This window comes from Myotis myotis, unplaced genomic scaffold (assembly GCF_014108235.1).
Source record: "Myotis myotis isolate mMyoMyo1 unplaced genomic scaffold, mMyoMyo1.p scaffold_m19_p_6, whole genome shotgun sequence".
Lineage (NCBI taxonomy): Eukaryota > Metazoa > Chordata > Mammalia > Chiroptera > Vespertilionidae > Myotis > Myotis myotis.
Window position 1 is genome coordinate 83,460,265 of NW_023416368.1, and position 69,784 is coordinate 83,530,048.

General features: G+C 40.6%; 3 protein-coding genes and 1 pseudogene across 3 annotated transcripts; 3 read left to right on the forward strand and 1 right to left on the reverse strand.

Moving 5' to 3' along the window:
* Positions 1–380: 380 nt before the first annotated feature.
* LOC118657603 (olfactory receptor 7G1-like) lies at positions 381–1,371 on the forward strand. Its single transcript, XM_036311802.1, is given in 2 exon segments — positions 381–1,331; positions 1,333–1,371. Coding segments are annotated over 2 exon segments (984 nt in total). The 5' UTR covers positions 381–386.
* A 23,130-nt stretch (positions 1,372–24,501) lies between these two features.
* On the forward strand, positions 24,502–25,485 carry LOC118659077 (olfactory receptor 7G2). Its single transcript, XM_036315106.1, has one exon. It carries the CDS (start codon positions 24,547–24,549, stop codon positions 25,483–25,485), a length of 939 nt encoding a protein of 312 aa, XP_036170999.1. The 5' UTR covers positions 24,502–24,546.
* Positions 25,486–39,481: 13,996 nt separating this feature from the next.
* LOC118658745 (olfactory receptor 7G3) lies at positions 39,482–40,420 on the reverse strand. Its single transcript, XM_036314374.1, has one exon. It carries the CDS (start codon positions 40,418–40,420, stop codon positions 39,482–39,484), a length of 939 nt encoding a protein of 312 aa, XP_036170267.1.
* A 14,145-nt stretch (positions 40,421–54,565) lies between these two features.
* Positions 54,566–55,435, forward strand: LOC118659268 (annotated as a pseudogene).
* Positions 55,436–69,784: the final 14,349 nt, after the last annotated feature.

Sequence of the window (69,784 nt, forward strand, 5' to 3'; positions counted from 1 at the left end):
CGTCTCAGCACGTGACACTAGGTTATAAACAGAGCTAGTGATCAAATATTTGGGCCAAGAAAGGGAGTGAAGGGAAGAGGAAGCGTGAGAGAGAATGATGACAGGAGAAATCAACAGAGGGAAAGATCTGAGTATTCCCTTAGGTTCACCGTCTAAACAACGGTTTTCTTCTTCTTGTTTATTTCCTAGTTTTCAAACTTTAGCAAATATGAAATTCATCTGGAGGGCTTGTTAAAACATAGGTCATCACTCCAGGAGTTTATTGCAGTAAGTCTAAAGTAGTACCAAGAATTTACGTTTCTATCATGTTGCCATTGGATGTTACTGTTACACTCCTGGGGACCATTCAGTTTATTTTATTTTCTCCCATCTGTTCCATCAGGTTCATGAACAACATGTTACCTGGAAACCAAACAGACGTTTCAGAATTCCTACTGCTGGGATTGACAGATGATCCAGAATTGCAGTCCCTCCTCTTCTACCTGTTTCTGTCCATCTATCTGGCCACTGTTCTGGGAAACCTGCTCATCATCCTGGCCGTCATCTCCGACTCCCACCTGCACACACCCATGTACTTTTTCCTCTCCAACCTGTCCTTTACTGACATCGGCGTAATCACAGTCACCATCCCAAAGATGCTGGTGAACATCCAAGCACAGAATCAGAGCATCACTTATATAGGCTGCCTCACCCAGATTGGCTTTGCCCTGGTTCTGAGTGGATTTGAGAATTTTCTCCTTGCAGCAATGGCCTATGACCGCTATGTGGCCATTTGTCACCCCTTGAGGTACACAGTTATCATGAATGCCCATCTCTGTACTCTGCTCATTGTACTCCCACTGTCCCTTAGTACAGTGGCTGCCTTGCTCCACAGTCTGATGGTGTTGCGGTTGTCTTTCTGCAAGGACCTGGAAATCCCTCACTTCTTCTGTGAGCTTGCTCAGGTCCTGAAGCTCGCATGTTCTGACACCCTCATCAATAACCTTCTGACATATGTCCTTATAAGTCTGTTTGGTGGTATTCCTCTGTGTGGAATCATTTTCTCTTATAGTCAAATTGTCTCCTCTGTATTGAGAATCCCATCACTGGGGGGAAAGCTTAAAGTTTTTTCCACTTGCGGGTCTCACCTCTCAGTTGTCTCCTTGTTCTATGGAACTATTTTTGGTGTGTATATTAGTTTTGCGATTGCCGAGTCATCCAGGAAGACTGCAGTGGCTTCCATGATGTACACTGTATTTCCTCAAATGATGAATCCCTTTATCTATAGCCTGAGGAACAGGGACATGAAACTAGCCTTGAAGAAACTCTTTGGTAGGATACCTTCTTTTCTGAATTTGTGCCATTTACTTTGGGCAAGGGTTTCTAGAATGAGGGAACGTGAAAGAAATCCTGGTTGAGGCACAGTGTTTAATTTTTCCATCACCATTCTTGTAAGATGGCTAGACAACATAATGACCAAGGTAATTTTCACTTGAGGTTGAAACCTGACTTTGATTTTTTCCTGGCTCTATGGCACTTGACACAATTTGAATCTTCTAAACTTAATTTCTTAGCTCAGGGTCTATAGAAGCAGAGCCTGAGGCAAGGATTCTAGTTTTAGAGATTTTTTATTTTTTTTTTTGTATCACTCTCACAGGTGGAAAGTACTGGAACAAGGCTGTGGTGATATCTAAAGGATAGCTTCCAATTGTTCCATGGAAGGGTCATGTTAATTGCACCCTGGAATTAGACCTATAGTGGACTAAGAAAACTGAACTTTTATATACCCATTAGGTATTCTTTTGAGAAACATTATCAGCTACTATACTGTTTCATTATCTATGAAATCTGCATAATTAGATTATGTCAGTGGTTTGAAAAGATCGTGAGGTATTTGAACTTTATCAGTGAGGAAGTCTTCATTTCTAATAATAAAAGAATCTTTCACTCTAATGTGCCCAAGCAATAAAGAGAGTTCGCTTTCGTGAGGACTTTACAGGTAAGAAATGCATAGGAACTGGATTGTAGGGACTCATTCAATCTGCCAGGTGTTGTCTTGTCCTCAGAATCACCAGGTGGTGTCGCCAGATGGAGACGTCATAAGGGTACCTGATGCCTGAGAAAGAACTCTTTTTCTTCTTGGAGTCAGATAATTATAGATTTTCCATGGAGTCAACCAGAATATATATCTGTAGTGGGTGAAATAGTGGCCCTCAAAAGTATGCCCACTTTTTATTTTTCCTAATTCATTAAAATTATATGATATATTGGGGGAATGCTACCTAGTTGGACTTGGGGTATTTGTAGAAGATGACTTTATCTCAGATTATATGGGTAGGCCCTTAATATAATCATACGTACACTTATAAAATAGACCTAACAAAAATTACACAGAGAAAAGGAGAAGGCAATGTAACATGGCAATGGAAATTGAATTGATGTGGCCAGTATTTGATTTCCAGTATTTAATCAGTTTTTCCAGATTTTTTATGATATCATTGTTTATAACATATAAGATTCAGGTGTATAATGTGTTGATTTGATACATTTATGTATGGAGAAATGATTATCACCATAGCATTAGCTAAAACCTCCATCCTTTTACCTAATTACCATTTTACCATTTCTCTTTGTGATGAGAACATTTAAGATGTACTCTCTTAGCAATATTCAAGTATAGAACACAGCCTTATTAGTTATAATCATCATGCTGTACATTATATCCTCAGAACTTAGCCTTATAATTGGAAGTCTGTACCCTTTGACTAACATCTGCCCATTTCTCCCACCTTCCATACCCTGGTAACCCACATTCTATTCTGTGTCTAGAGTCCACATAGAAATGGTATTATACAGTCTGACTTATTTCAGTTAGCATGATGCTTTCGAGTTTCATCCCAATTGTTGCAAACAGCAGGATTTCCTTATGTCTTATAGCTGAATAATATTTCATTGGATATGGAGATATCCATACATATCTCAAATCTTCTTTATCCATTCATGTGTTGCTGGACATGGACACTCAAGTTGTTTCTATAACTTGGCTATTGTGACTAATGCTGCCATGAACACGGGTGAGCTCTATGAGACCCCAATTTCAATCCTTTTGGATCTATACACATCAATAGGAATGCTAGATCACAGGGCACATTCTCATGAAAAAACAAATGTCCAATGCCTCCTTTGGCCTCAATTAAATTTTCATATAGGTGAGGTGTTACTTGGTACTATTTTTCTGTATGTTCCAGAACCAAAGCATTTTACTCACTATAGCTCCATATTATCTACTATTTGGTAAAGCAAATGCTTCACTTTGTTATTTGCCATCAAGTAGAATAATCTTTCTCTATTGCTCTTTTATATAAAGTTCAAAATCAACTTCTCCAATACAATAAAATTCTAGGATTTGTCTTAAATTTAAAAAGCTATTGGGGAAAATTGACATCTCTATGATATTGTGTATATCTATTCCATTTAAAAATATTCTTTCCATTTTTGTGTTTTGCAGTAAAATATTATCAATTTTTCTACAATGTACTTTTATATCTTTTCTTAGACTCCTTTCCAGGTATTTATTTAACATTTTATTAAAAGTGTCTTTTAAGCGTCAAACAGACTGTCAAACTACAGCGGGAAGGCCAGGGAGGGTTGGGGGGCGGGGGTGGTGGTGGTGGTAAGAGATCAACCGAAGGACTTGTATGCATGCATATAAGCATAACCAATGGACACAAGACACCGGGGGGTAGGGGAGGCCAGGGGAATGTCAAGGGAGTGAAAAAAAGGAGACATATGTAATACTCTTTGTAATACTTTAAGCAATAAAACAAATTTTTTTTAAAAGAAACAAACTCAGAAAAGTAATTTTATATATGATAACATTTAAAGCAGCATTTAATATCAGTGAAGGTGATTCAATGAATGAAGTTGGGATAATTGGCTATTTAGTTGGGAAAAAATTAAAGGATGTATCCTTATCTCATATAATGAATGGGTATTAATTCCAGATAAATTAAAGCTCTAAATGCAATAAAAAGAAACTATAAAAGAACATAGAAGAAAATATATGAAAATTTTGTTTCTAATCTGGGGATGAATAATGTACTTGTATAAAAGGTCCAAATGCTTCCGAAGGCCACACAAAGACCCTTGTTTAGCTCCTTAACATCATCTCTCTCTACTGCACCTACTCCTCCTCTCCAGTCATGGGAAGTTCTTGCTCCAGGAGATGCACCATGCATGCTCTCTCACCTGAGTGCCTTTGCAATGCTCCTTTTGTCCTCTCTCTCTAATATACTGAACAATTCATCATCTTCCCTCTGATTGTAAATGCTGCTTTTATCATATATTAAATTTGGCTCAATGTCATTCCCCTCTCCCTCCCGGATTCTGTTCTGTTCCACTGATTTGTTAGTCTTCTCCTGTGCCAATGACATAATGTTTTAATTATCTTATATACTTAGGTAGATGTTTATACCTGCTATCTTTATTATAATTTTAAGAAACACTGGAATCAGCTTATCAAATTCTATTAAAAACTCCATTAGGGAAAAAAAAGTGTCTTTTAGAAATTACACTTTCTAAATAAAGTTTGCTTTGTAAAGCTATGCAATTAGTATCTGTATAGTATTTTGAACAAGAACATTCTTTTGTTTTTTCTAATAAATTATTTATAGTTCTTTGAATTCTCCACCTAGGTGCTAATATCACCTGTCAATGGTTCATTTTATTCTCAGTGACTCAAACCTGAACTATGTTGCTTATATAGAAGCAGTATTAGCAACTTTTATATATTGTTATTGATTTTTAAAAGAATACTTTTAATCTTTGACCATTAACTATTTCATTTACTATAGTTTATTTCTGAAATACCTTTTCTTGGAGCTAAGATAGTTTCTTTTATTCTTACATCACTGTTTTTATCATCATGGAAGGATGTTGCATTGTTTTTTTCATCTATTGAAAATAATCGGCCCTGGCTGGTTTGGTTCAGTGGATAAAACATCAGCCTGTAGACTGAAGGGTCCTGGGTTCGATTCCAGTCAAGGGCACATGCCCCAGTAGGGGGCGTGCAGGAGGCAGCCAATCAATGATTCTCTCTCATCATTGATGTTTCTATCTCTCTTTCCCTCTTCTTTCCTCTCTGATATCAATAAAGATATATGATAAAAAAGGGAGCAACTCAATGTGTTGTTCATTAAATCTAAAAAGAAAAAGAAAAGAAAAGAATCGTATGTTTAGGTCTTTACTCAGTAAATGTGTTGAATCATAATTTAAGATTCTAATGCACACATTAATTCATTCATTCAACAAATATCAAGAACACACTGTTGCCAGGCACTGTATTTGGATAGCTGCTGATGAAACTGTGCACAACAGGAGAAATCCCAGTGCTCCAGGAGTATGCATTTCTGAAAAACAGGTGATATATGACAGAGGTAAATGTGGGGCACTGTGATATGACACCTCTCGACTCTTTAGTGAAGAAGCAGTTGTTATGCCCAGATTTCAAGATCCCCAATAGACCACACCAGGGAGCCAGCCGTGTCCAATGCAAAAGCAAAGAGTCTTTATTCGAACTAGTTCGGCTCCCCGACCACACTCACCAACGCAATGGCAAGCCAAGTGGCAGAAAGGGAGCTAGCCCGGTGGGAAGAGGGTGACTGTGGGGCCTGCCGATTGGCCAGGTGCAAGTCAGGTCTTGTTACACAGGATGTGGTCATATCTATGGCGCGCACCTCCCTTGATTGTCATTGGTTAGTTTAAAGAAATATGACCACAATGGAGTGAAGTTAGAAATTCCTGGGCGTGGCTAGCAGAGGCTTGGGCTTCTGGGAAGAAGCCTTGCCATGCACATGGCTGCTAGGGTAAGATGGAAGGCGTAGCCCTCGCCCTTTCACAGTGATCACCCGAGCTTCTAGGAGTGCTGCTGGCAGACAGCCTTTCATGGTCAGCCCTTCTTTGCATCAACCTCTCAGAAGAGAACCAATGCCGCACCTAAGGTCACTCCCCCTTGGTAAGGCTGCACACAATGACTGATCAGTGCAGGTGTTAAGACCTGGACTTCTTGCTTCAATTTAGAACAACTCAGAAGCACCATTTCAGCTATAGAACTTCCTGCAGAGTCAGGGGAGTTTGACATTGGAACTCCATTGCATTTCACTTTCTCTCTGCCTAGTCCTACACTGTTCCCTCTTCTTCCACATGGACTCATCTGAGAACTCCTCAGTATAGCCCTGCATGCTTACCTCTGTCTACACGTCTACCTCCCAGTGGACTAATCTGATACCATACAAAAAAGATTGGTTGAGAGATGGTGATAGGAGTTGTGGAAAGGGCAAAATGTTGCAATTTTGCACAATAGGGCAAGGGGAATCATTGAGAAATTAACATTCAATTAAGGCTTTAAACAGGTGTGGGACTAAAAGAGTCCCACATTTAGAACAAAAATCAACCTTGCATTTCTGAAGCAAAACTGAATGCAGTATCCATTTACATTCTTGGTTAGATATAGGTTTGTGTTGTTAATAATTTTGTAAGAGTAAGAGTACATGTGATTTTCCTTTCTTCTGCTAAATTTCTATACTATAGGCATCCAGGCTGTGTGGACCTGAGAACATGAGATAGAGGGTATTCCTTCCCTTATATTTTCTAAAATCAACCTTTAATCTTGAAGTTAACAATTCTTAAATGCTTGGAAGAACTTTTCTGTGAGTCTGTTTAGTTCAGGCTGTGTTTCCTGGAAAGTTATGTGATTGAGCAATTTAATTAGCATGATGTTTCCCACTGATTGTTTTCTTTTTGTTTTTAAGAGAAATATGTTCTGTTGTATTTGCACCTAATCAAGGCCAGCACTTTAACTTCTGTTAGCACCAATCCACTCTTGCCTCCTTTAGAACATAACTCTAGTAATTCTCCCATCTCTCCCTGTATCATACGTAATTTCCCCTTTTGATTAATTCATTTTCAATAACATTTAGAAAACCCACTGTGTGGGAAAACATATTTGCCAATGTCATATCTGATAAGGGCCTAATCTCCAAAATTTATAGGGAACTCATACAACTTAACAAAAGGAAGATAAACAATCCAATCAAAAAATGGGCAAAGGACCTAAATAGACACCTTTCAAAAGAGGACATTCAGAAAGCCAAGAGACATATGAAAACATGCTCAAAGTCACTAATCATCCGAGAGATGCAAATCAAAACAACAATGAGGTACCATCTCACACCTGTCAGACTGGCTATCATCAACAAATCAACAAACAACAAGTGCTGGAGAGGATGTGGAGAAAAAGGAACACTTGTGCACTGCTGGTGGGAATGCAGACTGGTGCAGCCACTATGGAAGACAGTATGGAGTTTCCTTAAAAAACTGAAAATGGAACTCCCATTTGACCCTGTGATCCCACTTCTAGGAATATATCCCAAGAAACCAGAAACACCAATCAGAAAGGATATATGCACCCCTATGTTCATAGCAGCACAGTTCACCATAGCTAAGATCTGGAAACAGCCTAAGTGCCCATCAGTAGATGAATGGATTAGAAAACTGTGGTACATCTACACGATGGAATACTATGCTGCTCTAAAAAGGAAGGAACTCTTACCATTTGCAACGTCATGGATGGAACTGGAGAGCATTATGCTAAGTGAAATAAGCCAGTCAATGAAGGAAAAATACCACATGATCTCACTCATTCATGGATAATAGAGACCATTATAAACTTTTGAACAATAATAGAAACAGAGGCAGAGCTGCCTCAAACAGACTGTCAAACTGCAGCAGGAAGGCCGGGGAGGGTTGGGGGGCAGGAGGTAGGGGGGTAAGAGATCAACTAAAGGACTTGTATGCATGCATATAAGCATAACCAGTGGACATAAGACATTGGGGGATAGGGGAGGCTAGGGGACTGTCTAGGGCGGGGGGATAAAATGGACACATATGTAATACCCTTTGTAATACTTTAAGCAATAAAAAAAAATAAAAAAAATAAAAAAAAATAAAAATAACATTCAATACCTTTGCATTCCCCAATCTTAAAGAAATAAACCTCTCTAGACCCTGCATCCTGTGCTGGCAACAACCTCATATTTTTTTCTTCTCTTTTATGGCAACATTCAACTACTCATGAAGAGTTATCAAGGTTCTCTATCATAAGTTCAAGGTTTAATGTTTTTATCCTTCTCTTACTAAAATTGTCAACAACCTTGACTCAGTTTACTATTTAACTGAAACACGTTCTTACTTGTCTTTTAGCATCATATATTATTCTGGATACTATTTGAGTCTCCTTTGTTGCATCTTCCTTATCTCTCCAACCTCCAAACACAGGAGGACTTCTAGCTTGGTCCCCAGTCCTTATCTCTGTTCTAGCAGTTTTCAGCCCTTTGCAATAGCATTAAAATTCATGGCTTTAATGGCCATCCACACACTATGGATTCCCAAACGTATGTCTTCAAAGAGGAATTCTCCCTCGAATTCGAGACTTGAATGTGGAACTCTCCACTTGGCATCTGATGTGGACACATAATAAGCACCTCAAAGTCAACATATGCAAGAAAACAGCACTGAAAGTGGCCAAATATGCTTTGCCCACCACTTTTCCTGCTGCAATTGATGGCTACTCCATTCTTTCAGGTACTGAACCAGATTTCTCTCATTGAGCAAAATTCACAATTCTGCAATTGCTTTTACACTTGGTGTCCAATCATTCAGAAAAACGCTGTTGTTTATACCATGAAAATACATTCATAGTCCAGTCCAATATCTCCACCTACACTATAACCAAAGCCATTATAATTTTGGATTATTAAATTTCCACCATTACTGGGCTACCTTGTATCCACCCTTGTTATCAGTAGTTTTTGTTTGTTTGTTTATTTGTTTCATGCACTACTTATTGAACAAGTTTGTGGAGAAGATGGTTAAATGTAAATGGAAAAGGAGGGGACCACTTCATTTCATTTTCAATGGCATTGATGCATGTTTTTTACATTATATAATCTTTCAATATTTGTGACAATTCTTTTTAAAATATATATATATATATATATATATATATATATATATATATATATATATATTTCTATTGATTTCAGAGAGGAAGGGAGAGAGAGATAGAAGCATCAGTGAACAGAGAGAATCATTGATGGGCTGACTCCTATATGACCCCTATTGGGGATCAAACCCCAACTTGGGCATGTGCCCTGACCAGGAATCAAACCATGACCTCCTGGTTCATAGGTCAATGCTCAACCATTGAGTCATGCTGGCTGGGCCTGTCAATTCTTCATATAATATTTTACACAATTGCCTCAAAGGACCTTCAGAGATAAAAGTATATATCTATAGCTATAAATTGGGTACATCCAATCTATATATAATAGAAATTTCTACAGTCACTCCACAGAATTCAGTAGATCAAAAGTTGCAATATAGGTTGAGAATTTGAGGAAAGTTGAGGTTTCAAATAATCCTCAAAGGTCATAAGTAAACTGTCATTTTTTTTGGGGGGGGGGGGGTTGTATTTTTTAAATTACAGTTGACATACTATATTAGTTTCAGCTGTGCAATCACAGTCATATAAATTACCAAGTGATCACCCTGATAAATCTAGTACCCATCTGACACCATATATAGTTATTACAAGGGTGAGCAAAAGTAGGTCCACAGTTGTAATACAAATAAATAATACAATAATTAAAAAACAATAATACAAAAATAAACTGTGCTTTGTATACACACAACTGTAAACCTACTTTTGCCCATCCCTGCACTATCTCTTATATAAAAGGCCCGTGGCAGTCACGCCGTAATGCCATCATGACCAAATGAGCAACAGCTCTCGCTGGGGCGAGAGCTCCTAGAGGCAGAGAGCTATGAGCAGCGGAGGGCCGGGCAGCAAGTTAGGAGCGGTGATGGGTGGGGCGGCCAGCTGAGGCAAGCAGAAGCAAGCTACTCACACACGATTTCATGCTCACTGAGCCTCTAGTTGATTCTATTCTCCATGCTGTACTTTATATCCCCATGACTGTTCTGTAACTACCAATTTATACTTCTAAATCCCTTCACCTTTTTCAACCATTATCCCAACCCCCTCTCATTTGGCAACTGTCAAAACGTTCTCTGTATCTGAGCCTGTTTTAGTTCTGCTTATTCATTATTTATTTTGTTTTTTTAGATTCCACATAAAAATGAAACTATTGGGCACTTGTCTTTCTCTGTCTGACTTATGACGCTCAGCACAATACCCTCTAGGCCTATCCATGTGTAACTAGACAATCAATGGGTGCGTGCTACCTGTCACTACTTGAGCCAATTAATCAGAGACAGGGTTGAATCATATATGAGTGTTTATTCCAATACTGCTGCCAATATGGGAGAGCAGCGGGTCATCCACAAAAAAATCTGCTCTGCAGCCCCTCATAAGCCAGCTGCTTATATAGGGTAAGACAAAGATTACACAGGGAAATATGGATTATATGGAAGGTATGGGGAAGTAGATATTTCAGGCATGGGGAAGGAGGAGGCTGGGGTGATACTCCATTATTTGGGCAACAAGGTTGTTAATCTTTCCATGGGAATGAACCACATTCCAAGGTTGGCTCCCAGGTCCAAGGTTGACTCCCAGGTCCAGGAGGTGTACAACTCCCAGCAGGTCAGAATGTCCTTTCTTTAATCAACACAAGGCAATTCTGGTTAACAGAGCATAATTAATATTTCCCATAACCATAGCTAGTCCCCAATATTCTATTCTTGGCCCTCACACATGTTGTTGCAGATGACAAGATTTCATTCTTTTTTATGGCTTAATCATATTACATTGTATACTAGTATATGTAACTTTTCTTCTTTATCCATTAACCTATTGATGGACACTAAGTTGCTTCCATATTTGGCTACTATAAATGATGCTGCAATAATAAACACATGGATGTACATGTCTTTTTGATTTAGTGTTTTGGGTTTCTTCAGATAAAAACCCAGAAGTGGTGGGTCCTTCTTTGTCTCTTTTAGTTTTTGTTTTAAAGTCTATTTTCTCTGCTATAAGTATTGTTACCCCAGCTTTTTTTTTTGTTTCCATTTTCATACAATACCTTTTTTTTTAAAATCCCTTTACTTGCAATCTATGTGTGTCTTTCAATCTGAAGTGTCTCTTGTAGACAGCCTATGTAAAGGTCTTGTTTTGTTATTCATTCAGCCATTGTATGTCTTTTGATTGGAACGTTGTACTAGTTGATATGAGTCTAGTCCAGCCATGGGCAAACTACGGCCCGCAGGCCAGATCCGGCCCATTTGAAATGAATAAAACTATTGAAAAAAAAGACCGTACCCTTTTATGTAATGATGTTTACTTTGAATTTATATTAGTTCACACAAACACTCCATCCATGCTTTTGTTCCGGCCCTCCGGTCCAGTTTAAGAACCCATTGTGGCCCTGGAGTCAAAAAGTTTGCCCACCCTTGGTAGTCACAAGGTTCCTGCAGGTTTTTAATAAACAATACAAACTTCTTTTATCTCCTCAAGCCACAAGCAGAATTCCTCTAGTGATTAGCATTTCTATGTGTGAAACTAAGCAGAGGCCATTAGCCTGAGGCCATGGGATCAAAGACGACTTGAAAGAGATGGAGTCAGAGAGCATTTCACTTTGTGATAAATGGATCCGGCAATCAAATTCACGCATTCACCACCTAACAGATTTAACTTTTTTTCTAGTAAATTCTAATTATACAATACAGTATTATCAACTACAGTTGTCCTGATGTACATTATATCCTCAGACTCTACTCATCTTATCACTTGCAAATCTCTCCTTAAAATGCCTATCCCACAGTCCCTCACAACCACTATTCTACTTTCTGTTTCTATTATTTTGACTTTTTTTTTTTAGATTCCATATGGCCTATGACAGACCAAGTGCGCTCTCTCTCTCTCTCTCTCTCTCTCTCTCTCTCTCTCTCTCTCTCCCTCCATTTAGCATAATGCCATCCAGATTCATCCATGATGTCACATGTGGCAGGATTTCTTTCATTTTAAGGCTGAATAATATGCCATTGTATATATCTATATAACGCTTTTTATCCATTCATCTGTCACAAGACACTTAACTTGTTTCCATATCTCCATATCTAGGCTGCAATAAACTTGGGAGCTCAAATATCTTTTCAAGGTACTGATTTTATTTCTTTTGAACATATACCCAGAAGTAAGATTGCTGTATAATGTTATGCCCAGAATTCAAGATCCCCAAGAAACCATGCCAGGGAGTCAGTCCGATGCAAAAGCAGAAGGTCCTTTATTGAGTTAGCTAACCCGACCCGGGCCTCCAGTCGACGCAGCGACCGGAAACCGAGTGCCACCCGTGAGAATAGTGAGGGGAGGGGAGCCGGCTGTGGGCCCTGCCGATTGGCCAGGCGCAAGTCGGGTCTTGTTAAATCCTGGGCGTGGCCAGCAGGGGCCTGGGCTCGGGAAGAAGGCACTTTTCTGAGCACATGGCCTCTGCCCCATCATTCCCCCCTTGTCTTGGAACTTCCGGCTCAATCATGAGACGGACTGCACTTTTATTTCACCGTCGCTAGGGGCCCGTAGTGAGCACACAGAACTATCAACTGAACTATTTTATACACGTAACAAATGGTCCGGTGGAAGGGAAAGAAACCATTTTAGCTTTAACAACTTCTATTGAAATAGGATTTTTCTTCTTAAAATTCCTCCATGGCTATTAAAAAGCCAAATCAAGATTAATTTATTTACTGTCCTGATGTTTGCATAAACACAACAAGAATGGTAACTGACTACCTTTGCTGGAATTTCATGGTTGAACCTTAATGTGCCCCGTAGGGCCAGGAAGCCAAGCCATCCAGCTGCCATCAGGCCTGCCTGCAGTATCTGCTGAGTTAGGTGAATCCCTCACCTGTAGCAACTCCACCTGAGCCCATGCTCCAGGCTTTAAGGCCCATCTCAGTAGCCCTCCTACTCGTTGCTGCCCAGAGTGTGTGGGGGTTCTGCAGGGATGCAGAGGCATCTTTACTGCTCCCCTTCTACTCTTACCAACCGCCAGTGATGGTAGGGCATGGGCCTGACGCTCCAGCGCCAGCCGTCTTCAGGGCTCCCAGGCAGGATACCAGACTTTCTTCATGGCATTCTTAGTGGCTTCAAGTCTTTAGAGCTCAGACAGGGCTCTTTAAAACATGATACTCCAGTCAAAGTTTTCCGTTAATAAAACCACTATTAGGAACCAGTCTTACTGAATCTATGCAAAGAAACGTACTTACTTAGCATTACCAGATTTCGGAGGAATTACATAAGGAGAAAAACATACTGATTTATTCTAAGATTTTCTGACTTTCCTTGCTAATTTCTTTTTATGGATTTAAAACAAAACAGTAATTGTTGGTCCATGCCTCAGACTTTCTAGTCTAAACAGGCTTTTTCCAGCTTTACTACCCCTGACATGGGCATGGTGACTCAGGCCTGCAAGACAGTATTACAGGCTGTCAACTGTTAGCTGTCTCTCAACAGAGACCAAAACCTGATGGGCACCCTTTACTTTTGGGGGTCACCCCACACAGCTCCCTTCCAGGACAGCCAACATACATTCAAACCTGCAAAAGAATCAAAGGTTAATATAACATATCAATACAATGAAACATAATATTGGCATCATGGCCGCTTCAGGTAGCCAAATCTACCACTAAACATGTGATCCTATAAATGGTCCTTGTCTCTTTGGAGCCATGTCCATGAAGATGCAGGCATTATCTAAGTGTATTACACAGTATCGTGGGGGCTCCTGGTGACAGGAGCGATCGCGAGTCATGTTACCGGCATCAGGCAGGTCAAGCACTCTGTAGCTTGAGCTTGAGCGGGTTGTGTGGATCTTGACCGATCGATGCTCCATTTGGTGATGAAGTCTTTCCGGATGGACCCAGGTCGTGACGCCGTCTACCTTGAGAGCGGTGGGGGTCTTAATTCAGCACAGGCAGGGGGAAGGGCCCATGGAATCTCTGCCCTGAGGAACTGTGAGCCCTACCCTTAAATGTCCCAATCAGACTAGAAAAGTCACAAATATCTTTTAAATCTACCCCAGAATTCCAAAATCCCAACCTAGCACAGAATATATTTCCACACTTATATAAACAAATACAGTCTTGGGATCTTGAGCAGGTAACAGGAACACTGCCCAAGTCCCCTGATGGGGGCCTGACAGGAACAGATGTGGGGGCCTCCCTTTCCCACGTCCCAGGACAGGATTCTTGACCTATGTTTCATCCAGATAGAAACGGTACTCATATTGAACAAGGAAATCAAGACTAAATAGACATGATAACTAGATACATTCCCCATTAAGAACTTTGAGGTGCATGACTACAAAATACCAACAAATCAGTTTCAGTTGTGTCAAGATACAGAACAAGTCCCTGAACAGAGGCAGTAGAAAACTGTCTAGGAATGCTTCTTTTCTATCTTTCTAAAACCCCTAGAGATTCTTGATAATCTACATCAGTAATCCATTTATACAATCCCCTAAAAGTTAAAGAGGAAGGAAAGAACCATTCAATGTCCTTCAAGAGGATTAAACACATGGGATCCTCTGACGTTTCAGGGGTACCAAGGAAGGAGAAATTAGGCCATGTTCAGCCCTTCTCACAATCCATCATTAGTGACCAGTCCCAGCTCACTGGTATATTATTCACTTAACATTTCTTTCTTTTTTTTTTTCCTATCACACCAAGGCCATGCTTTCCAGGTAGCTAGAACTCTTAGCCTTAATTCTTAGGTGATTAGCAATACATTTTAAGGGACACAGAAAAAAGAAAAATCTTTCTTGGGTAACCTAGGTAAAACTTAGGAAAACATTTTCAACACTTAAAAACAGTTCTCAACATAATAGGATTTAATCAATTACTCTTAATTTGTATATGATATATGTATAACTGTGGTTCTACTGCTATCATACCACTGAAATTAAGACCGTGATTGCTAATTTATTAAGTATTAAATAAATCCGCGAGGCTAGCACACTTTTTGCCCCATCCGCATTTCCGCAGTAAAACTCCGCCTTAAAACTCCACCCCTGAAATCCCATCCTGCCTCAGTGAGCAGACACTCCTTTTGTGATTGGCTAAGTCAGAGGGAGGGGCTGTTCCAAGATGGCGGCCCCCAGGGGCGCGGCAGGCCATGCTGCCAACATGGCGGCTGCCAAGTCAGGCAGCTCAACATTGTGGCTGTCCACCGTTCTCTGACAGAGCAAACCAAAACCCCTAAAAGTAGATGGCCAACATTATATTGTAGACAAACAGAAATCTCATTAGCTGTTTATACTTTTTCTTAATATCAATTAAGTTTAAACTGGTTTTTGTATTAAAAATCTTCAGTTGAGGTCACAAAATCAATCCTCTCTTCTCAATCAGATTAATAAGCAAAGGCATTTTCAATTAACAGATTAACTTCTATCATCTAGACTTCATACTAGGCATACTCAGATCAACATTTCAGTATTACAAATTTCAATGCTTTTAGATGATTTGCACGTAAAAGTTTTAAGTTTCCAGCCAATAAGCCTGGCATAGCTGCTAAAATGGTCACAATTTTCCTGTTGGGGAAGTCAAGAAACAAAACCATACTTTGCCTCAGGGCAGGAAATTTCAAAAGAGCTACTTTAAATGGCCTTGAGAAACCAGTCTGTATTTCTTTCTTAGGTTCAACTTTGCCATTTTTAAGGCCAAAACAGTCTCGGGTTTTTATTCTGTACACAGCAAAAGGTCAAGTTCAGCTCAAAACTATGCGCACTCGTTTTTAAACTGTCCTTTTCCCTTTACATGTGCACAGAAATCCCGGATGCATTTATAAATTTGTAAACGCTTTTCAATTACAAGAAGGATTTTAATTTTAGAATACTTGGGGAGGGGGTGACCTGTTTCCACAGACCCTCACTCAGGCGGCTGCCCGACCGCCACACAAAGGAGGGGTGAGAGCAGTCCCCCTCCCTCCACATTCATACACTTTCACCAGACATCCATTCAGAGTTTAAACAATCCATTCAATTCCTAACAACTTCCCCATTCCTGAGGGAGCTCTAAAGCCTCCCCCAATCTCCTAGAAATTATTAATCCAGCAAGTCCACAAAATAAAACGGAAACACAAACAACTAAAGGGCCCAAAAAAGTACAGCCTTCCAACTCCATGGAAGCAAAAACCGAAAGCTAGACGATGGCTGCGTGCCAACCAGCAGGAGCGACCCGCCTTTTCTCAGATTGAGGGGTTCCTACAGACCTTCCGACTCCGTGGAAGCAAATTTTCCCCTCTTCAGATGGAGGATCAGGGAGCCCCCCTACTCCTCCTGCCTGTCTCAGATTAAGGGGTTTCCTACAGACCTTCCGACTCCGCGGAAGCAAAGCTATACCCCTTCAGATGGAGGATCGGGGCGTTCCCCAGCTCCTCCCGCCTATTGATCCTGTGCATCCACTCAGATCATTATTACAGGCATTTACAGGCATTTACAGATTTCAGAAGTGAGCTCACACCGGATAGATACAAAACAAAACACACGACACAAACAAAACATAGACCTACCGCGGTCAGTCAGGCCCTCCGGACTGGGGGTCCCTCATGGTGTTGGGGATCCCGGCGAGCCCCCAAAATGTTATGCCCAGAATTCAAGATCCCCAAGAAACCATGCCAGGGAGTCAGTCCGATGCAAAAGCAGAAGGTCCTTTATTGAGTTAGCTAACCCGACCCGGGCCTCCAGTCGACGCAGCGACCGGAAACCGAGTGCCACCCGTGAGAATAGTGAGGGGAGGGGAGCCGGCTGTGGGCCCTGCCGATTGGCCAGGCGCAAGTCGGGTCTTGTTAAATCCTGGGCGTGGCCAGCAGGGGCCTGGGCTCGGGAAGAAGGCACTTTTCTGAGCAAATGGCCTCTGCCCCATCATATAATATCTTCAATTTCTGATGACCTGCTATACTGCTTCCCACAGTGGCTGCACCAGTTAATATTCACACCAACAGTGTAAAAGGGTTGCCTTATCTCCGCATCTTCACCAGCATATTAATAAACATCCTAACAGGTGTGAGGTGATATTTCATTGTAGTTTTGATCTGCATTTCCCTGCTGATGACTGATGTTGAGAACCTTTTCATGTACCTGCTGGCTTTTTATGTCTTTGTAAAACTGTCTACTAAGGTTCTTTGCCTATATTATATTGAATTATTTGTATTTTTGTGAGTGGTAAGAGCTTCTTATATAGTTTGGATATTAATCCCTATTGGACATGTGATTTACAGAGATTTTTCTCCGATTCCATAGGTTGCCTTTTTATTGTGTTGATTGTTCCCTTTCCTGTGCAGAAGCTTTTTTGATGTAGTGCAACTTACTTAACCCCTATGTTTTCTTCTAGGAGTTTTATAGTTTCAGATCTTACAATTGAGTCTAATCAATTTTGTACACATCTCTCTGCATTAAAACAGTTTATTCAGCTAGTTATTTATTGCTGGAGATTTTGGTTGTTTCCTGTTTGGGGCATATTACATATAAGTAGCCTTGTTTTGCTTTTGTGTATTTAGGATAGTTTCCTAAGATTAATATTACTGATTCAAAGGGTAATAACTATAAAATTATGATAAATATTGCCAAAATGCCGGAAGCCGGTCCATCCTTGCTGCTTGACACAGTCGCTGCAGGAAAGAAACATCTGCACAGCATATGTTTCAAGGGACCTGGCGTATATAGCATACTGTTCTTAATATGTTTGCTCCCCTTAGCGCTGTGTGTTTTAACCAAGGTCACCTCTCCAAGAAAGGTTGTTTCCCCAGGTAGGAATTTTTCCCTGAAGTCAGGGAGGGGATGCCTCTCCTAGAAAGGTTGTTTCCCCAGGTAGGAATTTTTCCCTGAAGTTAGGGAGGGGATGAAACTCCTTAACTAAGTGCCAGGCGGGTAGTTAATCACTTTAACTACAAACAATCATGTTTAAGCTACATAATCTTTACTCCCTGGAATGGAGATAAGAAACGCCCTAACCTTTGTAATAGAACTTGACAGGATTAAAATCAACTGGTATAAATGCGGATGTAACAAGACAATAAACAGCAGAACCTCTCTGGAGATCCAGACCAGAACTTGGCTGGAGATCCTGGCTAGAGATCCTGGCTAGGCTGCTGATCAACTGAACTCCGTCTCCGTGTCATTCCTTCTTCGCCGACTCCATCCACACCTTTGGGGACCCCTGGACCTGCTGGGGTTGGACCCCGGCACCAAAATCCTGTCTATTTTGTTGTAAAATTTTGCCCTCCCACAATAAAATGTGATGTCTATTTCCCCACGATCTTGCTAACAGAGCTTATTGTCCAACTTTTAAAATATGTTGTCATTCTAATGTACGGGAAATTATATCTCTGTGCAATTTGAACTTGCCCTGTTTTCCACTTTGATGGCCACTGCATTTTGTTATCTGAGGTTTGTCTGTTCCTGCCTTTTACCAGTTTTTCTATTAGGTCATTAGACTTTTTATTCTCCACTCTTAGGTGATCTTTCAAATTGTGATGTTAAGTTGAAAACATTTTCTTCCAGTTTATAATTTTCACTTTGTTAATGATGTTTTTTCTTTGTGTATTTTATGTTCTGTAGTCAAATTTATTAAACTATTTTTCTGCCCTGGCCATTTTGCTCAGTGGATAGAGTATCAGCCCACAAACTGAAGGGTCCCAGGTTCCATTCCAGTCAAGGGCCCGTACTTTGGTGCAGACTCCATCCGGGGCCCAGGTATGGCACCTGTGGGAGGCAACAAATCAATGTGTCTCTCTCACATCAATGTTTCTCTCTCTCTATCTCTCTCTCTCTCTCTCTCTCTCTCTCTCTCTCTCTCTCTCTCTCTCTTTTCCCCTTCTTAGCAGTCTCTCTAAAAATCAATGAAAAAATATCCTCCGGTGAGGATTAAAAAAAAATACAACTTGAAAAAAATCAATCTAATCTAAGTTGACATTTGTGAGTGGAGTGAGATAGGGATCCAGTTCTATTCTTTAATCCTTATCATCTGAAAGGGTAAATATCTAAAATAAACACAATAATTTGGTTGTAGCCCATCTACCATTGTATCTTTCACTTCTTATTGGAATACAGAGAAAACTATTTTTCTTTTCAGCCTCACTGTGTCTTTGTATATTTTATCGGTGTGTTTGAAGTTTACTTGTGGTAAAATTATGAATAATATTAAAATGCCCTCTTGTCACAAGTTTATTTTCAAATAATATATCTGGAAAAATAATCAATAAATTTATTTTTTCAAAAAGAAAGAAGAATATAGATTAAGAAATTCATATTGAACAAGTTAAAATGTAAAGTAATCAACACTTGAAAATACTGAAATCCTTAAAGAAAAATGTTTGTAAGTAACTTTAACACAGGTCAAAAGTTAGTCATCATGTATGTCTCTCTTTAAGAATTGTCTCGGTCTTTAAGAATTTCCACTGCCCAGGGATCAAAATGACACCAAAGGTGTTGGTTAATGAGGAACTTTGGATATTGACCCCCAGGGATATAGGAACTGTACTAGTATAGAGCCAGCCTGTGACAGGCTCATTCAGGAGCTTTGCCTAGTCAGAAAGCAGCACACCTGAGCCTCCTCTCAGACATGATCCTTCTGGACCAGGAGCCTGTGGCCACACTTGGTCTTTCTGCCCTTCCTGTGGACAAATCTTCCATCTTAAATATCCACGTGTCATGTCAAGCATCATTCCACCCTGATGGCAACCAGGTAATTAAAGTCCCTTAGTTAACGCCTTGCAAGTAAAGGCACGTGTTTTGTTACAATGCTATTCCGAGAAGCAATGAGCAGAGGACATAGAGCAAATAATCAGAACTAAGTGTCCCAGGGACTCCTCCCTGTCTGCTTGTTGACAAATTCTTGTGTATAATTGTACCAATACTTACCTAGTTCTCACTCTGCTTATCTAGTTCTAACTCTGCTTGTCTCCCAACCTTAAAAAAAAAAAGCAGAACCCCATTTTTCTCCTGAGCAGAAATCTGCCCCTTCTCAAACACGATGGCTGCTGCAAAACGTTCTGCCATTTATCTGAATTCTGGGAATGGGTATGGTCAGCTTCTTATTTTATTTCCATTCCTGGGTTATGATACACCATGCACAGAAGAGTATATTATCTCTGTATCTGGGTGTCAAAATGTAGGAGAGAGAGTGGAAACAGAGAGATTCCACCGGCTGCCTTCCCAGTACCCCTGTTTCTCTTTATAAAATTAAAAATAGTTTAGCCTTAGCCAGTTTGGCTCAGTGAATAGAGTGCTGGCCTCAGACCAAAGGGTCCCAGGTTCGATTCCGGTCAAGGACACATGCCTGGGTCCAACATGCAGGAGGAAGCCAATCAATGATTCCTTCTCATCATTGATGTTTCTATCTCTCCCTTCCTCTCTGAAATCAATAAAAATATATTTTAAAAAAATAGTTTATGTAAGAACAGCAGAAATAGTATGATAAAAATATACAACCACCTGCCACTCATTCCAGAAGAAACAAATGTTGACATTTTGTTTTACAGCTTTAAGGCTTTTAATAAAGTAATACACACACACACACACACACACACACACACACACACACACACAGAGGCTACTCTTTTCATTACTCCTTTCCTGTTCTTCCCTTCCCAGAGGCAACACCATCTTTTTTTTTTTTAATATATTTCATTGATTTTTTACAGAGAGGAGAGGAGAGGAGAAGGATAGAGAGTTAGAAACATCGATGAGAGAGAAACATCGATCAGCTGCCTCCTGCACACTCCCTACTGGGGATGTGCCCACAACCAAGGTACATGCCCTTGACTGGAATCGAACCTGGGACCCTTCAGTCCGCAGGCCGATGCTCTATCCACTGAGCCAAATCGGTTAGGGCAACGCCAAATCGGTTAGGGCAACAACACCATCTTGAATGTGACATTGCCCCATGCAGTAATTTATATTGTCATAGGATAATGGACATTAACCATAATATCTATCAATTAGGAAAGAGTAATAAATTAAGATGTGACAATACAGTGTAACACTCTGGTCATTAGAATTCATGCAGCAGGACTGCATGAATATAAAAATATCAACATGATAAAAAATAGATTACAGAAGAATGCCAATTTTAAATTACATGTACTCTCTGGTTTCTTTTATAAAAACTTTCAAAAATGAAAAATAATGCAATTGTTTATAAAATGATAATACTTTTAGTAAAAAGGGCAAAAGAATAAAGTTTACGCAGTTGCTCCCCTAGGAAAGGGAAAAAGTCAAGATTGTGCCAATACATGATCAGGGGACTTCACATATAATCTATCATTTGTTGCAATAAAAATATCTAGAATGAGGACAGTGAAGTATGTGAATTTGTTAGTGTTGACTAGCGGGAAACCTAGCCCTTCGTTGTTAACTCCATATATTGTTTCACTTGAACGATCCAAAAAATTACCAGGGAGTCTTAATATATATTTCAAAGTTTCTCATGCTGTAGACTTTGTTATTAAATTTTAATAGCTTTTTATTATTTGTGTTGATTCTTATATCTGATTCACTTTATTATTTCATTTATTCTAACTGCTACATATTTCAGCGTATGTCCATTCCAAATAAATATTAATATTATTGCTGGGCTGGAGTGGCTCAGTGATTGAGCAGCAACCTATGAACCAGGAGATTTCAGTTTGATTCCCAGTCAGGGCACATACCCAGGTTGAGGGCTCGATCCCCAGTGTGGGGTATGCAGGAGGCAGCCAATCAATTCTCTCTCATCACTGATGTTTCTATCTCTCTCTTCCTCTCCCTGCCTCTCTGAAATCAATAGAAATATTTTTTAAATATATTATTAATGTTCCCTTTCATTCTTTGCCATTTGATAAAGGTTGCTAGCTAGAGGTTCATAGAGCTCATGAACTCACTCCTAAAATTTGCAGCTAGCCTGTAAAGGATGAACTCCCTTTCTATTCTCTTTCCTCAATTTGTCACTCCATTGCTTCCTTCTGAGGAAGAAAATATTCCAGGTGCCATTGTTTATGGACAAAAAGGACCACGCACACAATAAGAAACATCAGTACAAGAGTCACAAACAGTGAGTGCTGTGCTGGCTGCTTTTCTTCTATTCATACTCATCATTGCAATGTCCCCATACAGTTACTATACAAATGTGGGCACCAAGGTTTCTCATTCACTTGAAAAACTTTTCCCACTCACAAAGCAAGTGCTGGCTTGGATAAAATTCAGAGTGTTTGAGGCTAAGTGATGCGAGAAATGGCAAAGGGTGTCAAGACCATCTGTTTTCCCCAGGAGAGATTGGGCCACCACTGTACAGAGACAATCCTGTTAGAACACCTGATTATCACATAATCTATACATAGAAAAAGCTAATATGCTGAGTATCTGTCTGACTGGTAGCTATGATGTGCACTGACCACCAGGGGTCAGACATTCAGTGCAGGAGCTGCCGAGCTGCAGTGACTTGGCAGCGGTGGTTCTCAGGTGATGCACCTGGAAACCAGAGAGGAGGGAGCCTGATTCCTCACGGAGCCACGTGATTCTACCTTCTGCCATGGGTTATGTTGTTCTTGGGGTACTGTTGGCCCCAAATCTGGTTTACTGCACACTTGTGTTTGTGTTCCACACCTTGTACGACAGCAACTTTGCGGAGTGCTCTCTTGCACTCCGGGACCCCTCAGGGAATGTCAGAGAACCGGTTTCGGCCCAATCCCCGCAGGCCAGGCCAAGGGATCCTACCTCCCAGAGGAACCCCACTCACTCTGCAGGTGCCCTTAGAGCCACAGCGCCACCCCAGGTGCAGCCAGCCAAGGAGGGATAATGGGAGGTTGGCTTTAAGGTGTGTCTGGACCTTCTTGCCCAGTCCACCCACCGGCCACCTTCTAATTGATTTCCTTCCAACATACACAAATCCGTGCACCGGGTCACTAGTTCTCTTACAAATCTGCATTATCTTTAAGTCTCTGTTTTCAAGGACCAAAACTTGCTGCTATTTGTATGTTCTTCTATGAGCATATGGGTTTAATTCTTTCTCTCATTTAGCATTCTTTTTTTTTTTTTAATGATATGCCACTTAGCAGCTTAGGAGAAAAAGTCCTCTTAGAATGAGATAGTGAATATCATCTCCATAGATGTCCAGTTTCTCTGGGAATGAAAATCAAATCCAGACAAGTAGTGATTCCACGGAGGAAACTTAGGAGCTTCAGTTTTATAGACACATTTTTAAATACATGCTCAGGTGCTGAGTGTATACCTGAATGGATGCCACACATTACTTCATGGACAGAGGTGGACATACCTTTTAGGTAAGTGAGAAGATTCAAGCATTTTTTAAGATGAAATATTAAAAATTTTAAAGGAAATTATGAAAACTGAGTGACAGTTTAGAAATGCCAGTTCTCTATTTTTCAGAGCATTAACAACAATGGGTCAATCAACTCTATAATCAGAAAACATGTATGTACTCAGACCTTCTCTCCTGTGTTCATAACTTAATTTCATTTAGCTAAGTTTCCTACAGGTAACTGGGTCATAATATAAGCTAGCTCATCAGTGATTTGACAAGCCCTCCAGGTGATTCTGGAGGTGTCAAAGTTTGGGGAACAATATTCTCTGAGAGAGATTAAATTACTTCATTCTCATCTTTCTGACTGTTTGAGGGCAAAAGAATATTTCTGAAAGAGATGCCGTGTATTGTTCTTTGTTTCAGTCTTGGCACTGGCACAATATGTGAAACAGAAATGTTGAGCCTTAAAAATTTGGGTCAAGCCAAAACGGTTTGGCTCAGTGGATGGAGCGTCGGCCTGCGGACTGAGGGTTCCCGGGTTCGATTCCGGTCAGGGGCATGTACCTTGGTTGCGGGCACATCCCCAGTGGGGGGTGTGCAGGAGGCAGCTGGTCGATGTTTCTCTCTCATCGATGTTTCTAGCTCTCTATCCCTCTCCCTTCCTCTCTGTAAAAAAATCAATAAAATATATATATTTAAAAAAAAAAATTGGGGTCAAGCCCTAACCAGTTTGGCTCAGTGGATAGAGTGTTGGCCTGCGGACTGAAGGGTCCCAGGTTCGATTCTGGTCACAGGCATGTTATCTTGGTTGCGGGCACATCCCCAGTGGGGGGTGTGCAGGAGGCAGCTGATTGATGTTTCTCTCTCATCGATGTTTCTAACTCTCTATCCCTCTCCCTTCCTCTCTGTAAAAAATCAACTATTTTGTGAGTTCAAAAAAAATTTTTGGGTCAAAATGTGAGTGAAGGGAAGAGGAGGTGTAGGAGATGATGATGGAGGGAAAATTAGAAAATTAGCAGGGGGAAAGATTTGTATATTCATATGGGTTCTCAATACACAAATATATTTTTCTTTTTTTAAAAAGTACTACATCTCATAGGTTGCTGGTCCTTATGCAAGGTTGGTCAGCAGTAAGAGGGGAGTGGTTCTGAGAATTTGCATTTCTAATAGTTTCCTAGGAAATGCTGCTGCTGCTCATCTAAGAACCACTTACTAGTATTTAATTTTCACTCCATCTTTTCCATCAGGTTCACCCACAACATGGAGCCCAGAAACGAATCAGATGTTTCAGAATTCTTTCTCTTGGGACTGACCAATGATCCAAAACTGCAGTCCCTCCTCTTCTACCTGTTCCTGTGCATATACCTGGCCACCATTCTGGGAAACCTGCTCATCATCCTGGCTGCTGTCTCTGACTCCCACCTGCACACACCCATGTACTTCTTTCTCTCCAATCTGTCTTTTAATGACATCTGTTTAAGCACAACCACGATCCCAAAGATGCTGGTGAACATCCAAGCACACAATCAGAGCATAAGCTACATAGGATGTATCACCCAGATCTGCTTCGTCATGGTGTTTGTGGGTTTGGAAAATTTTATCCTTGCAGCAATGGCCTATGACCGCTATGTGGCCGTTTGTCACCCACTGAGGTACACCGTTGTCATGAACACCCATTTCTGTGGCCTGCTGATTGCACTCTCCGTGTTCATTAGCATTGGGAATGCCCTGCTCCACAGTCTGATGGTGTTGCGGCTCTCCTTCTGCAAGGACCTGGAAATCCCTCACTTTTTTTGTGAACTTGCTAAACTCATCAAGATTACATGTTCTGATACCCTCATCAATAACATCTTCATATATTTTATGGCTAGCCTCCTTGGTGGTATACCTCTCTTGGGGATCATTTTCTCTTATACTCAGATTGTCTCCTCTGTTTTGAGAATACCATCAGCTGGTGGAAAGTATAAAGGTTTTTTGACCTGTGGGTCTCACCTCTCCGTTGTTTTGTTGTTCTATGGGACAGTTGTTGGAGTGTACATTACCTCTGAAGTTACTGACTCTCCTAGAAAGACTTCAGTGGCTTCAATGATGTACATTGTGATTCCTCAAATGATGAACCCTTTTATCTACAGCCTGAGGAACAAGGACATGAAGGGAGCCTTGAAGAAACTCATTGATAGAATACCTTCATGTTTGTGACTGTGTCATCCAATTCAACTTGGATTTTTAGAATGAATAATAGTGATAAAAATATTGGGAGATCCTGAATGCCTAATTCTTCCATCACCAATTTTTTCTTAAGTGATTAGAATATAAGGACCAAATGCATTTTAGCTTGGTGTTGAAACCTGAATTTCCTGAATTTCTGTGTTGTTTAACAAATTATTTTAATTCTTAACTCAGGTTCTATATAATTAGAACTTGAGGCAGTGCTGAAAGGATTAGTAATATTTAAATAAATAACTCTCAGAAGAGGTATAGGAGTAGAATATGGACAGTACAGGAAAAAGAATGGAAGCACAGCTGTGGTCACTTCTAGAAGCCGTCTTCCCCCTTCTCCCATTATAGGGCCACGTCAATTGAAACCCAAAGTTAGGCCCACGATGAAGCAAGGAGGCTCACCTTTCTTTTTCAGAAATTTAGCAATTTCTGAGATAATTTTTCTTAAATGATCAGAATATAATGACCAAATGCATTTTAACTTGGTGTTGAAACCTGGATCTGTTGAAACCTTTGAGCAACTTTAGCATCCACCATACTCAGTTTCATTATCTATAAAATTAGCATGATTATATCATCTCAGTAGTGAGAGATGATTGTGAGGTTATTGAACTTCATCGGTGAGAAAGCCTTTGGATCTAATAAGAAAAGAAATTCCTAAAACATATGTTTATATGGTCAAACAATTAAGAGAGTTGTCTGTCATTATAAGGACTTCAGAGGTAAGGACTTCAAGAACAGGAGAGTAGAAATCATCCATTCCTCTATTTGGTGAATTCGTTCTAAGAATGGTTTTTCTCAGGTTCACTAAGAAGGGATGGCAGCAAATATAAGTGTCATACTTAACATAATGCCCAGAGACAGAAAACAATCCTTATCTGGGTCAAATGATAACAGGATTTTCTATGGAGTCAACCGGAGGACATCTATTGTGCATTAGTGGCAACCCTCAAGACAATATGTCCATATCCTAACCCCCACCCCCAATATGTGATTATGAACTTATTTGATAAACGTCTGAATGTTGCTTATTTGGGAGGGAAGGAGGTTTTTGCAGAGATCATACTTATCCTGGCTTATCAGGTGGCCTTAATGCCATGTATTGTTATAAAACAGAAGTGGAAGAGACAGAGAGAAAGGAGGAAGCAACGAGACCTGGGAGACCTATTGGATGGACAGAGCCAGTATTTCATTTCCAGTATTTGATCATTTTTGCCTTACACGTCTGTCATTTTCATTGGCGTCTAATGTATATTTTATCATTCTTTTATTTTTCCCAATGATATATATGAAATAAATTTGCCCTAACACCGACCGTGTTAAAAGCTTAAACTTAATTAATGACTTTTCACTGATGTCAGCAATGTGGAAGAATAGGGGGTTTGTGACTTCCCTGATCCCAGGAACACACTGATATACAGGTACACACAGAACAATTCCCTCAGAGAGAAATCCAGAAGCTGGTTGAGTGACTTCTACACATTAGGGAACTGCAAAAATACAAACTACATAATAGGTATGAAAAGCTAAGACAGCCCTGGACGGTTTGGTTCAGTGGATAGAGCATCAGACCTGCAGACTGAAGGGTCCTGGTTCGATTTCGGTCAAGGGCACATTCCTGGGTTGCAGGCTTGATTCCCAGTGGGGGGCATGAAAGAGGCAGCCATCAGTGATTCTCTCTCATCAATGATGTTTCTATCTCTCCCTCTCCCTTCTCTCTGAAATCAATAAAAATATATTAAACTTCGATTTGACAGGGGACCCATGGATATCCAAAGAGGAAAGGATATTCTCTTCAATAAATGGTGGTGGGAAATCTGCATATGCAGAAGAATTCAATTGAACCCCTAGCCTACACCACTCACAAAAATTAACTCAAAGTAAATCAATGACTTAAACATCAGACCTGAAACCACAAAAGTGCTAAAAGAAAACATAGGGGAAAACTCCTTGACATTGGTCTTGGTAACAATAATAATATTAAATGCAAGAAATAATAGCAAAAATTAACAAGATGGTCTAAATCAGACTAAAAATTTGGTCACAACAAACAAATAAACAAACTAACTAACTAACCAAAAACAAAACAAAAAAACACCAACAAAATCCACCCCAAAAAAAGCAAACACAAAAAATACACCCACCAACAACATGAAAGGACTAACTGAAATGAAAGAAAACACTGGTAAACTAATTATTTAATAACAGGATAGTATACCAAATATATAAAGAACTCAAAAAACTAATATAAAAAGAATAAATAATCCAATTTAAAAATGGGCAGAGGAACTAGATAAAAATTTTTCTTAAGAAGATATACAGCAATCCCAGCAACAACACAGAGCGGGTAACTATTAAGGAACCAGCTCTGGATAGTTGACCTCTCCAAATCACTTTTAAGTGCAATAGAGATGCCCTATAGCCTCAGAGGCCAACCCCAGAACACTGTCACCCAGAGGCTGAGCCACAAACTGACTCTTTGCTAAACACAAAATAAGGCAGTCTGGGAAACAAATACGGCCTGCTATAAAATAAGGACTGTGGTTTACAACACAGAGGAACAGTGTATCGCAGGGAAACTCAACACTCTCCTGAATACCTGGCAGGACTAAAGGCGAGCCAGACTGAAGAATACAAGAACCGAAGGACCTTCAATACTGCATTTTTTTTTTCTTTTTTCACCTTTTAACTAAGAAACCAATTTTTTTTCATTTTTTTTCTTCTTTTTTTTTCTTTCTTTCTTCTTCTTTTTCCATCACCTGATTTTACCCTTTTAATTACTACCTTATTATTTTTAACCAGTATTATTACTGCTACCATTTTACCATTTTTTAAAGTGCCATTTTATTTTCTCTTTATTTTATTTTGGGATTAGTGTTCTCCATTCTATTTTCATCGTTATATTATTGGTTGTTTCTAGTTTGCATCCATCTCCAGGGAGCTGTTGCTGGAATTTGTTGGGATTAGTGGCAGTTCTATAGGAGAATTCTCATCATATAAAAAGTCTCTTCCCCTCTTCCACTTCATTTGCTCTTTTCGCTCTTTTTTTTCTTTTCTTTTCTCGCTTTTATTTTCCCCCCTCCTTTTTTCCAATTTCATTTTTGCACTCCTTTTTTTGGGCCCTACTTTTCTTTTCTTTTCTTTTTTCTCTTTTATCTTCCTTCTTCCTTATCCCCTAATTCTCTTAATTCGGGCGGTCACCTTTATTTGGGGTAATTAATATTGTGAATATATTTGTGTTTAGTGCCTGGTACATGGTGCCTTGTTGTGTTGTATTTTGTGCCTTTAAATCAACACAGCAGATCCAAGCAACAGCAGCCTCCTGAGCACCACACCCTCTGCTGAGGAACAGCAGCTGTATGTGAAGCCTCCCTCCACCAGCCAGAAGAGCCACCACAGCTGTGAACAGCACCCACCAGAGGAGCTTCTGCCAACTGAAGAGCAGCTGCTACTGCAACCGCCCAAAGAGCAACCACAGACCAAAGAGTCACTGCCACCCAGGGAGCAGCCACTGAACAACTCAACGTCTAAATATGTCAGTGAGATCAAACATGGGCAGACAAAGAAACCCCCAAAGGAAAGAGAAGGAGGACTCTCCAGAAAAGCAGCTAAGTAATACAGAGGCATGCAACATGACAGAAAAAGAATTCAGAATAAGGGTCCTAGAGTGCATAAACCGGATGGAGGAAAAAATCGACAACCTTTGCAAGAAGCAAGAAGAAACAGGTGAAAAAAATCAATAACATATGGAAGAAGCTAGAAGAAACAGATGAAAAAATCAACAACTTAAGTAAGACCCAAGAAGAAATGAAGAGTGATATAGCTGCGATGAAAAACACCACTGAAAGTATCAACAGTAGACTAGGAGAAGCGGAGGACCGAATTACTGAATTAGAAGACAAGGAAGCAAAACACACCCAAAATGTACTGCAATTGGAGAAAAATATTAAAAGACAGGAGGAGAGCCTAAGGGAGCTTTGGGACAACATGAAACGAAACGACATACAAATAATAGGGGTACCACAACAACAGAAAGATGAACAAGGATTAGAAAACCTATTCGAAGAAATAATATCAGAAAACTTACCTGAGGTGGGGAAGAAAAAAGTCACACAAGCCCAGAGAGTCCCAAACAAGGTGAACCCGAAAAGACCCACACCAAGACACATCATAATTACCATGGCAAATGTTCAGGACAAAGAGAGAATCTTATAGGCTGCAAGAGAGAGATGGAAAGTTACATACAAGGGATCTCCCATTAGATTATCAAATGATTTCTCAACAGAAACACATCAGGCCAGAAAAGAATGGACGGAAATTTACAAAGTGATGCAAAGCAAAGGACTGAATCCAAGAATACTCTATCCAGCAAGGCTATCATTCAAAATGGAAGGGGAAATAAGAAGCTTCACAGACAAAAAAAGGCTAAGGGAGTTTATCACCACCAAGCCAGCAATGCAAGGAACGCTAAAGGGTCTGGTATAAAAAGAAGAAATAAAAAGCTCAGAAAGAAAACAGCCACACAAAAAAAAGAAATGGCTACAAACAAGTACCTTTCAATAATAACTTTAAACGTAAATGGACTAAATGTTCCAAACAAAAGACATCGAGTGGCTGAATGGATAAAAAAACATGACCCATACATCTACTGTCTACAAGAAACCCACCTCATTAGAAGGGACTCACACAGACTGAAAGTGAAAGGATGGAAAAGTATCTTTCAGGCAAATGGAAAGGAAAAGAAAGCTGGGGTAGCAATACTTATATCGGACAAAATAGACCTCAAAGGGAAGGCCATAACAAGAGATAAGGAAGGCCACTTCATAATACTAAAGGGATCAATACAACAAGAAGATATAACCCTGGTAAACATATATGCACCCAATGCAGGAGCACCCAAATTCATAAAAAAACTCCTGGAAGATATCAAAGGAGAGATCGACAACAATACAATCATAGTAGGGGACTTTAATACACCACTGACAGCACTGGATAAGCCCTCTAGACAAACAATCAGCAAAGATACAGCAATCCTAAATGACTCACTAGATCAGATGGACTTAATAGACATCTTCAGAACACTTCACCCCAAAGCCAGGGAATATACATTCTATTCAAATGCTCATAAGACATATTCAAAAATAGACCATATATTGGGTCACAAGCAAAGTATCCCCAAATTCAAGAAGATTGAAATCATAAAAAGCATCTTTGCAGACCACGATGGCATAATATTAGAAATAAACTACAATAAAAACAACCCAAAATACTCAAACACCTGGAAGCTGAATAGCATGCTATTAAATATTGATTGGGTTACCAATGAGATCAAAGAAGAAATTAAAAACATCCTGGAAACTAATGACAATGAAGACACAACAATCCAAAAACTATGGGACACAATGAAAGCAGTCATGAGAGGGAAGTTTATAGCTCTACAGGCCTATCTCAAAAAACAAGAAAAAATGGTAGTAAATCACCTAACTCTACAACTCAAAGAATTAGAAAGAGAGCAACAAGAAAACCCCAGAGTGAGCGGAAGGAAGGAGATAATAAAGATTCGAGCAGAAATAAATGACATAGAGACCAAAAAAACAATACAGAAAATCAATGAAACCAAGAGCTGGTTCTTTGAAAGGATAAACAAGATTGACAAACCTCTAGCCAGACTCACCAAGAAGCAAAGAGAGAGTACCCAAATAAACAAAATCAGAAATGATAGAGGCGAAATAACAACAGACCCCACAGAAATACAAATGATTGTTAAAAAATACTATGGACAGCTCTACTCCAACAAATTAGACAACCTGGAGGAAATGGACAAATTCCTAGAAAAATACAACATTCCAAAACTCAATCAGGAAGAATCTAAAAATCTCAACAGGCCAATAACTATGGAAGAAATTGAAGCAGTCATCAAAAAGCTTCCAGCAAACAAAAGCCCAGGACCAGACGGCTTCACAGGGGAGTTTTACCAAACATTCAAGGAAGAACTAAAACCTATCCTCCTCAGACTACTACAAAAAATCCAAGAGGAAGGAACACTTCCAAGCTCATTCTATGAAGCCAGCATCACCCTAATACCAAAACCAGGTAAAGACAACACAATGAAAGAAAATTACAGGCCAATATCCCTCATGAACATAGATGCCAAAATCCTCACCAAAATCTTAGCAAATCGGATCCAGCAGTACATCAGAAAGATCATACACTATGACCAAGTAGGATTTATCCCAGGGATGCAAGGATGGTACAATACCCGTAAATCAATAAACGTGATACATCACATAAACAGATTGAAAGAAAAAAACCACATGGTCATATCAATTGATGCAGAAAAAGCATTTGACCAAATTCAACACCCATTTTTGATAAAAACTCTCAGTAAGGCGGGAGTAGAAGGATCATACCTCAACATAATAAAAGCCATATATGAGAGGCCCACAGACAGCATCATACTCAATGGACAAAAACTAACACTATTTCCCCTAAGAACAGGAACAAGACAGGGATGCCCCCTCTCACCACTCCTGTTCAACATAGTACTGGAAGTACTAGCCATTGTGATCAGACAAGAAAAATAAATAAAAGGCATCCAAATTAGAAAAGAAGAAGTAAAACTGTCCTTATTTGCAGACGACATGATATTATACATACAAAACCCTAGAGACTCCATCAAAAAGCTACTAGACTTAATACATGAATTTGGCAATGTAGCAGGATACAAAATTAAGCCCAAGAAATCTGAGGCATTTCTATACATCAATAGTGAACTTTCAGAAAGAGAGATTATAAAAACAACCCCATTTACCATCGCACCAAAAAAATTAAGCTACCTAGGAATAAACTTAACTAAAGAGGTAAAAGACCTCTACTCAGAAAACTACAGGACGTTGAAAAAAGATATAGAGGAAGACATAAACAGATGGAAGAACATACCGTGTTCATGGATTGGTAGAATCAACATCATTAAAATGTCCATACTACCCAAAGCAATCTATAAATTCAACGCACTTCCCATTAAAATACCAACGGCATACTTCATAGATCTAGAACGAACTCTCCAAAAATTCATCTGGAATAAAAAAAGACCCCGAATACCTGCAGCAATCCTGAAAAAGAACAAAGTAGGTGGGATCTCAATACCAGATATCAAGATGTATTACAAAGCCACTGTTCTCAAAACTGCCTGGTACTGGCACAAGAATAGGCATATAGACCAATGGAATAGAATAGAGAGCCCAGAAATCAGCCCGAACCAATATGCTCAATTAATATTTGACAAAGGAGGCAAGAACATACAATGGAGCCAAGATAGTCTCTTCAATAAATGGTGTTGGGAAAATTGGACAGATATATGCAAGAAAATGAAACTAGACCACCAACTTACACCATACACAAAAATAAACTCAAAATGGATAAAGGACTTAAATGTACGACAGGAAACCATAAAAATTCTAGAAGAATCCAAAGGCAACAAAATCTCAGACATATGCTGAAGCAATTTCTTCTCTGATACAGCTCCTAGGGCACTTGAAACGAAAGAGAAAATGAACAAATGGGACTACATCAAAATAAAAAGCTTCTGCACAGCAAAAGAAACCATCAACAAAACAACGAGAAAACCCACTGTGTGGGAAAATATATTTGCCAATGTCATATCTGATAAGGGCCTAATCTCCAAAATTTATAGGGAACTCATACAACTTAACAAAAGGAAGATAAACAACCCAATCAAAAAATGGGCAAAGGACTTAAATAGACACCTTTCAAAAGAGGATATTCAGAAAGCCAAGAGACATATGAAAACATGCTCAAAGTCACTAATCATCCGAGAGATGCAAATCAAAGCAACAATGAGGTACCATCTCACACCTGTCAGACTGGCTATCATCAACAAATCAACAAACGACAAGTGCTGGAGAGGATGTGGAGAAAAAGGAACACTCGTGCACTGCTGGTGGGAATGCAGACTGGTGCAGCCACTATGGAAGACAGTATGGAGTTTCCTCAAAAAACTGAAAATGGAACTGCCATTTGACCCTGTGATCCCACTTCTAGGAATATATCCCAAGAAACCAGAAACACCAATCAGAAAGGATATATGCACCCATATGTTCATAGCAGCACAATTCACCATAGCTAAGATCTGGAAACAGCCTAAGTGCCCATCAGTAGATGAATGGATTAGAAAACTGTGGTACATCTACACGATGGAATACTATGCTGCTCTAAAAAGGAAGGAACTCTTCCCATTTGCAACGGCATGGATGGAACTGGAGAGCATCATGCTAAGTGAAATAAGCCAGTCAATGAAGGAAAAATACCACATGATCTCACTCATTCATGGATAATAGAGACCATTATAAACTTTTGAACAATAATAGATACAGAGGCAGAGCTGCCTCAAACAGATTGTCAAACTGCAGCGGGAAGGCCGGGGAGGGTTGGGGGGCAGGAGGTAGGGGGGTAAGAGATCAACCAAAGGACTTGTATGCATGCATATAAGCATAACCAATGGACATAAGACACTGGGGGATAGGGGAGGCTAGGGGACTGTCTAGGGCAGGGGGGAAAAAATGGACACATATGTAATACCCTTTGTAATACTTTAAGCAATAAAATAAAAAAAAATAGAACTAGCATATGAAAAAAAAAGAAGTAAAAAAAAAGAGAGTGGAAATGAATGATATAGGAAATAGATCAAATGTAGATAAAGTCACGAAAGAAAAAAAAAGAAGATATACAGATGGCCAGCAGATATATGAAAAGATATTGAACATCACTAATCAAAACCACAAAATACTATCTCATACCTATTAGAATGACTTTCATAAAAAAGACAAAAGTTGCCCTAGCCAGTTTTCTCAGTGGATAGAGCATCGGCCTGCGGACTGAAGGGTCCTGGGTTTGATTCCAGCAAAGAGCACATGCCCGGGTTATGGGCTCGGTCCTCAGTAGAGGGCGTGCAAGAGGCAGCCAGTCAATGATTCTCTCTCATCATTGATGTTTCTATCTCTCTCCCTCTCCCTTCCTCTCTGAACTCAATAAAGAAATACATATATATTTTAAAAAGACAAAAGGTAAAATTTAGTGAGGATGTGGAGAAAAGGGAACCTTGTGCAATATCGTTGGGAATGTAAATTGGTATAGCATGGAAATAGTATGAATGTTCCTCAAAAATTAGGAATAGAACTATCATATGATTCAGTCATCCCCTTTGGAGTATATATCCAAAGGAAATTTTAAAAAATCTTGAAGAGATATTGGCATGCCCATATTCTTTGCAGCATTATTCACAATACCCAGAATATAATAAAAGCTAAGTGTCCATCAATAGATGATTAGCTAAAGAAGACATATAAATCAGTCATGAGAAAGAAAGAAATACCACCATTGGTGACCCCATGAGTGGAATTTGAGGGCAGTATGCTAAGTGAAATATCAGACAGTGAAAGACAAATATTACCTGATATTACTTATATGTGAAAACTTAAAAAAAGCTTAACTCATAGAAAAAGAGAATAGCATGGTGGTTACTAGGGGCAGAGCATGCATGAAAGATATTTAGGTCAAAGGGTACAAACTCCCAATTTTAAGATGGATAAGTTCTGGGGAACTAATTTACAGAATACTGATTGCAGTAAATAATATTGTATTATATACTTGAAGGTTGCTAAAACAGTATATCTTAAAAATTCTCATTACAAAAAGAAATGGTAATGATGTATGGTGATGGAAGTGTTAACTAAGCCTACTGTGGTAATCATTTCACAATATATTTGTGCTAAATTAGCAAGTTGTACACCTTAGATCAGTGATGGCGAACCTATGACATGCGTGTTAGAAGTGACACGCGAACTCATTTTTTTGGTTGATTTTTCTTTGTTAAATGGCATTTAAACATATAAAATAAATATCAAAAATATACATCTTTGTTTTACTACAGTTGCAAATATCAAAAAATTTGTGTATGTGATATGGCACCAGCGTTAAGTTAGGGTTTTTCAAAATGCTGACACGCAGAGCTCAAAAGGTTCGCCATCACTGCCTTAGGCCTTTGAGTCAAGATGGCGGATTAGGTAGACACTTTGCTTTCCTTTCAGAGGACCCATGTGTGAACTTTCTCACTGACAAACTCACTCACTCTGAGCTTCAGCCCTGGGGCCGTAGCTCAGAACCACCAGGGACATACAGAAAGAGCTAACGAGTGTGGCTTCAGGGTGAGGGCTGATGGGGCAGCTCTGGCTGGGACAGAAGTATTGACAGGCGATATTGTTCATTTGTGAGACCCGCTCCCCTCAACACACAGCAGGCAGGCAGGTACCATTGTTTCTTTGCTGAGCCGTCACTCCACTGGGCCTGCAAGTGCAGGTAGGTTCAAATCTGCATCTCCTTCAAACTCACCTCACCCTAGTAATTTCCCAAGAACCAACCCCACCCATCTCACACACAGGCCTGAAATTCTTTCAGTAGCTGGTCTTCACAAGTTCAGCTCAAACTGAAAACTTTCCTAAAATCTCTCAAAGGTTTACAACCACAAAAAAGCAATAGCTGGACTTTGGCATGCCCTTTATCACCTGCTAAGATGCCTCAAGAATATAGCAATACTGCTAGGTTCAAAATCACTCTACAAATACTGATTTCTTTTTTTTAAGGGGAAATTTATTTAGAATTGTGCTATCTAAAAGGTAACTTTAACAATATTAGATAAATACTACCTGGAAGTTGTTCTAAAAGAAGATGTGATAGCCTGGCTGATTTTGCTCAGTGGTTGAGCATCAACCTGTGAACCAGGAGGTCACAGTTAGGTTCCTGGTCAGGGCTCGTGCCCAAGTTGTGGGCTCCTTCCCCAGGGTGGGCCTGAGGGAAGCAGCTAATCAATGATTCTCTGTTATCATTGATGTTTCTATCTCTCCCTCCCTCTCTCTGAAATCAATAAAAAAATTTTTAAAGAAAAGAAATGAAAGTATACTATGAGAAAAGCTCTAACATGTTACTGAAGGACATGTTATAAAGAAGACCTAAATAAATTGAAAGAATATTTTATTTTTGAATATATATACTAGAGGCCTGGTGCACAAAATTTGTGCAGGGAGGGTGTACCTCGTGCAGGATGATGTCCCGGCCTGCACCCTCTTCAATCCGGGACCCCTCAGGGGATGTCTGTGGATCGGGCCTAAACTGACAGTTGTACATCCCTCTCACAATCCTGGACCTGCCTAATCGCTCACCTGCCTGCCTGCCTGGTCGCCCCTAACTGCCTGCCCCCCATGCCGACCTGATCGTCCCTTACTGATTCTGCGTGCTGGCCTGATCATCCCTAACGGCCCCCCTCCACCTGCCTGGTCACCCCTTACTACCCCCCGTGCAAACTTAGTCACCCCCAACTGCCCACCCTGCCAGCCTAATTGCCCTGAACTGTCCCCCCTGCTGACCTGGTCACCCCCAACTGCCCCCCTCTACCAGCCTGGTTGCGTCTAACTGCCCCCCCCTCACCAACCTGGTTGCCTCCAACTGCCCCCCCACCCCCCTCCGGCCTGGTAGCCCCACACAGCCTGATGTTCAGTTGTTTGGTCGTCCCTCACTAACCCCCCTGCCGGTATGGTTGCCCCACTCAGCCTGCTTGTTCAGTCATTTTGTTGTCCCTCACTAACACCTCTGCCAGCCTGGCTGTGGGCAGCCATCTTGTGAGGGTGTAGTGATCAATTTGCATATTACCTCTTTATTATATAGGATACTAGAGGCCCAGTGAACTAAATTCATGCACAGGGGGTGGGGGGGCTGTGTCCCCAGCCCAGCCTGCACCCTCTCCAATCTGGGACCCCTCAGGGGATGTTCAACTCACAATCCGGGACTGCTGGTTCGTAACCACTTGCCTGCCTGCCTACCTACCTCATTGTCCCTAACCACTCTGCCTGCCAGGCTGATAGTCTCCTAACTGCTCCCCTGCCGGACTGATTGATGCCTGACTGCTCCCCTGCTGGCATGGTCATCCCCAACTGCCCTCCCCTGCCAGACCAATTGGCCCCAACTGTCTTACCCTGTGGGGCTGAGGGGACTGGGGGACTCCAGCAGGATGAGGCAGGGCTGAGGGGACTGGGCGCCGCCATCTTGTGGCTGTGGGCGTAGTCATCTTGTTAGGGCATGGCAGTCAATTAGCATATTCCTCTTTATTGGCTGTGGGTACCGCCATTTGTGAGGGTGTGGCAGTCAATTAGCACATTCCTTTATTAGATAGGGTGTGTGTGTGTGTTTGTGTGTGTGTGTGTGAAATAGCACAGAGCTTTTATTTGCCTTAAATATCATTATAGACTTAATAAAAATTCTGGGATGTTATTGTATGTGAAAAGCAGATTTAAAAATTTATATAGCCCTGATCGGTTTGGCTCAGTGGATAGAGCGTCAGCCTGCGGATTAAAGGGTCCCAGGTTCAATTCCAGTCAAGGGCATGTACCTTGGTTGTGGGCACATCCCCAGTAGGGGGTGTGCAGGAGGCAGCTGATCAGTGTTTCTCTCTCATCGATGATTCTAACTCTCTATCCCTCTCCCTTCCTCTCTCTAAAAAATCAATAAAATATATTTTAAAAAATAAAAATAAAAATTTATATAAACCTGGCTGGTGTGTCTCAGTGGTTGAGCCAGAAGGTCCTGGTTCGATTCCAGGTCAGGGTACATGCCTGGATTGCAGGCTCCATCCCCAGTAGGGGATGTGCAGGAGGCAGTCGATCCATGATTCCCTCTCATCATTGATGTTTCTATCTCTTTCTCCCTCTCTCTTCTTCTCTGAAATCAATACAAATATATATATATATATATATATATATATATATATATTTATATGAAGGAGCAATGGAGAAAAATGTTTGACTTGATGGCAAAGAAGAGCAAAGTAGACTAATTGCTTTATAAAATAGCAAGGTTAATTATGGTGCTATAGCAATATTGAGGATGGGGGAATTTTCCCTTTTCCCTCTTAGTTCTTCTGGGGTTGAATAATTAAAATGACATTAGGCAAATTAACAAGAGAATATCATCTTTTAATAGGTAAGCAAGGAGAATTCACATTAGCATGAACATTTCCAAGACAGTAAGGCAAAATGAGGTATGTATGTCATTCTGGATTAAGAAGGGTAAGGGAGGTGTCTAAGATTTATTACTTGAGATCCAAAACAATAGCTATTCAGGAAGCAGTGATTTAGGCAGAAACCCAAATATTGTTCCAAAGAGGAGGTAAAGGTATGGGATATGTATGAGAAATGAAAGGGGAATAGTTACATGAAAAGAAGGAAGTAATTTCTATGGGTGCTAATAGGCTAAGGAAGGAACTTCTCCAGGTGTGAGTAAATTCACAGTAAAGATGAAAATGGACTCTGTAATAAATGTAATTGAAAGTAACTTCACAGGGTGACCTGATCATAAATTCCTCACTGGGCAAGTCATGATGGGTAGTCATGACTCAGGCCTATGCAAAGCTTACCTTCAGCTTATGAAAGCCCTGTTCATTGTTTTGTGGGTCAAGGAGGAAGCCAACACGTGGCAGAATGAAATGCAGCCCTGTGGTTTTGTGCCTGGACCTACCTGATCCCGGAAGTTTTTCTTGGGGGAAGATACTTGTTTTTATCATTTGACACGATTGGAGTTGAGACTTTTGCCTTATTGCAGCTGAAGATATAAATCCTCACAGATAGAATGAAGTATCTCAAATCTTCTCAACATGTAAACTACTATAATTATGCCAATTTCGTAGATGAGGAAACCGAGCTTAGAGAGTTGAAATAAATTGTTAAAGACCTAGAACTGGTTTAACAGAGGGAAGATTCAAACTCAGAGGGTCTGATTCTAAAATGCTCACCCTTAACCAATTGATCTCTGGTATGGGGTATTCAAAGAGGTTGGTTAGGCTTTCTGGATCTCTCATTATTTATTTCTCTCTGTCATATTCGAGCAGTGTAAGCCCAAAGCAGCTGACATATCAATGAAAAGATGATATTCTAGAGATGAGCTTACTCAAAGCCCCTATCATGTCCTTGTTCCTCAGACTATAGATAAATGGATTCATCATAGGGGTGACCACTGTATATATCACTGATACAATTGCACTTTTCCTGGAAGAGTGTGTAGCCTCAGAACTGAGGTATACCCCAAAACCCGTCCCATAAAACAAGGAAACAACTATTAAGTGAGACCCACAGGTGGAAAATGCCTTATACTTTCCACCAGCTGATGGGATTTTCAGAATGGAGGCCACAATTCGAGTATAAGAGAAAATTATCCCAGAGAGAGGAACAACACCCAGCAAGCTGGTCACTAAATACACAAAGAGGTTATTGATGAAGATATCAGAACAGGCGAGTTTGAGAATATGAGCTAATTCACAGAAAAAGTGGGGGATTTTCAGGTCTGTGCAGAAGGATAGCCGTAGTGCCATCAAAGTGTGGAGCAGGGCATCCAGAACACTAATAAGAAAGGACAGCAGGACCAGCGGCCCACACAGTCTGGGGCTCATGATGACGTTGTACCTCAGTGGGTGGCAGATGGCCACAAATCGATCATAGGCCATCATTATCAGAATTCCATTTTCTAATCCAGCAAAAGTCAGGACGAAGCAGATTTGAGTGAGGCAGCCCGTGTAGCTGATGGCTTTGCTCTGTGCCTGGATGTTCACCAGCATCTTCGGGATTGTGGTGGTGGTGAAACAGATGTCAACCAAGGACAGGTTGGAGAGGAAGAAGTACATGGGCGTGTGGAGGTGGGAGTCAGAGATAATGGCCAGGATGATGAGCAGGTTGCCAAGCACAGTGACCAGGTACATGGACAAGAACAGGCAGAAGAGGACGGGCTGCAGTTCTGGGTCCTCTGACAGTCCCAGGAGGAGGAATTCTGCAGTATCAGAGAGGTTTCCTGATTTCATGTTGTTGATGATCCTGATAGAAAAGATGAAGGTGATGATCAAACACTACATAAGGGAAACTTCCTTAAACTTGTCTATATTTTTAGACCAAATCAGTTATAGATGTTTTCTCCTGCTTTCTTCTCTTACTCTCTCTTCTTCTTTCCTCGCTTTATATTCCCATACAACCTACCTCATACCACCCTCTGTCCCAAGGTTTTGTTTTCCATCTATTCTTTGTGTATTTAATTCAGCAATGTTTTTTAAAATATATTTTTATTGATTTCAGAGAGGAAGGGAGCGGGAGAAAGAGAGAAACATCAATGATGAGAGAATCATTGATTGGTTGCCTCCTGCATGCTCCCTACTGGGAATCAAGCCTGCAACTCAGGCATGTGCCCTTGAACACAGGACCTTCAATCCACAGAGAAATGCTTTATCCACTGAGCCAAACCAGCGAGGGCCAGCAACTTTGTTTTTGGCTTAAAATTGTAGTTCCTATATTTATCAAGATTGATATAAGGAGGTCTGGTTCATTAATTTTAACATACATTCTCACATCAATGGACATTTGGGTTTGTTATAATTTTTCCATGGTAGAGAAGTCTTTATAGAGACACATTCACATGTAATAATAGTGTTAGAATAAGTGTGGCAAATACCCACCAAATTCCACAGAGTGGTAACATCTGAGAGGGAAGGAGGGGAATAAATAATAATAAAGAGGACTTTTCCATGATGACATAAGTTATCCCTATATGAAGGCAAAGAAAGGCCTTTCTGTGTAGATGTTGGATGTCTGAAACTCAGTTAAAAATAAAAGAAAATAAAGAAGACTTTACGTAATGTATAATACTTTATTATTTTAAAAAGGTGCCTGAAGCATATAGGGCAAAATTTCAGCATTAATTCTGGAAAGTGGTTGCATGCTGTTTATTTACTGCTCACTTGTGCTGTTCTGGTGGTTTAAAATATTTATTTTATTTAAAATAATGTTTTGTGTAGGGTGTTTTCAAAGAAAGGTTGAACATGTAAACGAGTGAATCTCAATCTCCAATCCCAGAGTCCACACAGTAAGGAGAGAAGGATGAGACTTGATTCTCCTGTAAGAATGAAATCTGAACCAAATATGGAAAAATCGAGAAGCCAAACGTACTCCACCCTTACCCTACTCAAGACCAAATAAATGAGGGAAACCAGAGAATGGTAGAACATCTGTCTGGTTTTTGAAGAGGCTAATCCATGCTCAGGTGGGGAAAGAGTCCCTAGAATTTAGAAGACACAATAGGAGCCAGAAATGATGAAAGCTGATTGCAAATTAGATGAAACAGGGAAAGTAAATATATGAAATTAGTTTCAAATTTCACTTTATAAGTTAATCTTACTGAACTTTCTCTTACCTCTTGGATGTCCTCCAGATAGGCTGGTTGAAAAAAAACAACTGTCCAATATTTCACAGCATTTACTGGGGCACTTAAGATTACCTAGGAGCCATCAACGAGTAACTCGTCTTTCCTCTGGAAATTGAAGTGTGGAGGTGGGAAATCTGTCCCCAGGAAGGGCAGGTGGACCAACGAAGGTAGCTGGGCTTCTGGGAAAGAAGGATCATCTCAGGAGACTCAGGTGTGCTGGTTTTTGACCTGGGATGGGCTGTTGAGTAGAAGGGTCACAGGTAGACTAGTTGCAGTCTCTGTGGCCTTGGGGGCTCAATTCCCAAAACTCCTCATTATCCAAATGTGTACTGTCATTTTCCCCCAAGGCAGTTCATTTCCTAAGGAGCACAGCTCATAGAAGAGAACTCCTGGGTGACTGATTGCTGACCCTGAGAAGACAGGTATATGCGTCATTCTCTTCCTACATGTTTCCTCTTACCTCCAGGGAATCTCATGCTTGAGTTCTTCGATCTGAACCTAAGGGAACTGGTGGGCTTCTCCTTAGACCAATTCCCAGCTTTCTCTGAGTATCATTAAAGGACTAGAGAACCAGAGTGTGTGTCTCCACAGGGACAGAGACTCAGAGATGCAGAGAAGGTATCATGGGATCATCTCCACAAAGCCACTCTAAGAAAATTTTCTCTTTTCTTAATTAAAGTCCCTTCATAAATGAGGTTAGTACTATTGTAGGAAAGGAGGAGCAAAGAAACCAATTTACTAGTTACTTGGCCAGGTTTTTAGAGGTTGTCTAAAAAATAGATCCTAAAACCAACACTCTTATAGAGATCACAAAAAAGCACTATCTATAAAGGAAGCAATTGATAAAATGATTGCATTAACATTGCTAAACTTTGAATAATATACAGGACCTCTCTGTATTATTAATTCAATTTTTCTGTAGGTGTAAGAGTAGTTCAATAAAAGTTTTAAAAAGTCAAAAAATTAAAACCAAAAGTGGTAGTCCTGGCCCTGATCAGGTAGCTCAGTTGGTTAGAGTGTCCTCCTGATATACCATGGTTTTGATTCCCGGTCAGGATACATATAAGAAAGAAGTACAATGCCCTGGCTGGCTTGGCTCAGTGGATAGAATGTCGGCCTGCAGACTAAGGGGTCCCAGGTTCGATTCCGGCCGAGGGCACATGCCTGAGTTGCGGGCTTGATCCCCAGTGGGGGGTGTGCAGGAGGCAGCCGATCAATGATTCTCTCTCATCATTGATGTTTCTATCTCTCTTTCCTTCTCCCTTCCTCTCTGAAATCAATAAAGAAATACATATTTTATTTAAAAGAAGAAAGAAGTATAACAATAAATTGATGTTTCTCTCTCTCTCTTGCTCTCTCTCTCTCTGTCCTTTCCTCTCTATCTTTAAAATCAATAAATTAATAAAAATTTCAAGTGGTATGGCTACATACTCATGAAAATGGCCAAAGTGAAAAAGGCAATGTAAAATATTGGCAAGATAGTGGAGTTGTATATTGGTTGGTTTCCAAACTACTTTGGAAAATTGTTTGGTCATATTAAATAAATGTGACCATGTGTATTCCCTGGGCCCCATAAATTGCACTCTTAAATATATTTCCAACAAAAATATGTACAACTGTGAGCAAAAAAATATGTATAAAAATGTTTATAGTAGAACTATTTGTAAATTACTCCAACTATAAACAACTTAAATGCCCAAAACAGTTGAATGAGTAAATTGGGTTGGAATCAAGCAGAACCTGACAGAATCCTCTCCCTCTTCCCGCACAACAATTGAGATTTTAAAATATAGGCACGCATTCTCCCCACCCCCCAAAGGCAGCAGCTAACTGAAACCCAAACCTTTCCTTGATAGGCTTCCCTACCCAAATGTGTGGCAGAGAAGAAAGAGAGAATAAAGGTGAATTAGACTGCAAGTGTCCTTGCCAGATGACTACGAACCTTGAAAGCAAGGGCTTAATTCTAAGGCTGGTGGGAAGCCATTGTGAGCAGGTGTCACACTATTAGACTTGCATGTAGCAGAGCTAGCTGCATGGTGAAGATGGAACGCAGCAAGCACGAGCTTGACTTTCTATTGAATTTATTAGGGTGACACTGGTTAACAAAATTATATAGGTTTCAGGTGCACAGTTCTACAACACATCATCTGTGCACTGTGTTCACCACTCCAACTCAAATCTCTGCCCATCATCATTTATCCCCGTTATCCACCTTCCCCTACTCCCCCTTACCCCAGCACCTTATGATTTTCTAATAATAACATTTTCTTTTCTCTACCTTACTTTATTGGAAGAATACAACAAATAATACATACGAGAGGCCCAGTGCACCAAATTTGTGCACTGGGGGGTGAGGGGGGTGGGGGGTGTGTCCGTCAGCCCAGCCTGCACCCTCTCCAATCTGGAAGCCCTCAGGAGATGTCCAACTGCTGGTTTATAAACTGGAAGTCAGACATCCCTCTCACAATACAAGACTGCTGGCTCCCAACCGCTCGCTTGCCAGCCAGCCTGATCACCACCTAACAACTCCCCTGAAAGCGTGATTGATGCCTAACTGCTCCTCTGCCAGCCCGATTGCCCCCAACTGCCCTCCCCTGCCAGCCCAGTCGCCCCCAACTGCCCTCCCCTGCATGCCTGGTCACCCCCAACTGACCTCCCCTGCTGGCCTGGTTGCCCCCAACTGCCCTCCCCTGCAGGCCTTATCACCCTAACTGCCCTCCCCTGCTGGCCTAATCGCCCACAACTGCCCTCCCCTGCCAGCCACCTTGTGGCTGTGGGTGCCGCCATCTTTGAGGGCAGGGAAGTCAATTAGCATATTCCCTCATTGGCTGTGGGTGCTGCCATCTTTGCGACAGCATGAAGGTCAATTAGCATATTCCCTCTTTATTAGATAGGATGACATGCAAAACATGTGTTAATCAACTGCTTATGTTACCAGTAAGGCTTCTGGTCAACAGTAGTTACATTTTGGGGGATTCAAAATTTATATGGGGATTTTCCACTATGTAGGAGGTCAGTGCCCCTATCCCCTATGTTGTTCAAGGGTCAACTGAATATCAACAGCAAGTGCATGCACACACACACACACACACACACACACACACACACACATTTTGCTGGATTGGATTGAGTTAAAAATGTGAACCAATGAAGAGTCGACTTTCAAGTCAATGAGACTATTGGCAACAACCATGAAGACGGTCAGGAATGACTGATGTTTGGGAAACTGCCTTCTGGAAAAGTGAGTGGTACTTGGTGAAGGATATTGTCTTCGCTGTTGGGCATCTTGATCAGCCCAGACTGTGAGCTTTCACTCTGGAACAGAACAGAAGCAGGAGAGAGGAAAGGGCTCCTGCTTACTCTCTCTCAGGTAATTAGCAAGTTAGTGATTCCCTTCCTTCTACTGCAAGATTGGAATAAAGAGAACAATTTGGCTAATGAGGAGCTTTGGAGATAAGTCCCCTAGGGACAGAAAAAAAAGCTATAAAGACTACCTGTTCCCCATTAACACAGTCACCCCTGCCAGAAAGACACCTTGTCTCTTCTTAAAGATTCTTGTCCGGAAAATGCACGACTGTCTCCCTGAAATCCTCGAGGACCAATTTGTCTTCAACATTCACGTGAATTCTAGGAAGAAACTCGGCCTCAGTGATATTCTGTTGGGAAATCCTGGAGATTCAGAAATCCCTTGTAAGTTCTGGAGGACAGGGGGCAACTTATTTATTATTATGATCCCCACTTGGAGGTAGTCCCGGGGTAATTAAGTATGAAATCTAAATCGACGGTACTCTGAATATTGTCCCCAGACCAGCAGCCAGAGTTGGGGTCACGGGCTTGCGACCTGAGCAGTTGCAGAGGACCCCACTCTTAGTTTAATGCTCTGTTGTCACTGTCTTGAAATTTTTGAACAAGGGGTCCCTTGTTTTTTATTTTGCACTGGAACCTGAAAATTAAGCAGCCAAGCCAGCCAGCCGTAATCAGCATTACCTGAGGAGTTCTTGGAAATGTAATTTCTCAGGCCTCTCCTAGGTGTGCTAAAACTCCGGGGTGGGGCCCAACAATCTGTGTTTGTTATTTAAATTTTAATTTTTATTTGTTGATTGATTTCAAAGAGAGAAAAAGGGGGAGGGGAGAGGTGAGAGAGAGAGAGAGGAGAGAGACATTGATTACTTGTTCCACTTATTTATGCATTCATTGGTTGATACTTGTATGTGCCCTGATAGGGGATTGAACCTGCAACCTTAGAGTATCAGAGAGATGCTTACCGATTGAGCTACACCGGCCAGAGCCACAATCTGTGTTTTCAGAAACCCGCCAGGTGGCTCTGATGCATGGTCAAGCTTGAGAATTGCTGTTTAAAGTTACTCCTGATTTTTCATTAACGACTTGGCATAGTTCCAAGTCCACTGGCACCACATTTGCAATTGTTTCTGGCTCCACCGGCTCCTTTCTCTGACCCTAAAATGCAGAAACCAATTCCCTTCTCAAAGGAATCAATATTTCTAAAAATTTCTAAGGATTCCAGGCTGCTCTGATGCACCCCTGTATTTCCCAGAAAGGCCAGGAGAGGACTTGTGCTGCTCTGTCCTCACAATGCTGGTTTGAGACTCAATCCTTCAGAAGTGACACTGAGATTCAAGGGAAGAAGGTCGGTCAACTTGCTTCTTGATGTGATCAAGGGTCCTCATGGAATTGTCAAACTATTCCTCTTTCCTCACATCTCACAGATGTCTCATGGATGTTCTCTCTCTTTTTGCTTCCTCCTTCTCCCCTTTCTCCTTCTTCTCTTCCTCCTCCTCCTTCTCTATCTTCCTTTCCTTTCCCCTTATCCCCTCAAACACACACCCTTCTAGGGGAAGATCCTCTCAGGTCCTATTAATAGTGATATAAATAATGTAAATAATGTGCACACACTCTGCTGTCTGTTTATTTTTTCTTTCAAGTGCATTCCTGGAATGTCGGTGCTATATTCTCATTCTCATGACACAGATAAGAGAAAACAAAAAGCTCAAGGCTATTTAAGGATTTTCTTCCTTGGCTCTGCACAGGATTTAAATTCAGGGGTGGCTGAATCCTACAGCATGCCTCCGAAATTTCTACAGCAGTGGTTCTCAAAGTGTGGTGCCCCGTCCCCAGCAGTATCCGCATCATCTGGGTACTTGTTAGAAATGACAATTTTTTTTTTTTTTTTTTTTTTTTTTTTTTTGCTTAAAGTATTACAAAGGGTATTACATATGTGTCCATTTTATCCCCCCGCCCTAGACAGTCCCCTAGCCTCCCCTATCCCCCAATGTCTTATGTCCACTGGTTATGCTTATATGCATGCATACAAGTCCTTTAGTTGATCTCTTACCCCCCTACCTCCTGCCCCGCAACCCTCCCCGGCCTTCCTGCTGCAGTTTGACAATCTGTTTGAGGCAGCTCTGCCTCTGTATCTATTATTGTTCAAAAGTTTATAATGGTCTCTATTATCCATGAATGAGTGAGATCATGTGGTATTTTTCCTTCATTGACTGGCTTATTTCACTTAGCATAATGCTCTCCAGTTCCATCCATGACGTTGCAAATGGTAAGAGTTCCTTCCTTTTTAGAGCAGCATAGAATTCCATCGTGTAGATGTACCACAGTTTTCTAATCCATTCATCTACTGATGGGCACTTAGGCTGTTTCCAGATCTTAGCTATGGTGAATTGTGCTGCTATGAACATAGGGGTGCATATATCCTTTCTGATTGGTGTTTCTGGTTTCTTGGGATATATTCCTAGAAGTGGGATCACAGGGTCAAATGGGAGTTCCATTTTCAGTTTTTTAAGGAAACTCCATACTGTCTTCCATAGTGGCTGCACCAGTCTGCATTCCCACCAGCAGTGCACAAGTGTTCCTTTTTCTCCACATCCTCTCCAGCACTTGTCGTTTGTTGATTTGTTGATGATAGCCAGTCTGACAGGTGTGAGATGGTACCTCATTGTTGTTTTGATTTGCATCTCTCGGATGATTAGTTACTTTGAGCAAGTTTTCATATGTCTCTTGGCTTTCTGAATGTCCTCTTTTGAAAGGTGTCTATTTAGGTCCTTTGCCCATTTTTTGATTGGATTGTTTATCTTCCTTTTGTTAAGTTGTATGAGTTCCCTATAAATTTTGGAGATTAGGCCCTTATCAGATATGACATTGGCAAATATGTTTTCCCACACAGTGGGTTTTCTCGTTGTTTTGTTGATGGTTTCTTTTGCTGTGCAGAAGCTTTTTATTTTGATGTAGTCCCATTTGTTCATTTTCTCTTTCGTTTCAAGTGCCCTAGGAGCTGTATCAGTGAAGAAATTGCTTCGGCATATGTCTGAGATTTTGTTGCCTTTGGATTCTTCTAGAATTTTTATGGTTTCCTGTCGTACATTTAAGTCCTTTATCCATTTTGAGTTTATTTTTGTGTATGGTGTAAGTTGGTGGTCTAGTTTCATTTTATTGCATATATCTGTCCAATTTTCCCAACACCATTTATTGAAGAGACTATCTTGGCTCCATTGTATGTTCTTGCCTCCTTTGTCAAATATTAATTGAGCATATTGGTTCGGGCCGATTTCTGGGCTCTCTATTCTATTCCATTGATCTATATGCCTATTCTTGTGCCAGTACCAGGCAGTTTTGAGAACAGTGGCTTTGTAATACATCTTGATATCTGGTATTGAGATCCCACCTACTTTGGTCTTTTTCAGGATTGCTGCAGCTATTCGGGGTCTTTTTTTATTCCAGATGAATTTTTGGAGAGTTCGTTCTAGATCTATGAAGTATGCCGTTGGTATTTTAATGGGAAGTGCATTGAATTTATAGATTGCTTTGGGTAGTATGGACATTTTAATGATGTTGATTCTACCAATCCATGAACACGGTATGTTCTTCCATCTGTTTATGTCTTCCTCTATATCTTTTTTCAACGTCCTGTAGTTTTCTGAGTAGAGGTCTTTTACCTCTTTAGTTAAGTTTATTCCTAGGTAGCTTAATTTTTTTGGTGCGATGGTAAACGGGATTGTTTTTATAATCTCTCTTTCTGAAAGTTCACTATTGGTGTATAGAAATGCCTCGGATTTCTTGGGGTTAATTTTGTATCCTGCTACATTGCCAAATTCATGTATTAAGTCCAGTAGCTTTTTGATGGAGTCTCTAGGGTTTTGTATGTATAATATCATGTCGTCTGCAAATAAGGACAGTTTTACTTCCTCTTTTCCAATTTGGATGCCTTTTAAGAAATGACATTCTTGTGTTATATTGTAAATCAGCAAGCTGAACATAGGACGCCTTAATAAGCCAATAATTTGGAGTCTTTTATTATGCTAGCGGGCTCAGAGGAAAGCTTCCAGAGTCTGAGCAACGCAATCATGGAGGAAGTTTTCCCTTTATACGTTTCTAATGTCTTTGTCTCCTAAATATGGGACTTCTGGTCCCTTTTGCAAGTTTCGAAAGAGCCCTATATATGCTAAGCAGGTATCCCGCAGGAAGCCTGTAGGCTTGAGTGCAGTTCGGTAGCCTTGAGTACAGATAACTAACCGACACCTGGTATGGGGGTAGCTAGGGACGGCAGCAGAGCAGCTTGCAAGGTCAGATAGCTAAGCTTATTTTCCCTATCATTAGAGCAAGCATGTTTTACAGAAGCCAATAATAGCAGAATTAATTCACAGAACAAAGAACCTTCTATGTCTAGTGGAAATTTCAAACAGCAGTTTTTACAAAACAGAGGTTACTATGCTTCTCTTGGGCCCTACCCCAGATCAGTCAGCAACTTTTGAGTTGGTCCTAGACATCCGGGTTTTAGCCCTTTGGATGATTCTGATGTACACGGAAGTCTGGCAGCCACAGAGCCAAAGTAATTGCTGTCTCCCCTGAGAATAATCCATGTGTCAGTCTTTGTCTATTTTGCCCACTGGTTTGTGGAGCATGAAAGCTGGGTGTTGAGAGCTCTGAGATGCTCATTCTCTTCTCACCCCTGACCCCAGGGCTCCCTATGGATGGTCCCTACTGCTTCATCCCTAAGAATAATTGGGAGGCCCTCAGAGACCCACCCACCCAGTAATCCCTTTGGCCTCTCTGGAAGGGCCCAAGGATCAGACTTCCAGGATCCTGAAGCAGAATGGGGGCACAGAGGAGGTGAGGATCTAAGCCTTGCGTATGCCATGGACTCTCCCAGGAGACCACTCACCGAGTGCTTTCTAAACTGAATGCAGATGTGATCCTACCAAGAACAGGAGGAGGTAAGATCTGAGTTTCCACAAATGATGTTACATAATCCATGATCTGAAGGACTCCCTGGCTGAGGGAGGAGGGTGAGAAAAAAGTGAGGATGGGGCTGTGTCCCTAAGAACATCCATGAAGTGTGAGGGGCGTGTGATTTCTCGAAGCACCCTGAAGGACAGGAGCATGACTAAAGCAAATCAGAAAAGCTCATTCATTTTTTAATTAATTAATTGACTTTTTAATCATGGAAAAATGGACATAACATAAAATTTACCATTTTATCCATTTTGAAGTGACAGTTCTGTGGTATTAAGTACCTTCCCATTATTGTCTAGCCATCACCGCCACCTAACTCCACAACTCTTTTCATCTTGCAAAACTAAAACACTAAGTCCCCATTCTGCTGTCCCCCTAGGCCCCGGCAACCACCTTCTGCTTTTTGCATCTATGAATTTGACTGCTGTATGTATGTCACATGAGTGGAATCAGACAGTATTAGTCTTTCTGTAATTGGTCTATTTCATTTACCATAATGTTTTCAAGGTTCATCCATGTTGTAGCATGTGTCAGAATTTCCTTTCTTTTTTAAATTTTTATTTATTGATTTTAGAGAGAAAGAGAAGGAGAGAGAGATTTGTTATTTCACCTATTTATGCATTCAATGGTTGCTTCCTGTAAGTGCACTCACCGGAGATTAAACCCAAAACCCTGGTGCATGTGGATGGTGCTTCCACCAACTAAGCTATCAGTCTAGTGCAGAATTTCCTTTCTCTTTAAGGCTGAAAATATTTATGTATAGTCCACATTTTGCTCACCCAATCATCTTCAGTATGCATTTGGGTTACTTCCATCTTTCAGCTGCTGTAAATGATGCTGCTGTGAACATGTGTGTATAAATATCTCTTTGAGACCCTGCTTTCACTTCTTTTGGATATATACTCAGATGTGGCATTGCTGGATCATATAGTAATTCAATTTTAATTGTTTGAGAAACTTTTTAACATTCTAGCACAGAAAAATTATAAAGTCTCTATGTTGAATTTTAAAATTTCTAGGAGAACCAAGATGGCGGCATAGGTTAACGCCGGAGTTTGCTGCTTTGAACAACTACTTCAAAAGTGAAACCAAAAAACGGAAGGGACATCACCCAGAACCACAGGAACGCTGGCTGAGTGGAAGTCCTACAACTAGGAGGAAAGAGAAACGCATACGGACACTCAGAGGAGGCGCAGTGCTGAAGTCAAATTCTGAGGTGCGGAGTGCGCGGAGCGGGCTGGTGGCGGAGGGCACGGTTGGCGTTTTCAATCGGGAGGGAGTCGCAGACTCTGAGCTCCAGATACGGGCGAGTCTTTAGGGACCCAGACTCAAACAGGAGAAGCAGGACTGTCTGGCTTCGGTCAGAGCGAGTGCAGCTTTCTCTCTGAGCTTTGCAGCAGGTGCTGGGACTCAGAGAGGCAGAGCCCCTGGGGACAGGACTGAGAGCTGCCATAACTGCTCTCTCCGGCCCACCCTGTTGATCCTGTGCGACCCGCCCTGCCCAAGCCCTGCACACAGGCATTTGCCGGATAGCCTCAGGCAAAGGCTAGATTAGCACCTCCCTAGAGGACAGAAGTTCTCTCACTGCTGACACAGCTGATTCTCATAGCCACTTGGCCTGGAGGTCAAACCCTCCCTGGAATTAGCTACAACAATCAAGATTTAACTATAAGACTGCGAACAAAGACCACTAGGGGGTGCACCAAGGAAGCATAACAAAATGCGGAGACAAAGAAACAGGACAAAATTGTCAATGGAAGATATAGAGTTCAGAACCACACTTTTAAGGTCTCTCAAGAACTGTTTAGAAGCTGCCGATAAACTTAATGAGATCTACAAGAAAACTAATGAGACCCTCGATCTTATATTGGGGAACCAACTAGAAATTAAGCATACACGGACTGAAATAACGAATATTATACAGACTCCCGACAGCAGACCAGAGGACCGCAAGAATCAAGTCAATGATTTGAAATGCGAGGAAGCAAAGGACACCCAACCGGAAAAGCAAAATGAAAAAATAATCCAAAAGTGCGAGGATAGTGTGGGGAGCCTCTGGGACGGCTTCAAGCGTACCAACATCAGAATTATAGGGGTGCCAGAAGATGAGAGAGAGCAAGATATTGAGGACCTATTTGGGGAGGTAATGACAGAAAACTTCCCCCACCTGGTGAAAGAAATGGACTTACAGGTCCAAGAAGCGTGGAGAACCCCAAACAAAAGGAATCCAAAGAGGACCACACCAAGACACATCATAATTAAAATGCCAAGAGCAAAAGATAAAGAGAGAATCTTAAAAACAGCAAGAGAAAGAAACTCAGTTACCTACAAGGGAATACCCATACGACTGTCAGCGGATTTCTCAACAGAAACTTTGCAGGCCAGAAGGGAGTGGCAAGAAATATTCAAAGTGATGAATACACTTTGTGATGAATACCAAGTGATGAATACCAAGAACCTACAACCAAGATTACTTTATCCAGCAAAGCTATCATTCAGAATTGAAGGTCAGATAAAGAGCTTCACAGATAAGGAAAAGCTAAAGGAGTTCATCACCACCAAACCAGGATTATATGAAATGCTGAAAGGTATCCTTTAAGAAGAGGAAGAGGAAGAAAAAGGTAAAGATACAAATTATGAACAACAAATATGCATCTATCAACAAGTGAATCTAAGAATCAAGTGAATAAATAATCTGATGAACAGAATGAACTGGTGATTATAATAGAATCAGGGACATAGAAAGGGAATGGACTGACTATTCCTGGGGGGGAAAGGGGTGTGGGAGATGCGGGAAGAGACTGGACAAAAATCGTGCACCTATAGATGAGGACAGTGGGTGGGGAGTGAGGGCGGAGGGTGGGGCGGGAACTGGGAGGAGGGGAGTTATGGGGGGGAAAAAAAAGAGGAACAAATGTAATAATCTGAACAATAAAGATTTAATAATAAAAAAAATAAAAAAAAATAAAATTTCTAAGTGTATAATAACCTCCACTCATGTTTACGGAATAGTGACTGTTGAAACAGGTAACAGCCCGTGTATCAGGACAGTGAAGGGAAAAGAAATAACCTAAACCAATCTCAACAGTTTCCACACAGCCTACTATAGCAATTATGTTGATATTAAAAAATAATAATAGCAATGGCAATAATTATAGCTGATATTTCTAAAATATCCATTAAGTCCCTAGTAGTAAGACCTTATCTTATCTAATTCACAAAGCATCCTATTCATTTGAGGGACACAAATGTCCTATGAACATTGCTCAACCTCTTTTCTTTCTCTCATCAATAGACTATGTCTTTCCTCCCTCATAAACCATCATATGAGCTGTGATCCTGTAAAGTGGCTGAATGTTATTTGGGTTAATTCAGCAGTTCTCTCCCACTCCCTCCAGTACAAGGGCAGAAAAAAAAAATGCTCACTCATCTCCTTTGCTTTCTCAACACTCCATGCATTCCAGTCTTCCTTCACTTATGCCAAGAACATGTGCTCCCTACAAAATAATAATAAAGAAATAAAAAATAATAAAAGAATATGTGTCTTTCCAAAGCACACACCCTGAAATGAATAGTTCGGTTTTGCCTAGAGCAGAAAATGACACATTTTGATCCATAATGTTTTGTGCTGGTATTTGCATACCAGCTCTTAGAATTATTCACACTTAATTAATAATTTATTGACTCAACCACAATGTGCAGTATTAGTTTTAGGAGGCGGCGATTGCTGAAAGTACATCACCTCATGTGTAACTATTACAGGGGCCAGATGATGCAGGATCCTGACTGCCAGAGTGAGGACTTGGGCGTTTATTGGCTAGAATGCCCCTGAAGTGATCCACGAGGATGTGCTGGACTTCACTGGTTCCTTTGGGAAGATTTCTCCGCAAAGATGCTAGGGTTTGAATGAACTCAAGAGTGCTCGGAGGAGCCCTGCTGCATAGCTCGGCTGGTTAGAGCGTCATCCTGATACGCCAAGGTTGTTTGTTCGATCCCCAGTCAGGGCACATACAAGAAACAACCAAAGAATGCATAAATAAGTGGAACAACAAATCTATATTTCTCTCTCTCTCTCTCTCTCTCTCTCTCTCTCTCTCTCTCCCTCTCTCTAAAATCAATTTTTAAAAAAAGACTGCTTGGAGGGCAGTACTATTCTCTGAGAAAATTAAGTCATCTAACCAGGTTTGGTGCCATATGAAAAAACTACTAGAATTTAATCCTAGATTTTAAAATGGCATGCGGCCATGATAGTTCCTTAATAAAATAAAACAGCGCTTGTTTTCATTTTTTTAATTATACTACTGGAAAAATATATGATGCATACAGGTCACTCAAAAATTACTCGGTGAAGGAAGGAATGAGTAGAGAAACCTGAAGGGGGGAAACGTTTAAATATTACTAGAATTTAAGGCACAGCTCAACGACTTGTGTCAAACAAGTGATGTCTGTTTCACTGTAACTCATGTCTCTATTTTCCAGCAGACTCATCCATAACATGGAGTCAGAAAACCAAACAGAAGTAGCAGAATTCCTCCTGTTGGGCCTCTCAGAGGACCCAGAGCTACAGCCCCTTCTCTTCGGGCTGTTTATGACCATGTACCTGGTCACTGTGCTTGGAAACCTGCTCATCATCCTAGGGGTCAGCTCTGACTGCCACCTCCACACCCCCATTTACTTCTTCCTCTCCAACCTGTCCTTTATTGACATCTGCTTCACCTCCACGATAGTCCCCAAGATGCTAGTGAACATCCAGACAGAAAACAAGGCCATCACCTACCCAGGCTGACTCACTCAGGTCTATTTTTTCCTATTTTTTATGTGTATGGACAATTTGCTCCTCACTGTGATGGCTTATGACCGCTATGTGGCCATCTGCCACCCTCTGTATTACACGGTCATCATGAACCCATGCCGTTGTGGTCTGCTGGTTCTTCTTTCCTTGCTCATTAGCTTTATAAACGCCCTGCTCCACAGTCTGATGGTGTTGCATCTGTCCTTCTGCACAGACTTGAAAATCCCCCACTTCTTCTGTGACCTCGCTCAGATCCTCATACTTGCCTGTTCTGACACCCTCAGCAACAACATCCTTTCATATTTAGTGACCAGCCTTTTGGGTGTGGGTCCCCTTTTGGGGATCATTTTCTCGTACACTCGAATTGTCTCCTCCATCCTGGGAATCCCATCAGCTGGTGGAAAGTATAAAGCTTTTGCCACCTGTGGGTCTCACCTGACTGTTGTTTTCTTGTTCTATGGGACTTGTGTTGTAGTCTACTTTAGTTCTGTATCCTCTCTCCCCTCCAGGAGCAGGGCAGTGGCCTCAGTGATGTACACAGTAGTCATTCCCATGATGAACCCCTTCATCTAGAGACATAAAGGGAGCTTTAAGGAAGTTCATCTCTAGAACAGGTTCCTTTTCATGATTCTGTCATCTGCCTTGGGTGTGAGCTTCTAGATGAGTCGAAGGGCATGAAATACTGTGTATGCCAGAAATCATCACACTTCCATAATTCAATTCTTCTAGCAAAGTGGTTAATCATGGACTTTCTAGTCAAATAGCTTTGTATTAAATCAGCTAACTTATCTCTGAGTTCAGTTCACCATCTACAAAATAGGCAGGGTAATATTAATTACACACTTAATAGTGATATTGGGAATATTTCTCATATATTGGGATATATGAGATAATTTAATATATATGTTTCTATTAAGTACTAGTAAAATTTAATGAATAATTATTGGATGTTAGTGAACTTGTAGTAAAAACTCATTTGCCTCCACATTAAAATATTGATTAAATAAATTCTCATTTCACCCTCCCCTTTGAGTCATCATCATCTTTCTCTTTATTTTGTTCTCCTTTGTGCTAGAATCTAAACAGAGAAATATATTTGAGTAGATTCTACTGAGATTTTTTTGTTTAATCCATGAGTTACATAAAAGTGCATTTCATAATGTCCAGGCATATGTAGGATCTCCTTATGCTTTTGTTATTGATTTATAATATATTGCATTGTGAATACCCTGTATAATTTTAATCCTTTGAAATTTATTGAGACTTGCCTTTGTAGCACTTGTGGTCAAACTTAGAACATAGTCTGTCATGAAAAATAAATGTCGTATTTTGATAAATATGAAATTCTGTCAACTCAGTGCATTTTCTATATATGTCCAAGTTTCTATATAAGTCAAGTTTTTAAATCATGTTTAAATCTTATTTATTTTGACTGATTTATTTGTCTTCTTGTTGTATCATTTATGGAGTGAAGTATGTTAAAATCACTCAGAGTGGTACTGAATTTGTCTATTTCTGCTTGTAGTTCAATCAATGGGCTATTGAGTACAAATATTCAAGATTGTTATGTCTTCCTGGTGCCTTGAATCTTTTATGTTTATAAAGTTACCTTTGTTATCTCTGCAGGTGTTTTTACATTAAAGTCTACTTTGTCTGATAGTAATGTTCTGTAGGTACATGAGCTTTTTCTGGTCCTTCCAGGTGGGGGGAAACCTGGCTGTAGTCCATACACCCATTGGATTGCTTCCAGTTCTCCTCTGTTTCTAAGAGATATTCCTCTGGGGTATCAACCCAAGATACCCTTCATTCCTGAGTCTGCAGACACCTAAAGCTCATATTAGTCACTCAGCTGCCTCTTCTAGACCACCTCAAGGAAGAATTCAGCCAGAGTATCTGGCTCACCTGCCTGGAGCGCTATCCTCTCCTAATCTCCAGGCAGTAATTTCCCCCCCCCTTTAGCTTTCCCAGTCCCCATTTCCCCCCAGCTTTATTGAGAGGTAACTGACATATAACATTGTGTAAATTTAAGGTGTATTTCCAAAGTATTACCACCATGGCATTAGCTAATACCTCCACACATCTCATGATTACCTTTTATTTTTAGGGAGAGACATTTAGGATCTACTCTGTTAGCAACTTTCAATTACACAATGCAGTATTAATTAGTAGAGGCCCAGTGCACGAATTCATGCACCAGTGGGGTCCCTCAGCCTGGCCTGCGGGATCAGGCCGAAACTGACTGTCCGACATCCCCCGAGGGGTCCCGGATTGCGTGCAGGCCAGGTAGAGGGACCCCACCAATGCACAATCAGGGCCGGGGAGAGACACAGGAGGTTGGCCAGCTGGGGAGGGACCACAGGAGGGCTCCAGGGTATGTCTGGCTCATCTCGCTCAGTCCTGATTGGCCGGACATCAGCAGCAAACTAACCTATTGGTTGGAGCATCTGCCCCCTGGTGGTCAGTGCACATCATAGCGAGTGGTTGAGAGGCCTTAGCATATTGCACTTTGATTGGTTGAACGGATGACCAGGCACTTAGCATATTAGGCTTTTATTATGTAGGATAGTAACCATACTGTAGACAGTACACCCCCAGAACTTATTCATCTTCCAACTGGAAGTTTGTACCTTTGACAAACATCTTCCCATTTTCCCTACCACCTGCCCCTGGGTCTATGGGTTCAACTTTATTTTTCTTTGTTTAGATAGAGATAGGAAGAGAGAGAGAGAGAGAGAGAGAGAGAGAGAGAGAGAGAGAGAGAGAGAAACACACACATCAATTTGTTGTTCCACCAGGAATCACTGGTTGATTCCTGCATATGCTCAGACCAGATTTTCTGAGGATTAAACCCCAAACCTTGGTCCATCAGAACAATATCCCGACCAACCGAGGTACCCAGCCAGGGCTCAACTTTTGCAGATTCCACTGCAGTGACTTCTTACTAGCATTGAAATCTTTGGTGCTTTAAGTTACACCTTTTAATGTACATGACATCAGACTTCATTATCTTTAGCTAGAGGGCTGGTCCAAATTTCCCAATCTACAATTACCGGCAGCAGAAGTTCTGAATACAGGTCCTTCAATCAATGCTTTCTTGGGTTTGAAGCTATTTCTGTACCAACTAAAAGCCGGCTTCAGGAAGGGAACAGTCTTTCTAAGCAGAAGTACCTATTTTCTGAGGTGTGTTCTATGTAATCTTTAAGAATGTGGTGGGGAGAAAGCTTGTATGAATGAGGGGCTAGGAACTGAGGCCTCCATAAAATCCTAAAAGAATGGAGTTTGGAGAACTTCTGGGTTGGTGAACAATTGTTATTGTCTCTATGATACAATAACAATTATTTGGTCTTTGTCCCTAGTTCCTGGGACACAACTCTTGACTAAGTGTCTGATTTCCGTAAGGACCAACCTGTGATTAGTGGGTTGGAAAGTTGCTACGAGAGTAGATCTTAAGTGTTTTCACCACCACACACATAAAAAAAGGCATCTATGAGATGTATGGCGATGTTATCTAATGCTATTATGGCAATCATTTTGCAATATGTAAGTATATCAAATCAACACGTTGTGCACTTTAAACTGGCACAATGTTATATGTCAGTTATATCTCAACTGGTGGGGGAGAGGTGTTGGAGGGTGAATCAATCTCCAATGACCCATGATTGAACTGGTTGTGCCTATTTAATGAGGCCTCCACAAAATCCTAAAAGAATGGAGTTTGGAGAACTTCTGGGTTGGTGAACAAGAACGTCTGTATGGGCTGGAAGGGTGACGTGCTCCAAACTCAACAGGACAGAAGCTCCTGTGCTCAGGACCCTTCTGGACCCAGCCCTATGTGTTTCTTCATCTGGCTGTATCCCTTAGTGTCCTTTGTAATAAAGAACTCATCTAGTAAGTAACCAGTTTTCCTGAGTTCGGTGAGCTGCTCCAGCAAAATCAAACCAAGGAGGGGGCTGAGAGAGCCTCCTATGTACAGCTGTCAGAAATATAGGTGACAAGCTGGACTTGCCATTGGCATTTGAAATAGGTAATGGAGGTGGGGGGGGGGGGGGAGGGGCGGGGAAGAGCAGTCTTTTGGGACTAAGCCCATAACCTGTCAGAGATGCTATCTCTGGGTAGGTAGTGTCAGACTGAGTTAAATTGTAGGACACCCAGCTGATATCCAGAAAATCTGATAGTTGTTTGGTGTGGTGGGAATCCCCCTACACACACACACACATCTGTGGCTAGAGTATCAGAAGTGAAGTACTGGCCTAGGCCAGGTTGCTCAGTTGGTTAGAGTATTATCCCAATATGCCAAGGTTGCCATTCAGTCCCTGGTCAGGGCACATACAGGAATCAACCAATGAATGCATAAATAAGTGGAATAACAAATTGATGTTTCCCTCCCCATCCTTCTCCTCCTCCTCCTCCTCCTCCTCCTCCTCCTCCTCCTCCTCCTCCTCCTCCTCCTCTTCCTTCTCCTCCTCTCTCCCTTCCTCTCTCTTAAAATCAATTTTAAAGATAAGAAGAAGTATTAAGTATGACATTAAAGGAGACACAGTGAGAAATGAGTTTTTCTTTAGTCCCACCTAGTCTAAGATGTTTACTAGATAGCCCATTATGAAAAGTTTGCTTCCTACCTTATTCTGTTTCTCAACTAATATCTGAGGTTCTTCCTTCCCTGAATTTTTATAACTAAAATTTGACAAACTTCATATAAAAATCCAAGTTCAGCTGTAGTGATTTAAATAATAGGTAACCAACAAATGAGTAATGATCAATAATTCCAAGAGGGAAATGAAGTTGCATTTTAAAGTTGTTTGAGCCTGCTTTTTTTCTGCACCTCAGAATAAATTTAGTTTTTTCAGACATTTTTGCCCAACCTTTAAAGCCTGGTTCTTTCCCAATGGAAAGGTGAGAAGCGATTTTACCGCCCCCTGCCTCCCCAACATTTGGATCCGTTTAACTTTCTTAATTTATTGACACTATTACATATGTCCCCATTTCATCCCCTTCGCCTACCTCCACCCAGCCCCTGCCCCTGCCCTTTCTCTGACAATCACCACACTGTTATCTGTGTCTGTGGGTTATATCTATATGTTCTTTGGCTAATCCCTTCACCTTTTATCCAGGACTTCCTCCCCCTCTTCTCTGACAGCTGTCAGTCTATTCCATGTATCCATGCCTCTTTTTGTATTTTGTTCGACAGTTTATTTTGTTTGTTAAATTCCACATATAAGTGACATTATAGGTACTTATCTTTCTCTGACAGATTTGTATCACTTAGCATAATAATTTCCAGGTTCATCCATTCTGTCGCAAAGGGTAAGATTTCCTTCTTTTATTTTACCAATGCGTAGTATTCTATTTTATAAATGTACCACAACTTTTTATTCACTCCTCTACTGATGGGCACTTTGGGCTATTTCAGATCTTGGCTATTATAAATAACGCTGCTATGAATATAGGCATGCATATATTTGGTGGAATTGGTGTTTCAGAATTACTAGGATAGATTCCCAAAAATGAGGTCTCTGGGTCAAGAGGCAGTTCCATTTTTAATTTTTTGAGGAAACTCCATATTGTTTTCCACAGTGACAGCACTAGTCTGCATTCCCACCAACAGTACACAAGGGTTCCCTCTTATCCACATCCTCGTCAACACTTGTTTGTTGGTTTATTCATGGTAGCCATTCTGGCAGGTGTGAAGTGATACCTCATTGTGGTTTTAATTTGCAAATCTCTGAGGATTTGTGATGTTGAGCATTTTTTCATACGTCTATTAGCCATCTATATGTCCTCATTGAGAAGTGTCTATTCAGGTTCATTGCCAATTTTTAAATTAGATTGTTTATCTTCCTGATGTTGAGTTGTATAAGTTCTTTATATATTTTGAAAATTAACCCCTTATCAGATGTATCCTTGGCAGATATGTTCTTTCATACAGTGGGTTCCCTTTGCATTTTGTTGATGGTTTCTTTGGCTGTGCAGAAGCTTTTTAGTTTGTGGTAGTTCCATTTTTAAATTTTTCCCTTTATTTCCCTGGCCCTAGGAGATAATATTGGCAAAAATATTGGTATAAGAGATGTCTGAGATTTTATTGCCTATGTTTTCTTCTATACTTTATGGTTTTATGGTCTCACAACTTATATTGAAGTCTTTTATCTGTTTTGAGTTTATTCTTGTGTATGGTGTCAGTTGGTGTTCTAGTTTCATTTTTTTCCATGTACCTATCCAAATTTCCCAACACCATTTATTGAAGAGACTGTTTTTTTTCCCAATTGTTATGTTCTTGCCTCTTTTGTTAAATATTAATTGACCGTAAAGGCATGGGTTGATTGCTGGGCTCTGTGTTCTTTTCCATTGATCTCTATGCCTGTTCTTATGACAGTACCATGCAGTTTTGATTGCAATGGCCTTGTAGTATAGTTTGATATCAGGTATTGTGATACCTCCAACTATTCAGGGTCTTCTTTTGTTCTATATAAATGTTTACGATATTTGTTCTAGATCTGTGAAATATGCTATGGATATTTTAATAGGAATTGCATTGAATCTATAGATTGTTTTGGATAGTAGGAACTATGATGTTAATTCTTCCAATTCATGAGCATGGTATATGCTTCTACTTTTTTGCATCTTCTTCCATTTCTTTCTTCAATGTCCTATCGTTTTCTGAGTACAGGACTTTTACCTCCTTGGTTAGATTTATTCCTAGGTAGCTTTATTGTTATTGTGGCAATAGTAAATGGAAGTTTTCTTAGTTTCCATCAATTTCTGGATATTAATTTTATATTATGCTACTTTATGGAATTCATTTATTAAATCTAGTTGCTTTTTGGTGGAGTGTTTAGGGTTTTCTATATATAATATCATGTCACCTGTGAATAGAGACAGTTTTCCTTCCTCCTTTCCAGTTTGGATGCCTTTTATTTCTTCTTCTTTTCTGATTACTGTGGCTAGGACTGAATATGCATGGTTAAAGCAGACATCCCTGTGTCCTTCCTGATCTTAAGGGAAACACTTAGTTTTTACCGGCTGAATATGATGTTGACAGTGTGTTTGTCATATATGGCTTTATTATATTGAGGTATAATAAATATACTTCAATTTTTTAAAATATATTTTATTGATTTTTTTACAGAGAGGAAGGGAGAGGGTTAGAGAGTTAGAGACATTGATGAGAGAGAAACATTGATCAGCTGCCTCCTGCACACCCCCCTACTGGGGATGTGCCTGCAACCAAGGTACATGCCCTTGACCGGAATCAATCCTGGGACCCTTCAGTCCGCAGGCCGACGCTCTATCCACTGAGCCAAACTGGTTAGGGCGAGATATGTTCTCATTATTCCCACTTTGCTGAGAATTTTTATTATAAATGGGTGCTGGATTTTATTAAATGCATTTTCTGCATGAATTGATATGATCATGTGGGTTTTATCCTTCATTTTGTTTATGTGGTATATCATGCTTATTGATTTGTGGATATTGTACCAATTTTGTATCCCCGTAATATATCTCACCTGATCATGGTATATGATCTTTTTTATATATTGCTAGATCCAACTTGCTAAAATTTTGTTAAAGATATTAGCATCTACATTCATCAGAAATATTGACCTATAATTTTCTTTCTTTGTAGTGTCTTTATTTGGTTTAGAAACTAGGATAATTCTGGCCTCATAAAATGAGCATGGGAATTTTTCCTCCTCTTGAGATTTTTGGAATAGTTTGAGAAGGATAGGTATTGGTTCCTTGAATGTTTGGTAAAAGTCATCTGTGAATTCATCTGGTCCAGGACTTTTGTTTGTTGGGAGTTTATAATTACTGCTTCAGTTTCACTAGTTGTAATCTGTATAATCCAATTTCCTGACTCAATTTTAGAAGATTGTATCTTTCTAGGAATTAATCCATTTCTTCCAGATTTTCCAATTTGTTGGCATATAGTTACATCTCCTCTCTGTTTCTGATCTTATTTATTTTTTCTGATGAGTCTGGTTAAAGGTTTGTCAATCTTGTTTATCTTTTCAAAGAACCAGCTCTTGGTTTCATTGATCTTTTATATTGCTTTTTAGATTCTATTTTGTTTATTTCTGCTCTGATCTTTATTATTTCCTTCCTTCTACTCACTTTAGGCTTCATTTTGTTGTTGTTTCCAAGTTCCTTTAAGTGTAAAGATAGAATGTTTGAGTTTTCTTCTGTTTCCCAAGGTAGGCCTGTAATACTATGAATTTCCCTCTCATGACTGCTTTCACTGTGTCCCATAGATTTGGGGTTGTTGTGTTCTCATTTTCATTTGATTCAAGGTACCTTTTGATTTATTCCTTGATCTCATGATTAACCCATTCATTATTTAGTAATATGGTATTTAGCCTCCATGATTTTGTGTGTTTTTTCAGTTTTTATTTCTTGTGGTTGATTTCTAGTTTCATAGCATCTTTCAGAGAAGATGCTTGATGTGATTTCAATCTTCTTAAACTTACTGAGACTTGTATTGTGTCCTAATATGTGGTCTGTCCTAGAAAATGTTCCATGTGCACTAGAAAAGAATCCCCATTCTGCTGCTTTGATGTGCCATACTCTGAAGATACCAATTGAATTGATTTGACTTAGTGTGTCATTTAAGGCCACTGTTTTCTTGTTGACTTTCTGTCTAGAAGATCTACCCAGTGATGTCAATGGAGTGTTAAAATCCCCTACTGTGACTCTATTACTTTTATGTCCATCAAGATTTGCTTTACATATTTAGGTGCTCCTATGTAGGTACATAAATGTTTACCAAAGTTATGTCCTTTTGTTGGATTGCTCCTTTTATCAGTGTGTAGTGTCCTTTGTCTCTTACTATAGCCTTTGTTTTAGTCTATTTTGTCAGGTATAATTATTGCTACCCCAGCTTTTTTTCTATTTGCATGAAATATCTTTTTCTATCCCTTTACTTTTTAGTCTGTGTGTATCTTTCATTCTGAAGTGGGTCTCTTGTAGAGAGCATATATATGGGCCTTTCTTTCTTTCTTTCTTTCTTTCTTTCTTTCTTTCTTTCTGTCCTTTGTTAATCCTTACCCAAGGATATTTTCCCATTGATTGTTTTTTTAGAGAGAGTGGAAGGGAGGGGGAGAAAGAGAGAGAGAGAAACATTGATGTGAGAGAGACACATCAATTGGTTGCCTCCCATACACACCCCAACCAGGGCCAGGGATCAAGGCTGCAATCAAGATACATGCCATTGTCTGAAATTGAACCTGACCCCTCCAGTGCACAGGCTAATGCTCTAACCACTTAGCCATGCTGGCCAGTGCTACCCTATGTATCTACCCTATGTATTTTGATTGAAACATTAAAGTGATTATTTTTTAAAATATATTTTATTGATTTTTTTTACAGAGAGGAAGGGAGAGGAATAGAGAGTTAGAAACAGATGAGCAAGAAACATCGATCAGCTGCCTCCTGCACACCCCCGACCTGGGATGTGCCAGGAACCAAGGTACACGCCCTTGACTGGAATCGAACCCGGGACCCTTCAGTCCGCAGACCGACGCTCCATCCACTGAGCCAACTGAGCCAAACCGGTCAGGGCTAAAGCGACTATTGATAGGTACGAATTTGTGACCATTTCTTTCTGTGGGAGGTTCTCCTGCGCCTTTGAGATGTTTAGCTGCATTTCCAGATTCCACCATTAGATGCCAGTAGCACCCTACCAAAACCCAGTTGTGACACCACAAAAATAAACTCCAGCACTACAAAATGTTCTCCGTTGAGAACCACTGCTCAAAAAATAAAATAATGTTTTAATTGAAGACAGGTAAGGTGTCTTAGAGTAAAGCAGACATTTGTATCTGTGTTTCAAATAGAGCAGAGTAACAATATTGAACTTTACTTGTGCTGTTGGAAAACCATGTTTCAGGAATGACTTACAACCACAAAGAACCTCCCTTTCCCAGGTGACATGGATAAGACTCACTGATGATCAGCTTGTTTACCTATAACAAGGCCAGACACAACCCCTCCAAATTCCCATTCTTTTGTCTCATAAATGAGTAGGTGAAATATTTGTCCCCTTTCCAACAAACCATCTAGACACAGAGGTAAACATTTCTTGTTCAGCTAACAGACTCCCCTGATTACAGCAATAATACCAAATGTGCAATCCTTCCACCTATAACTCGCCTATTTTTCCCTATAAAATTTTAAAACAAAACCACCCTGCGGAGACACTCTGATTTTCAAATGTGGGTAGTTTTCCCTATTGCAATAGCCCGAATAAAGTCAACCTCCTTACTTGCTCAGTTTTTGTTGTTTGCCTTTGACCAAAAAAAAAAAGAAAGGAAGAAAAAAAAAAAGAAAGGAAGGAAGGAAGGAAGGAAGGAACAAAGGACGGAAAGACCACAAAATGAGGTGGAATAGAGAGTGAGCTCAACTGAAAAACAGCACAAACTTACGGTTATCAGATTAACAACTTTGGCGTTGTAATGTGTAGCGATGCGATTATACTAATAATGCTACATCTTGCATTTGAATGTTGCTAAAAGAGTAGATCTCAAATGTTCTCATCATGAAAAAAATAAATGGTCACTACACGGCTATGTGATAGGATGGAGGTAATAGTATGGTGATGTGAAAGAAAACACTAGCCCAAAATGGAGTCACTTGTGTTAAAGCTAATGCTACCAAACCTAGATTTAATACCTGACCTAGTTGCTGCTTCAACCTCTCCCAGACATTTAATCAAAAAGTCTGGAATTTCCTGGTCAACACCATGATATCACCTGTCACATGGGCCCTCTCTAACCCCAATAGAAATAGCAGGAAATCCATATGATGAAAATGGTTGCCATTCCCTTCCCCCTAGTAGTTGACGTCCTGGTCTAAAAACAATCCATTCTTTTCTTTTGTTAGTAGCCCTCTTGCCCACTCTTCTTCTGGTAAAAACTTTCCATTTTGTACAACCCCTTGGAGCACCCTTCTGGTTGCTACATGGGATGCTGTCCAATTCACGAATAGCTTATTAGAGCCAACTGGATCTTCAAACTGAAAGATCAGTCGGAGGCCAGAATCAGGTGACACAAGCTTTATCAGAGGAAAGACCTGCCGGGCTGTCTCGAAAAGGGAGAGCAGCAGAATGTGCAGCGATTAGAACTCTTTTTAAGGAGAATGAGAAAGGCACAAGGGCTTGGGGTGCTTGGCGAGAGCTGGTTGGTTAGACAATGTATATGTCCATACAAGGTGTTCCTTCTGGGGTGGGGCCACATCACATTTACAGTAAATCATCGCCATTCCAAGGATGGGTGGGTTTAGTAATCTCATTCCACGGAAAGGTCAGTGAGTCATCGCCATTCCAGGGATGGGTGGGTTTAGTAATCACATTCCAGAGAAATGTGAGTCTGTCACAAATTTGCTCGGTTGAATTTTGTTCTTTAACAACTATTATACTCAGAGAAAAATCACTGCAGTTGTTCTTTTCTTTTATTGGAGGTGCGGTTCACAACTTTTAATATTTTCCTTTTCCTGTGTGTGTGTGTCTCTCTCTGGCTGTCTTAAGCGAGGGATTCTACAAATGTTACAACACTTATTGCCACAGCAATGAGTGGGACTGCATTACTTGCTTTCCCAGTGCTTTCACCTGCACCTCATACAAGACTGACATTGATGATAACTTGAGTAATTGTGATGCCACTTTCTGCCATGTGTTACCCAAGCCCCATTTTCCCCTCACAACGAGGTCATCCCGGAGCTTTTCAAAGTGTAACCAACCCGGTCCTCGACCCCTACTTTGAGAGTTTCTTTTCTGGTGCCAATCCTGCTACCCTTTATGATATCCATCAAGTCCCAATAGGCTTCAGATGACACACTGAATTTAGAATAACTTGAGAAGAGTGTAATAAGGCCATATTTACAAAAGTATAGGCAGGATTTGGGGAAATCACAAGGCATTGTGCAGTAATTGATGGCTATTAAGAGAAATTTGCATTACAGGAGTAGAGAATTTGGTCTGCCATCAGCCAGCCCTCAGTGGCCTGCAGGGAAGGACACAAGGGAATAAATATCTAAATCTCATCCTTCTTCCCTCTTGCTAATCCTACCCCATTGACACAACCCAACAGGAAGCCAGAGGGCAAATAAATCTCTTAATTTAGATGATAAGATTAGCCTTCTTGGGCAATAGGGCAGGGAAGAATATGAGCTAGTAGCAAACGGAAAATATCCAACATCTGTATGAGAAATGCTCACCTGTCTGAATTAAAATAATGGACTGGAGACAGAAGTATGGTGAAAACAAGACTTTTAATAGTTCTCAAGAGCAGGTGCCCGTAGGTTGTATAGGCAGGCACAATACCTGGAGTAGCAGCACAGCCTATTTATCTAGTCCAGTGGTTCTCAACATTGGCTGCACATTAGAATCACCTGGGAATCATCCTCTGGAAATTCTGTTTCTTTGTTACTAATGTTGTGGCCCCGCCCCATAATGAAACAGAATTTCCGGATGCTGAGGCCCAGAAATCATGATTTTAAAAAGATTCCCAAAGTGGTCATGGCCCACAGGTTGAGAACCGCTGATCTAAGGGTTTTAAGGGTGGAGATTTTAGGGGAGGTCCCAGGGGAAGCTCTCAATAGACTATTCAGCAGCTTTCCAGGTGTGCCCTTTCAGGGTTGGGGTCTCCACTGATTGATTGGTCAGTGCCAGGGTCATTATTCAATGCAGCTTTTCCTGAGGTCAACCTTGGCATCACTTGTCAGGTGTTGCTGCTTTGCTGAGCCTGGAGCTGAGATACAACTAAGGCTTAGAAGTGATCTCTAAGGATGAAGGTCAGAGGGTCTAAACCAGTGGTTCTCAACCTTCCTAATGCCGCGGCCCTTTAATACAGTTCCTCATGTTGTGGTGACCCCCAGTTTCATTGTTATAAATTGAACATAATTAAAGCATAGTGATTAATCACAAAACAATATGTAATTATATATGTGTTTTCTGATGGTCTTAGGTGACCCCTGTGAAAGGGTCGTTCAACCCCCAAAGGGGTTTCGACCCACAGGTTGAGAACCGCTGGAAATGGAATGACCAGCAATATGAAAGGTGGGGGTTGGGGGTCCCAGTCGAATGACCAGAGATATGCTATGGGGCTGAGGTCCCACTCTATAATAAGCAACTGAGGCTTTCTGCCCTGGTGACCTTTAGTACCTGGCCCATCTCCATTGCTTTGTTCATGTCTGTCTAATTGCCTATCATAATTAGACATTTACATAATTCACTAAATGATTTCCCTAATAATTCTAGTACTCACCTGTCACCACATAGTTATTACAATATTATTGACTATATTTCCTATGCTGTACTTTACATCCTGATGACTATTTTGAAACTGACAATTTGAACTTCTTAACCTCTTCATCTTTTTCACCCAGACCTCCAATCCACTCCCTTCTGGCAGCCATCAGTTTGTTCTCTGTATCTATGAGTCTGTTTCTGTTTTGTTTGTTCATTCATTTTGCTCTTTAGATTCCATATATAAGTGAAATCATATGGTATTTGTCTTTCTTTGTCTGACTTATTTCATTTAGCATAATATCCTCTAGGTCCATCTATCTATGTTGTCATAAATGTAATATGTCATTCTTTTTAAAAAAATATATTTTATTGATTTTTTACAGAGAGGAAGGGAGAGGGATAGAGAGATAGAAACATTGATGAGAGAGAAACATCAATCAGCTGCCTCCTGCACACCTTCTACTGGGGATGTGCCCGCAACCAAGGTACATGCCCTTGACCGGAATCGATTCTGGGACCCTTCAGTCCGCAGGCCGACGCTCTATCCACTGAGCCAAACTGGTTAGGGCTATGTCATTCTTTTTTATGGCTGTTGTATATAGTATGTACCACATCTTTATCCAATCATGTATTAATGGGCACTTAGGTTGCTTTCATATCTTGCCATTTGTTTTAAATAACACTGTGGTAAATATAGAGGTGCATATATCTTTTCAAATTAGTGTTTTGAATTTTTAAAGATAAATACACAGAAATGGAATTACTGGGTCACTAAGGTAATTCTATTTTGAATTTTTTGAGAACATCCATACTGTTTTTCATAGTGGCCAAGTCAATTTGCAATCCCACCAACAATACACAAAGATTTCCCTTTCCCGAGAAGGCAGGGTTCGAGAAGGAATCTTCCCTGTGCTTGGTGTATTGAATGGGAGAATTTAGAAGAATATACATGGACTCAAAGTCAGTCAGACCAGTAGTGCTGAGCAGTGCTCCTGCTGTCTCTGACACTCCTGCCCTGGAGTCTTTTCACCTTTGCTCACCTCTCCAGTTGGGCTTAAACTGCCAACTTCTTATCCCTGATGAGAAGTAATCAGTTACTTGCATTTCTCTTTTGAGTCTTGCAACAACTTTAGGATGTGGCCCTTTTATGCAAAAGGAGAAACAGGTGGTAAGCAATTTACTGGAGATGTCAGTCTCTTGGGAGAGTTAGGGTTAGAACTTTTGTTAGGAGGTGGATATTTCTTTGTGCTCCATTAATGCTCACACCACCCAGACAAACGTCTTTACCTGGAAGCTGTGCCTCCTAATTTTCTGGCTCAGGTATCATAAAAGAGGACCATGAAGTGCTAACCCTGACTTTTATGAGTCCTGCCATGACCTCTCTTGAGTTGACACAGGGGCATGGAAAAAATTTCTGGCACAGTGATCAGGTTCTGGGTTACTGGTCAAGGTAAAACTAACCATTCTGATGGATCAGTGGGACAAACAAAAGGGTTGAGGGTGTTGTCAAAGTTTACAAGTGGAAAGATAAGGTCGCTGTTATCTGAGTTTGAGAAGGTGGAATCTGGAGTTTGATTTGTGACATTTTAAAGTGTTTATAAAATATCCAAGTAGAGAATGTCTCATTCAGTTTGGAATTCGGGTTAGAGGTGTAGGGCTGCAGGTGGATGTTTGAGTCTTAAGTG

Bases quoted from the DNA above. Each gene is read 5' to 3' on its own strand.
- LOC118659077 (XM_036315106.1), top strand. From the start codon at position 24,547: ATGGAGCCCAGAAACGAATCAGATGTTTCAGAATTCTTTCTCTTGGGA.
- LOC118658745 (XM_036314374.1), bottom strand. From the start codon at position 40,420: ATGAAATCAGGAAACCTCTCTGATACTGCAGAATTCCTCCTCCTGGGA.